This window comes from Stegodyphus dumicola, chromosome X1 (genome assembly GCF_044657685.1).
Source record: "Stegodyphus dumicola isolate Sdum_Otavi_A_Nest chromosome X1, ASM4465768v1".
Classification (NCBI taxonomy): Eukaryota; Metazoa; Arthropoda; class Arachnida; order Araneae; family Eresidae; genus Stegodyphus; species Stegodyphus dumicola.
The window spans coordinates 260,203,668-260,264,615 of record NC_140780.1 but is presented as its reverse complement, the minus strand read 5'-3'; the positions used below and the strand labels follow the sequence as shown (position 1 = coordinate 260,264,615).

The following is a 60,948-nucleotide window of genomic DNA, read 5'->3' as shown; positions in this document are numbered from 1 at the left end:
CAAGTGAATTATTCTTGGCGCAAACTGAAAAAAGTGCTCCAAGATAAATTTTTGAATTTCTTGATAACCAAATTTTACAAAATTTAATATTTAGGCATAATTTGAGACGTAAAATCGAAATATGTAAAACAAAGATAGTTATGTCTTTTCAGAAAATGTTCGATTTTGTGATAAAATTGCCTATGTTAGAATAATTGCTGTACACGAATCTAATATCCTAATTCGCGCTTTCGAGACATAAAATTGCAAGTTAAATTTCTTCAACCGGCCTAGTAGAACGGGAGATATAGAACTGTTCCTTTTTTGTGCTAGGTGTTCTTTATATATAATATAATGTCATATGTCCATGAATGTCTTACGTTTTTCTTATCTGCAACATGTATCGTTGATCAACTGCAAAAATGTGTGAAACTACTTCTTGTTTTCTGTTCACTGTGCCATTTTTAAATACAAAAGCATCTTATTTTATTTATTTTATTTGATATTTATTTATTTTATTTTTAAATTTGTATAGTACTATATAAATCTGAATTTGTTTGTTCAAATGAATTGTGGGGTTCCAACCTTTTCTCTTACAGCTAAGTGACTAAAAACCTTGTGAACTGGTAAGCGAATAATCAATTTAGTTCAGGAACAGAAACGTAAACTCAAGAGGGTTAACTACCCTTTATTTTTCAAAATAAGAATTGTACAGTCGGCTCCTTTCTTAGAGCGTACAGGAAACCTCCACTTGGGCTTGAACTCAAGAGTACTAAGAAATAAAACTTAACTGGTGCTTAGCTAAAAAGATATAGCCGAAGCTATCAAAATTCTAAGGAGCTGGTCCCTAAATGTTAACTAACTGGCGAAGCTATCAAGGGCCTGAAATACGGCCGAGCGTAGTAATAGCTTAGAGAGAGTGTAGCCAAATGGCAAACGCTGTCAGAATCTCTGTCTCTTTAACAAAGTCAGTGGAACTTCAAATTAAATACCGCTCTTCCTCATTTGCATTAACTGCGATTCTAAAAAAACACCCTGGTAGGAAATGGTAAGCTGAAATTAGGAGAGATAGGAAAGTAGCTTTAACTAAAAATAACTGTTCAAAACTTAGGATAAACCTTACAGAATAATAGGTTAAATGTTTGGGATAACACCTGACTGACATTCTTCTGTAGTTTGAGGATCAACCTGTTCAGCCGCATCTTTAGAAACACACTAATACTTCTTTTTTTAAGTGCAGCAATGTAAAAGGATGTATGCTAAAGAAATGCAAAAGAGGTTTTTCTATAATTTTTTATTGCTTGTGCAACTCAAATTACTTAAAAAAAGCACATGTGTAATAAATATATCCATTGAGTAACAGATAAAATGTCAAATTAAATAAATGATGAAATAGCTACAGAAGTCAAACTATAGTGTACCATACACACACACAAAAGGAAAACAAAACAAAAGTATATCTTGATTTTTAAACAATGAAAGTTGAATGAATGAAATAAAATTAAATACCTCATTTGTGATTAAACCAGAATGAAACTGATGTGTGTAAGCACAGTGGGATGACCTTTCTCCAAAAGTTAGAAAGCATGTTTATAACCTGAAATTGTCATCACTGTCACTATTAAATACCAATCATATATTTTCGAAAACACTGTAATAAATGTATCCATCTTAGCTTTTATGCTTCTAGCAGTGAGATAACTGTATAAAATTTGGCATGAAATTTTAATGCTAAAAATGCCTTCATGCTTTTTCGCCCCCATAGCAATTTTATTAAAAAATTTCTATATATGTTTTCCCAACTTATTTTCAGGACCATAAATTTCCTTTCCGATTACGATTCTCTGCCAGAATACAAATTTAAATGACGTATATTCAAATATCAATAAGTTCGGAAATAGTATTTAAGTAGCAGAATTGAAGAGTTCGCGGCAGAAGAGTTAGTTACAAGTTTGTGCCGCGTGTTTGCAGTCTATTGCTGAATATTTTGTGCTAGCCGCTTACTTTAAATTATATTAATATTCTAGAGTCGGCTTTGCTGTGTGCAGCCGATAAAGGGTATTTAGATTGAAGTAGGGGTCAGCCGTATAGTTAAAATTTAATTCATTCTGATTATATATACTATTTTGTGTTAAGTTACCTAGCCACAAGTGGTGGTTAAATTGTGAGTATGTTCTGTTCAGTTAACTAAAATAAAAAGGTTATTATAACATTTGTCGCCAGTCATCCGTTTTTTTTTTTTTTTTTTTTTTTTCCCCTAGACATAGCGAGAATTCGCTATTTCGTTTTCAGGAGGGTCTACATTTTATGCTTCCTAAACAAGTAAGACTCTAAGTATGTCTGATGAAAAGAAGCCAGAAGGAAACGATTCACTATTAAATATAACTAAAGTTAGTTTTTCCTTAACACAGAAGGATTTATTGTCTAAATATTCTCTCTAATTTTGTAGAATTAAATATACATAAAATATGAGTGATAGAAATATGCAATATTTTAAACACATTTTATAAACACCAAAAATACATAAATTAAAATATCTGAGAGACATATGTTGTAAAACATTTATGTTATAATATCAGAGAGATCAATGTAGAAGAATTATTGTTTTTGAAGAACCTTAATATTAGCAAGATTAAGCTCTTAAACTCTTAATTAGTAGAGCAAAATGTCTGCATTACAAACGAAACAGAAATAAGAAATGTATTTTTTTACTTATGAAAGGAATATAGACTCTTGCTCTCTCTTTATACGTGTATTATTCAGTTATTGAATAGTAAATCCGTGATTAAAATGCTGCTTTACCCACATTTCAGTTCTTTTATGTATAAATTTTGCTTTACTTCATTTTGCCAATGATTATGAATGTCACGAAAAATAGTTAGCTTAATATATTGTAGTACTAACAATATATCTTTCTTTCAGTGTAACTTAGCTGAGCTTATTTTGTCTTGTAGGTTTACAATGCTTCAAAATGTTGGAAAGAACTTTCAGGATTAAAAACATAACTTTATTCATTGCCATGGCAAAAAAGAGAATAGGTTCTTTTATGTTTTGCAGTTCATGAATAAACTGACTAAGTAACTTCGGTTCCACAGAAAGGCTTGTTAAATGCCAGAATTAAGTGGTATATTTACGTTATCACTTCAAAATGCATGCACATATGAATATTTCTGAGCAGCAAATATGTTTTCAAGATTGCTTTCTCCGTTTAAAAATGATACTTTATGAGCTAATAAAATAATTGATACGTACGTAAAACAGCAGAGGCGTAGCTAGGGGTTTCAGCGCCCGGGGACAACTGAAGAATTTTCGCCCCTTTCTGTGTGCCAAGAATGGAAAACATTTCATTTTAAAATTTCGCAACATCAGTTTTGCGCCCCCTGGATGCTGCGCTCGGGGACAGATGTCCCCTCTTGCTCCACCCTAGCTACGCTACTGTAAAACAGTCATTTTGTAATTTTAGGAAAAAGACACTTATATGTGCACATTAAGAATAACTTGCTTATCATTAAATTTATACAAAAAGGGCAACATTTTGGGTATATCGTAACACAGCTTCTTGATACTTCTTAACTAATAAAAAGCATACAGCACAGCTTTTCATATTTCTTCAAACTGACAGTCTCCTGAAGAATTTATAAGAGCTAACTGTGGTTATATCTTTAGTATTAAAATTTATAAAGGAAAAAAACTTGTTTAAATATAGTATTTGGCAAACCATACCACTATTAAGTGCCTAAAATACATCTTTAAAAAATCATTACTTATAGTGAACCATGCATTCTGGGATGAATTGAAGGTTTCTGCTAATGAATAGGTTTCTGCTCGATTAAACCTTGCTCTTAAATAAATAATTTTCAAATTACAAGCGTCGACCTGCCATCTTTCCCATCGCTAAGGCCAAGCCGCTGATGTTATCAATAACGAAAAAAAGGAAAGGCTTGTCTTGGAGACTCATGTGAATAGTTTCCTGGCCACTGGGTGGAGCGGTTTGCTGATGATTCAAGTTATTTCCGTTCTTGATGTTCACATTGATTTTATGGATAAGATTGGTAATATGAAGCCATCGGAAATCGCTCATGCCGAGAAGTTCCGCAAAGCCAGGCGTGAAGAGGTCGACGAGGCCACTCCGAAATAGAGCTTGGGTTAGATTCTTTGGGCTGTCTTCGAAAGAGATGTGTGGCATCTGGAATAAAAAGACAAAAAGTTTGTAACAAAAGATAATTAATTAGGTGTCAGCATTTTGTATTGAATTACAATTGATTTAGAACACTGTATTGTATGATTTTTTTTTATTTCATTTTTGAATCTTTGGATTATTGTCTCGAGTTTTAAAAGCAATAAACAATCCTAGGATGCTTTCAAATTTTAAGTATTGTGAAAAAGATCGAAGTATATGTTGAACAGAAGATAAATCCAAGAATTCACCTGACAAGAAACAGATCCAATTTGTTTCAAAATTTGTCTTTCGTCACTTAGCATGTGTACTCAAAATAAGACGATTTTCATTGCTTTTTACTCACAGTACCTTAGTTATGTTCTATACAACAGTCCACAAAGCAGGAATGTTATGTAATTTAACAAAAACATTTTTAATGTTCGAAAGTCAGTAAGCCTACCCAGGAAATATTTTCAGGAACTGCTCTACTGAAATCATAGCTGCTAAAGAAACTTTTGCTCTTACGTATCTGATAGTATGAGATATTTAAAATTTCGTATTAAATATGTTGAGATGAAAGTGTGTTGTAGATACCATGGACAGCTATTCAAATGTTTTGTAGTAGTTTGCTATCTCTCCACACTCGAAACAATTTTCTTATACATCGCCGCTTAATAAACTATATTTGATTATCAAGACTGGAAAACCTTATCACATATGTAGAAGAAGAAAGGGTTAACTCCTGTCATAACTATTTGGTATCAAAGATAGATTCTATTCTACTGTAATGATCTTCATAGTTTCGATTCTGTTCTAATGAAAGTGCTCGGAAAAATTTTTTATTTCACTTGCTTTTAAAATTCTTTGGATTATATGCTATTTGTTTAAGGTAAAATTTTGATTTGAATTCTTCATTGAAATATTTTATTATTTTACTTACGTTTTCATTCTCTAACTAGAAATTTCTGTATTTAAGGTACAAGATTCTAATTAGAATTTACTTTGTTTCTTCTCTTGCTTTGGGGAGGGGGGCCAGAATTTTCGGGTGAACTATTATAATTAAAATGCATTGAAATGGCTCATCGGCTAATTCTGGATACAGAAAAGCAAGGATTTTTGTGGAAGAGAGATTTCAATTGATTTCAGTGTTCCTGCTCCTGACGAAGTGGCATTGAAGTTGATTGAATTCCTCTTCTATTTGTCCGTTTTTCTTTAAATTTCTTTAATTTTTGAATTGGAGTATTGCTTGTTTGAAAAGTTTTGGTTTTAACATTTTTAAAATTCTTTATTGCATTTATAGGATTATTTGAAATTTAATAATTACGAATTTCAATTTTGGGTCTTTGGGAAAAATTAGTTCTAAATTTCTTACTTTATGTCTTTACTATATATACATTTTTTTTAAAACAAAGGTAAATATTGGAGTTTAAATGCAAGTTTACATTTTCTTTCCTATGAAGGTCCTAACCATTTTGTATCTCGAAGAAAGTCGTAACCAAAGGTAGTACAAGTAAAAATTACAATATTAAAAGCATTGCGTAATAAAATAAGGAAATAAAAAGAAATATTGATCTCCTCATTTCAACGATTCAAACAGAACTTATCAAGGGAAAAGTATTTTGAAGCCCAAAACCAAGTTGATCAATGAGTTCCGAATACAAATTTCGTTCCTCTGAGACATTTGAAAGTCAGGACCGTAAATTATGAAATAAATTTTCAATTTAAAATAGCTTTCAGTGGCTCTCAAATGCTCAGACAGTTTCCCGACTTGAATTTTAACCCTTTAGACAGCAAAATTGCAGTATTTAAGAAGATACACAAAAAAATACAGATTTTGATTCAAAACACAAAAAAGATTCAAATAAAAATCGAAAGAAAAAGTAGACAGTAACCTGAAAAACAAAAAGCGTAAAATGCCTAAAAGGCCAACGAACTAATTACAATCATATATAGTTAGGGTAATCCTTGAATAAAACAATCAACAAAATAAAGTGGTCAGTATTTAAAACCTAAAAAAGTGGCGGCTCGAATGCGTGTTAAATTAGCTTTAGTCTGAATCAGAAACTTTGAAACTAAAAGGTGCTGAGATTTCTCTAATTAATTTCAAAAGCTGATAAAGATCCAAAGGAAATTACCTAGAGTTACAAAAAAAATTTAAGAAAGCCCAAAGTAAAACCTCCCAATACTTAACGAAATCAAATTCAGAAGTTTGCTTATAATAAACGAAGAATATTGTGAAAATTACTCAGAAAATTTTCAAAAATTCTTGAAAAATGGCGAGAACAAATGCAGTTTCTTTAAGATGGAAGATTAAAAAAAGCTGAAAAAATTCTTTTAAAAGAAAAAGATCGAGTTCTATTTGCCCTGAACAAGTAAATTTGCAACTAAAGGCTAAAGAAAATTGAAAAACGTTGAAGAAAATGAAAAAAGGAAACGTGCAATTATACCCTTATCGTCTTCAAACCACTAGAAAAAGAATGTAAGAAAAAATGCCGGCCTAATAGGTAGCAAACTATCGTAAATATCCTCAAGCGGCAAAGTGGTGAAAAGATTCTCGAAATCGTGGCAATTAATATTCTCAATTTTAAGTGCATCAATAATCGGCTCGTGGTTCTTAATAATCCAGTTCTAATTATGTTCTTAAAACTTAAAATTATTGAGAATGTGTAAAACTTGTTTACGTTTTTCAGCAAAAAGTAGGTCAATTGCTTTTAAAAAATTCTTATTTCCATTGGCAATAAATCTGAACTTGATCGGTGTCTTATGAAATTTTTTAAGTGCATTTTTTATTAAAGATTTGCAAATCTATGCTTTAAACCTCTTATGGAGAGCTTAAGCGTTGGTATTAATTTTCTGATAAGTGGTGGTATACATATACATATATATATATATACTGAAACCTCCATTTGCTTTTAAAAACTGTATTGCATTTTTATAAATCTGCATAATTGCAATGATTATTTTCAAACATGTTACTTTTATACAGGTTTGTTACTTCGACAGGTGGTGACAGGTGAAAGCAGGTCTGGACCTCCGGATGGCTTACATAGACTATTCGGGTATCGTCCGGAGTCCACAATTGTCTAGGATAAGCAGATACTGATGCTACGAGAATCGGGAGTTTATTTAGAGATGTTCAAAAGCCTGTAATGGCAAAGAAAGTCTAGATCAGCGATTACAAACCTCTGGTACGCGTGCCGCTATGTGGCACACAACAGGTATATTGGTGGCACGCCACATGTGCATATTAAATTACTTTTATAAGTTAAATAAATTTTACTCCACTGTTAAAGCTTATGTCGCTTAATCATTAGTATATTACTCATTATACGAACAACTGAATTTCATGTTGGGCAGACTTTTCTGTTGAGCGGAATGACAGAAATGTATCCGGAAAAAATAAAAAAAATTAAATTAAATAAATTGTAAAATATCACAAAGCTTTGCCGTGCTTGTTGTGACATCACAGCTGGGCGGGCAGTGACCTCTATGCAGAATTACAAAGCACTCGGGAGTATATCTGTAATAACCGCACACTTTATGCCAAAATAAAATAAAAAAAAAAAACAGAGTAAACAAAGGACTCTGGGATCAGGAAAGTTCCAATTTTTCTTGCACTTTTGTGTGAGTGTTGGCCAAGTAATGTTTTGTTCAATTAACGCCTGTATTTTACTCCGTAACATATACTGAGAACATCTCGAGAAAGAGATACTTAAACACTTACAATGGAATTTCATCAAGCGGCATGTCGCATGACATTTTGAAATCAATGCGTTTTTTGCGAACTTAATATAGATTATAAATTCTTTGCTGGTATTTTGCACTATTAAAGTAAATCCAACAGTCTCATTAATAATACATAATAAACTTTAGTGTCTTTTGTTAACGGTAATGAAATGAATTCTTCAGACATCTATGAATTTGGCTCGCAGTAGTGGTTAAAAGTAGACATTTGCAAGATTTAAATATTATAAAAGACTAATAAACATGTAGAGTTATTAGGTTATTTGGAAGCAAGACACTTGAAAAATCAGCAACGCCTTCGCCGGGAATTGAACCACGGACCTCTGGAATACACTCCCAGCGTGCAGACCACTACACCACGAAGGCACCCTAAGAAGGCAGAAGAAATACCTTATAAACAAACCAAACAACTCGTATTTTGTCAGTGCGTAAATTAATTGCTGACAGAATTAATCCGTTACTATCATAAATGACGCTCTAAATTATCCTTTGTTTAAAAATAGGAATTGCGATTTGGTGTCACATTGAATATATGTTAGTTCAAGATCCAGTTAAACGGCGGATTGCTTCAAATTGAGTTTTGAGTAATGGTTCAGTCAGTCGCACGTAAAAAGTGACCACGTAGAAAAGAACGAGAGAGCTGCCTGAACTTTTCTTGAGCTCATTCCCCCCTCCTTTCTTTCTTTTTTTTTTTTTTTCCCTTGTCTTTCTTTTTTTTTCTTTTTTAAGTTTTACGAGTATAAAAGCTGCTTTAATTCTATAAAAAATTAGAATAATAACTGTAGCCTAAGTTTTAATTTAATAACCGTAGATGAAACGCATTTAAATCTCTAAGTATGCAAAGAGAAGATAAATTATGTTTTTTAGTTGTGTAGAATCATTAGGTTGTATCGGTGCGGGAACGTGAAAAATGTGCGATGGCTTCGATCTCTGGACCTCCCGATTATATGTGGAACGTGCTTCCAGCTATACCAACAAAGCGTATGGAAAGGTGGGAGAAAATACCGTATATACTTCCCCTTTTAATGAGCGAATTGAGGATGAGGGTATCCAGTCGCTAAATGTTGGTGGTGGGGAATTATCGTCCACCAACTTTTAATTTGGGCGCCACTTGTAGAATCGTTTAGAATTCTTTCGATGTTTGAAAACTGAAGAAATCCCCTTTGCCTTCGTCGGGATTCGAACTCCGGACACTCATCGAACGGGCTTACAGTTACACCTTGAAGGAATGTTGAAAGGAGGGAGAAAATGCCTTATGTAGGATTAAATGTTCTAAGTACACACGTAATGGACGTTTACGAGAGGGGCACTTCTGAAACAGTTAATTGAGAGTACCTGAAATACATCGAATAATCAATTAACAACACCTATCTTCTTAACCTTTAATCTAATTTTTACTAGTTGATCTTATTGTTTGTCTACGTTTTATTTAAAATTCTTTGATTTTACGAAACTTAGTGCTGTAATTTCAGCCTGGATTTTTGAATTACGAATTTAATATTACTCAGAAATTAAAAGAAGCGGATTTATGTATATTACAAGTCTTGTTCACTCTTTTACGTAAAAAATTGCATATACGTGCTCTTAATTCCTTCTTTTAAAAACTTTAGTACGCAGTTTTGAGGAGATTTGTATTCTTTAATCTTTACACAGATTTATCAAACTGAGTTCCAGACAATGGTGTAGCTATGGTGGGTCAAGAGGGAACATCTATCCCCAGGCGCAGCATCCAGAGGGTTCTAAATTGATAATACAAAATTTCGAAAGAAAGGTTTTCCATTCTTGGCGCACAGAAAGGGGCACAAAATCTCCATTTGTCCTTGGGCGCTGAAAATCCGAGCTACGGCTCTAGTTTCAGAAATATTGATATGAACACCTTACCTTGTATTTTATTACTCTGAATACCACATGTGGCCATAAATTACGTACTTTGTCTCTATCATTTCAGAAAGTTTATGTATTTTCTGTTTTAATGTTTATGTAAAACTTTATTTTTGCATAAATATTAAAATAGATTTATGTAAAAATTTTAGTTCAGATCCAATATATATACTCAGCGTAATATTATAGTACACCATACTGTGTTGTAACAAGAAGAAAGAAATATCATATATTATAAAAAATGGCACTTACTTCCAATATAACATTTTTCGACTGCATGGTGCCTAAAATGTCGGTAATATGCTGGGCATTGAGCCGAGTCTCAAGCATATTCATACTACTAGTATCACTGGGAATCAAGAGCACTAGGGAAAGCAGGCCACTTCGAAAGGGTACTTCTACTCCAGTACATCCAAGGTAATCATAGGTACCATGTCGAAGACCTCCTTGTCTTGTCCTAGTAGGTGGCGTGATAAAATTGTGAGAGTTGTATGGAGTAGCTGCTGCATACGTCATTGCTTGAGAAAATGATGGAGCATAATATGACCCTGGTCCTCCTATAGGGGGTAATCTGCTATGCGTTGGCTGAAAAGCGTGATTGAGACTGAAAGGATGATTATTGTATCCTTGATTGAATTGATTATACTGGGAATTTCGATGCACGTCTTCTGCCGTTGGATTCGTAGTTGATCCGCTCATGTCTAATACACCATCAAACGACAAGGCATTGAGCAAAAGAACACTTGTGGTCTTTGGTAATGGTTGATCTAGAATGTTTTTAATATTTCCTTTTGTTTGCTTTTCGACTATGGCATTAATGTGGAGTCTGCTTTCCTCTCCGTACATGCTAAAGTCGAGAGGATGCACAGATGTGTTATAGAAAGTATGCAAAAACTTCTGGTAATGGTAGAGAATGCTATATTCTCTTTGGACATAGATGCTATTGAAAAGCAATATTTCAAAATCTTGAACACCATATTCTTGCCTATAGCCACCATTACCATTGCCCAAATGATCTGGGATGTGATGGCCTGGTGTTACTTGTAAGTTGTCACGAAGGTGAATCAGTAAATCGTGAAAAGCAATATGGACATCTTCTTGTCGTACACCCCACAAGTATAAGGCTTGTTGAAGTGCATTAGCTGATCTTCCTTGAGCTCCTAAAAGGATCATGGCCAATGATGTACTGATGCAAAATGGACAAAAAGCCACAACCTCATTTTTTGGTACTTTGAGGGCTCTATACAAATCAATTCCAAACTGGTTCGTAGAGAATGCGAGTTTACGCATAGCAAAAGTAAGTGGCCTTATTTGAGCTTCAGACGCCAGGTAGCGAGACGATACTAAAACCCACGTCACGAGCCATACACTCAGCATTCGAAACATATTTCTCGTTGACATCTAAGAAAATGAAAAGTAACAGTAAGTTTATAGAATATGGGCAATTAATTTTGATTATGTAGAAAATAATCAGTAAAAAATATTTTAGTTGCTAAAAGCTACATTAATTAAAAGATTTTGATTTTCGGAATAATTTATCAGAATTTTCAATCTTATTTTTTTTCTACATAAAAATTTCTTACAAGGAATGTTTGACAACCTTGAATTCTCAATAATTTTTTTAAATATATATTTATAGAAATCTCTATGAAAAGTTTTTCGTTTTCTTGGTATTAAAAATTTAGTTTAGCATAATCGGGGACCACCCGAGTTTTCAGTATTGTTTAAATTGACAATTCGATTTAATGTATATTAGTTTTGCTCTTTATTTACAATTGCTTTTGAATTTATGATTTGCATATAATGGTTTTAGACCAATTTGCTTTTTGAACGGCCAGTTTGCATAAAGTTAAGTTTTACTTTTTTTATTGAGTAGTCAGTTTGGCACAATCTTATGTTTTATTCTTTTTTCCAAGCTTTTCGAAAGCGTGTAGGGAACATTCTGGTACATTTGAGATTCGAGTTACGGTTTTATAAGAATTTTAATGTCTTGATTGAACATTTAATTGAATCTTTTTCGGTTTTTAAGCTTAAATGAACCAGGAGAAGGAAACATGTTTTCGTAACGTATTAATCAACTTTTCTGAAGCTTTAATTCATTTTCTCCTGATGAGTTCTGAATTGGAGTTTCAGTAAAGGGAGCTTAATTTTTATAATTTTGTGTATTTTCCGTTTTGCATTTTTATTTTTATAGTTCTACCATGATTTCTTATTTTAATTTTGATTTGTTTAGATGTTGTGTTAAACATCTTATACACAGTTGCAATTATTAATATTGTTGAGAAATTGCCTTGCTTTGATTCCCATTTTAATATTAACTTTAGATGCTTTAAGTTTGCTTATATTATAAACTTAAAGCTTCTAAAGTTAAAAGTAAATTGAAGTCAAAACAAGGCAATTCTCAGCTATATTAATAATTGCAACCGTGTATAAGAGGTTTAACACAATATCGAAACAAATCGAAATTAAAATAAGAATTCATAGCTTTGATTTGTTTTTAATATTGTGTTAAACCTCTTATACACTGTTGCAATTATTAATACTGTTGAGAATTGCCTTGCTTTGACTCCAATTTACTTTTAACTTTTAGATGCTTTAAATTCCTTTTACTTCAATCCTGCAGCTTAGCGTAGAAAGGATATAAAAATTTTGTTTTTAATTTTTATCCTCTTATTATGTTTCTATATGTATATGAAATGTAGAATCTCATACACTATTTGTGTTGTGCAGCCGGGGCAACAGGAATGAGACAAATTTTGGAATATAAAGTGATACGTCTATTTTAGCATCCATCTCACAAGCGTCCCTCCTGTACCTCGAGGGAGAAGCCCTATTTATAGATATGTGTGCGTCATGGTGCTCATCCAATCAGCCGTATTGAAATCAGGAAGTGACGCTATCTTCTCATCAGGAGTGTTCTTAAGGTGTGGTGATGGTGTATTTAATTATGGCAAAGCACACTAGGGCTATCTGCCTCAGGGGAGGGATGCCTTCGTGGAGGACTTTCTAAGGGAAACTGGCTCGTATACACGTTACACATGGGGAAAACCACGAAAACGTCCATGCAGCCAGCCCGTTCGCGGGATTCGAACCTCGAACCGAACTACCAGGGAGTGTTCTTAAGGACTTTATGTAATATGACAGATTTATGAGTTTGGCGATTTGGCGGGTTCCAACAGGTTAATATAATTTATAATAAAGAAAGGATTTCTCCAAAATTTAGGAACAGGGAGGTAAGTTAGGTAGAGAATCGCCAATACGTTATTAAGCAATATGATTAGAATTTAATTTATTCAATTGATTTAAAAATATCATTACAAATTAAATATTTAAAATTTTGAAATTCTATAAAATCCACAAATAGTGCTGCTGCGAGTCTTTTTCAAGTCCTTTTTTCATTAAAAAATGCAAGAGAAAAAGAAAGATTTATATCATTAATAAATCATTAAAATTTTAAGTTTTTCCATTTTTAAAAATCTAAAATTATCACTTTTAATCAGATTCGGTAGGAATTGATGTATTACGCAATTTTTGCTTTTATAGAAGTTATATATTAGTAATACATAAGAATTTAAGAACTAAATTCATTTTTTTAACTGTAATATTTTTATGTTATATGAAATACATACCTACAAGAAAGCTTTTTTTTTTATTTGAAGGTAAATTTATTAATTTGAAATAAAATTAAATTGACTTAAACAAATATCTGACTTTGAATAAAGAAAGAACCAGCTAGCTTTCTTCTGTTTCAGGAACACATAAACTAGTTAAACTAGTTTTTTTTTATGTATAATAGAGAACATGTTTGGATAATACTTTCTGTAACACTGATTAAATATTTTAGCCTTGAGACTCACATGCATATAGTTACATTGAAAATTTTGGAAAGAGGGAGATGGAAAGATACGGAGTAAGGAAAGTGAGAGAGAGCGAAGCAGAAAAATAGATTTCCTGGGGAGGGGGGATATAATAATGAAATCATAATAAATTAGCTTATATAAATACTAATCATTGATTATAAATTAATTCGTAATTACAAATAAATAGGTATTCATACCATTAATAGATTTTATGCTTTCTGAAATCATATATATAAGTTGCCAAATATAGTATAAGCTTCGTACATTTACAAAATGTATGCAGAAGTATTAAAGCGATATCAAAAGGATAAGTAATTCTACAAAAAATCCAGTGTTGTATATTAATTACAATAGGTTATGAGAAATTAATTTCACATAATCAAACATTTCGAAAATAACTCAGTTGTCTTTAAAACAAAGGGATATTTTATTATGAGCTCTAGAATGTATCTAAAATTTTGACTTTCCTCTTTAGCGTGAAATTCCGAAGGTTACAAAATTTCTCACCCTTACATGTAGGTGTGTTAGAGTCATCAGTACAAGGAACAGCAATGTGTGACTTTACGGTCGGATGTAGTAAAGCGTGAGCATTTTTATTTATATTTTTTTCACCTGTTGTGAATTGTACTACTCTTTGCTGTTTGCGGAAGAGATGTCCCTAGGTCATTCACATCAAGCGAATGGCACGAAACAAACTTTTACGAACTATTCATTTATGAAACGACTCCAATAGAAATTACAAAGAGATAAGCGAAAAAATTAGTTCTGTAAAATTTAGTTCTGTAATTGTAAATTTTATTATTTTTCTCTCAGAAATCATCAAGGCTGATTAATAGAGTTATAATTAAACTCTACACTCACTTCTTTCAATTTCCCACGAATTTGATAGCAAGGTCTTTTAAATAAAATTTAGTAGCATAAAATACGACAATTTACTACATTGTAAACATTTGGCACTTTGTTTAAATTCTTCGCTTAAAATATTTCAAAAAAATATAATTTAGAATTTAAACAAAGTGGTAAATTTTATTCAAAGGCCTGGTTATAAAATTCGTAGGAAATTTAAACAAGCATATGCAGTATGCTAAATTCAAATATAAATAGTATTTATACTTGAGAAGTTAACGAACTTGATGTAAGAATTTCTATACTTTGTATTCGGCATATATAAATGTTTTTCGTTTTGGAATATAAACTACAGAATTTTTCTCAAAAGTACCCTACCTAAGAAACGCTAATCTGAGGCTAAGCTCAGCTTTAAAAAAACTCCTAAATACATTGCAACTGAGATTAAATTTTCACCAATTGTTATTTTTGCCAGGAAATTAACGAACACAATTCATTTGCTTAAAATATTTTTATTAAGTAAAATATTTTCTAAAGTAAAGCTTTAAATAAATTCGTATTTAAATCTCATAAACTGCTAGCATACCTTATATGTTTAGGCAATTCAAATGGAAGAGAAAAAGTGTGGGAAAAAAAGCAAATGATGCTTTCTTCAGTTTGAAGTAATAAAAGGCAGTGAGGTTTCGAGATAAATATCTTCAGAAATCTTCTAGTCCAAAGCATCGCTTATGAAGCTTTTTGAGTAAATAACGCTGGAATATAATCAAACTTAATAATTTAAGAATTTTTTTTGCATAAAAATTCAAATGAACGATTCTTGCAGTTAGCCCAGAATTTACATGACGAAGTTAAAAATTTGTAAACATGTTATTGAGATAATGCTATGTACAGAAGATGCCGAAACAGCAAAGATAGGTAAGGAAAGCGCGTTAATTTCAGCTTCAAAGTTAAGCAAAACTCAGTATTAGTTTAAAGTTGGTTGCAAATAAAAACACTTTCTTGAGGGGTAATATGACTAGGGAACTTTTGTGGCAAAAGACCTCGACAAATGTATGGTTTGTTATAACAGAGACTCCGACGGCTGTCTGCTTGAGAGGAGCGTTGCTTTTTGGGAAGACTGCGCTGCGGTTACATTATCTTAAATTCAAATAGGCACCATCTACTGAGTAACACTGAAGGAAAAATCAGAGCCAAGATGGAAAGTAAGAACTGGATTTAAAATATTTATAGAAACTTACAAATTTTGATGCGTGTGGAAGGCCTTTAAGATAGATTATGATTTTTCAACAGCTGAAGAACTTTTACTTATAGATTTAGCAGAAGAATCGAAAGAATACTGAGGGAGCAATTATCATTAATTATGGAAAATTCATTATGTTCTGCTTTACCGGTGTAAATTTCTGCTTTTTAGTGTGAAATTTTGAAGCTGCCTTAGCTAGATCCACATGCTTTAAACACCCGTTAAAAAGATCCGTTAAAAGTTATAAATACACTAAGAATTCAAATATGATAGGGGCTGTTCAAGAATCTTCAGTTATTTTCTTTATTCATAAACCACGAATTTTATGAATAAAGAAAATAACCTGGAAGATAAAATCTATGGAGTATCCGGGATGTTATATAACTATCAGATAAGGGAAAAGGGACGAGAAAAAGATTACTTTGATTGTTTGTAACTGAGTAATATCGTCTATATTAGTAAAGAAAGATTTTACAGCTTTTTTCTCTGTATCAAAAGGAGAGAATTATTTGCCGATAGCGGCCAAATTTCCTGAGTTTCTGAGTAACACGTAAGTGCCAAAACCTAACGTGCATTAAATGGACAAATTCATAGATGTCAATAGAAGCCGTTTTTCCAGCAGGAAGACAGATATTTGCTTGAAGGAATAAAATATTTTAGTTGAAAAATGCTGAAATGTAATTAATTGAGTATCACAAAAATTGTAGAGAAAGGGAAGTGAACTAAATGGCAGTCCAGTCGAACTTTTAACTAATTATATAAGTATTAAACTGTTTTAAAAGATGTAAAAGAGCTACGGTATCATCAGGGTAAAAAAATTAAAGCAGAAGGGAAAATGTTCAGCAACAATAGAAGTGAGTATAACCATTCTGTTCTAACTAACCCTTCTGTTTGGCGACTGTTTTTACGAGGCATATTTGGGTAGAATATGTCAGTGACGATTTTCCTACAGTCACAGCTAATGAATGCTAGTTATTTTAGAATTCTAATTTTTTATTAGTTTTTTTACTCCATCATTTCTTCTCATTAAATTAAAAGTATTCTATATATTTTTTAATTGTAAAGAAAATGAGGATACTATTCTCTTTAACTTAGGCACAGGAAAACCGGAGCTTTTATTTGCGTTCAAAGTTTGAAAACAGTTTGCCTTTTGTATCACGATGAGTCCTTACAGTTAAATTACAGAGTTTATCTTTTGCTGACTTTCAAACGCTTACTTTTAGTAAATTTGTCACACAATTCATTGGTGTGAAAAATGGTATCTTTCAACTAGTTGCAAACGTAAGTTATTATTTTGTTTATATTTTATTTTTACATTTTATTTTTACCTTTGAATAATGCGTGCTGAATTTCGTTTTGACGTATTTGTAACTGTGCGATTTTTAGTAGTTAGGTGCGGGCAACAGAAAAATGTTGCTAAGTTTGTTCTATTCTGTTTTATTTTAAGAGTAATTTTATGCTGTGTTTTTCAGATATAAGAAGAAAAGGCATCTTTTTGTGAGATTTAAAGATGCACATATTGAGTTTCGATGTGCTTACGTGTAATAAATGCGTTTTATCAGACAACTTGGAGTTTTAATGAATCGTTATTTGACTTTGAAGTATTTTTGAGAGGCGATTATTTGTCAACTGGCGTTCGTAAGACAGGATTGGAACTGCAACTAGCACGTAAGCAACATCGTAGAGTATTTTCTAAATCGTGTAATGAATTTAATCAAAGAGAAAATAATTTAAGTGACGAAGAAAAAATTTTAGAATTAAGAGTTATTCAAGAGAAATCAAAATTAATGATTTCAGCTGAAAACGATTTGAAATAAGAGCTATTTAAACAAGTTATAGATGAAAAAATTATCGTAAAAGAGGTTGATGAGTTAGAATCTTATTTAGATAGATGGAGAAAGTTAGAATATAAGATGAATAAATTATTACAAGTTTCTGAACAGAAAACGTCCGGTTTACATATAGGATGTGCGTCGATGTCACAAATTCCGAATACAACGTTACATTATCCTTAGATAAAATTACCAACATTTAATGGTGATTTAAAAAATTGGCTTAATTTTTGGGAACAGTTTAAGAAAATTGATAAAGACTCTAATATTGATAATCAAGGTAAATTTACATATTTATCCCAGGCCATGCAACGAGGTTCTGTTGCAGAAGAATTGATTAAATGTTCCCCGCCAAGCGGCGAAAGTTATGAGGAAGCTGTAAAACAATTGCATGTGCTTTTTGGAAAGGATGAACTGTTAATTCAAGTTTATGACCAGTTGGAATCTAAACTTCGTTCTTTGGAAGTTCTAGGGGTTACTAGAGTTAAATATGCAGCCATGCTTTTTCTTCTTGTTGAGTCCTCTTTGCCTGTTGAGATACTTAGAGCATGGGAACACTACCGAGCAGTTGATCGTAGACAAGCCGGAGAAAATTCTGAGCAGTCAAAAATAATCGAGAAAAGTGATCTAGATTATTTACTTGAATTTCTTCAAGATGAAGTAGAATCGGAAGAGCGAATATCTCTAGCTTCCCAAACATTTGATCAAAAGAAGCCAGGAAAATATGATAACAAATGCAGTATTAAAATATCTTTTGAAAATAAAATCAGGAGTACTAAATCGAAATTTTGCAATCCATTGCCTGTGCCTAGTACTTCCGAACTGTTCACATCAGCCCAAGGGCAAAAATTGTGCATATTTTGTTCAAATCCTCATAATTCTTGGCATTGTAGGAATGCAAAATATATGCCTCTAAATGAGAGAGAAGCTATTATTGGGAAATTGAGTTGTTGCTTTCTCTGTCTGAGACATGGACATCGACTAACGAAATGTAATGAGAAATCGAGTTGCGTACTATGTGGGAAAAGACATCAGGTACTTCTGTGCAGAAATATAGCTACAGTAAGTGCACAACATTCTAATAAAAAGGAAATTGAGTCCATTAAAACTGATTTAGAGAGAGATCAGGCACTTGCCAATGTATCAAGTGCACCTAATGTTATGTTACAAACATTAACTGTGATTTTAAGATGCAGTGATAAAAAGCGTAAAGCTCGAGCCATTATTGATTCTGCTTCTCATAGGTCTTACATTTAGAGTAAAACAGCTAAAGAGATGGGGTACAAAGCCTTAAGAAATGACCACCTTCAACACTCACTGTTCGGGAGAAGTAATACCAAAGTGTACAAACATGATGGGTTATTGATATATTTATCATATATGAAGTGTACATATAATTGTCATTTCGAAGCACTAAGCCAACCTGTAATATGTGATACTATGCCACCAGTAGCATCGGAATCGTGTCTAAAAGAACTTGCAGACTTTGGCACTTACCCTGGTGATCAGTAATGTGGGCCTATTGAAATTTTAATTGGAGCTGACATATCAGGCAAGTTGATGACTGACGGTTATAAACGTCTACCCAGTGGTCTTGCAGCCATTGAAACAAAAATAGGGTGGACGATTATAGGTCGCATCCTAGCAGCGTCGTCCAGTGAGAGTACAACTTTAATTTGAATGTTAAATAAAAATGCTTGTATAACAGATATGTGGACATTACATAGTTTAGGTATCAGAGACCCATCAGAAAGCAAAACAAAATCCGAACTTGAGGAAACTGTTAAGTACCATTTTTTTAAATACCGTGAAAATCGAGAACGAACGTTTTATGGTAAGTCTACCAGGGATTGAAGGTCACCGTCTACTTACAGGCAACTGATTTATCTCTCAAAAGATTGAATTCTACATTGAAGAAATTGAAAGCTGATGGCTTAAATGAAGACTAAAGAAGGAAAGGTTTAAATGAAGACTAGTGGTTTAAAGAAAGTGTTATTGAGATAGTACCATTGAGTGAAAAAGATGTTCCTTCTCATTGTCTGCCTCACAGACATGTTGAAAAAAGAAAATTCTGTGTGCATTCAACTTATACAGGCTAGAGCAAGAATTTCACCCTGTGGAAAAAGAAGAACTAGCATTGCACGATTGGAGCTTCTTGGTACTACTATCGCTGCACGACTTTTGTCATAATAAACATCTTTCAGTTAAAAAAGGTTTACTGTTGGACCGACTCAGCGGCTGTGCTCACTTGGATAGGAAGATAAATTGGTGGGGCGTTTTCGTCCATAATAGAGTAAAAGAGATATTATATTTGACATATAAAGAAGCCTGGAGATACGTTCCCGGTACAATGAATCCAGCAAAGGTTGCTCTTCACGACATTTTGCCTCTTTGAAATGGTGGGAGGGTCCTCCGTGGCTCTGTATACTTGATGAAATGTGGCTTGTGACTGAAGATATTAGTGAAGAGGAAGTAAACAGAGAACGAATGAAGAAAATCGTATCCTCTATGCTGACTGCTGGAGTGAACACTTTGCTAAATTCTTATTTTGCGGATTATAAAAAAGTAGTAAATATCATGGGTTGGATAAGGAGATTTGTCATAATTGTCGACATAAGCAAAAAAAGAATAGAGGGAATCTCAGTGTATCTGATATCGATGAAGCAAAAAAGCAATAGTGTATCTAATACAACAAGAATCCTTTAGTGGTTTAAGAGATAAACGATTACAATTTTTGGACGCGTTCCTTGATAATGGAATTATACGATTGAAGTCAGCTGTACTCAGAAGAGATGATCATGAAGAATTTAAAACGCTAGCAATATTACCAGGAGAATATCCACTTGTGAAAAGTTTAGTGTTAGAAGATCGTCGGAGAAATGGGCATGCTGGTGTTTCATACACTTTAAATTCTTTAAGAGAGAAATTCTGGTTTCTCTGCGGAAGGAGAGACGTTAAACATGTATTGAGATTTTGCTTTATTTGCAAGCGATTTTCAGCTAAAGGTAATAATCCTCCGACTGCGCCACCACCAGCAGATAGAGTTCAAAACGCTGCTGCCTTTCAGATAACAGTCATGGACTTTGCTGGCCCAATGATTCTAAGATATAACTCAAAAGCTTGGATTGCTCTTTTCACCTGTGCGGTTTATCCTGCCGTCCCCCTCGAATTAGTATCATCCATGTCAACGGAAACATTTCTACTAGATTTTCATCGTTTTGTTGCTCGCAGAAAGAAACGTTCAGTGGCATACAGTGATAATGGGACTAATTTCAAAGGAGCTGCCAGTGCTTTTACGTTAATTGAATTTGAAAAATATTCTATGAAACAAGAGAGGAATACATGACTTGGAAGTTTATACCACCTAATGCTCCTTGGTGGGAGAGACTTGTAGGAATGATGAAAAATATTTTAAAGAAATCTCTAGGAAGAACTAATTTAAGCTACAAAGAAATGATTAGAGCTTTATGCAATTGTGAGGCTATTTTAAATGAAAGGCCTTTAACTACAGTTTCTTCTGATCCAAGTCTTACTCCTCTTACACCACGAAATTTTCTTAAAGAAATCAAAAGTAGTACAATACCAGACCTTAAAATGAATCCAAATTCAAATAGTTGATGGCGCAAGTTACAATATATTCAAACAGTACGAGAAGCATTTAGAAAAAAAATTCGTCAAGAATACTTAGGAGCATTATGTACAAAACAAAGGCATACAAATTCAATTCTCTAAAAGATGGAGACAGTTCATTGGAGAAGAGGACAAAAAGGAGACAACTAGCAGTGGCCGAGTAATTTAAGCACCCATAAAACTGTCACTTTGAACTGAATATTTTTTTTCCTTACATTTTTGTGGGATTTTCAGTACTAAAGATTGATTAGCAGAATTGGCTTTGAAGCGAAAATTGTCAAATTATTTCATATAAACTATTTTCATTCGAAGGAAAGACAGGAGAAAAATTTCATTAAGTGTCAGTTAAAAACAGAAATCCTCTAGATAAAAAATATCGAATTTTAGCATTAAACAGAAATCCGCTAGATAAAAAATATCGAATTTTTAGCATTCCGACAAATTGTAATATGAAACTCAGGCTTCTGCTACGTTAAAGTTCTTGTAATATGAAAAGTCTGTTAGAAATTTGTATTGAAATATTTAACACGTGTAACTGCATTCAGAAATATTTACATATAATCTTCCTAAAAGTTAATTAATGATATAATGGGTAATTTTTAATCATATAAGGAACACTTTGTTGTTGTTGTTTAATTAATTTCGGCTATAGAAAAACATTCTCTTATTGATTTTTCCCCATTTGTATACCGTATAAAAATTTAAATGTCATGTATATCGTAGTCTGAAAGCCCATCTTTTTTTATTTTGTTCTTGAACAGGAATTATGGATCTGTGACCATTCGTTCAAGAGATCATTATTCATTCAATCTCTATGAAACATCCTTTGCATTAAATTACCGTATCAATGCTTAAACTTTATATTTTCTTCGATATACGTAATAAATAAATAATTAATTGGCTGTAATAATCGTGAATGATTTCTCATCTTAATTTTTAATGAAAGTTCGTTAGACCCACTATAATAATTTAGAAAAGCAACTAGACTGCCTATTACATTTATTTTTGATGGGGTTATTTTAAAACGGTTTTCTAGCCGGGCTTGTGGAATTATTAATGTTGCATCTGAGAATCTTTATGCTGAATTCCCTCTAATGTGTAATTTATCTTTTAAACCTTCATTCGCCGCGTTATGTAAGAAAGATTTAGTTTGTGACTAAACATAGAGTAGTAAAAACCTCACTACCTAATCGTAGCCACTGACCTTCAATGTAACTTAGCTACTTAAAACTTAGCTAAAGGAAGTTCTATCTAGAATCACCAACCAGAAGAGTTTCTCAGTCTAGGGTACCTGATCGCCATGGATCTTTATTTCTTTTTCAGAAATCTATCAAAGCGGAAAATAAGAGCTAAATTCATTTAATGCTAAGTACAGGCAACGAAGAAAGTTTTAATACATCAGACCATTTCTTGATTTAAAGCTGAGTTTAAAATAATTTTCAAATAATTCAACCTTTTGGCAACGGGATTTAATCTCATCTAACAGAACGCAAAACGTAAGGAAAAATACCCATTTCTGCCAACAAAATTTTATTTACTATCCTCAGTTTTTATGGGTATAAGGAAGATAAATGAATATGAAAACTATAAGACTTTTGAGTAGAATATAAAATGATTAAAAATTTGCAATCAGATTAAAAGAAGCTCATAAAATTAGCTACCTAAATTACCAAGCAAGAAAGCCACTGCTAATAAGACACACCTGGCTTTCAGAGTTCAAAGCATAGTGTGAGTTATTGGCTACACCCATCCTTAAAGGGTTAAATAGCAACTCAGGCGAATCTAGTAAGAAAGCACAAAGCGGTCTCTCTATTTTGTTCGGAAAAATAATATCAAGCGACTTTCCGTGACTAGGAAGAGGACCCAAAAGCATATCCGCCTGAGTTTTTTGTTGACGCACAAATGCATTCCAACATGAAATATGCCCTTCTTTGTCAAATATCACACCATGGTTCAATGTACTCATTAACTCCAAACAAAAACTCCCTATTTTGGAGATTGTTTAATATGGAATTTGATTATTTCTTATTTTTATATCGCATTTAGCATACACGCATAAGATTACTTTGCCTCTTTTAGTACCTTCGTGTTTTGACGTTAGAAATATCTCCTAACGGAGATTTTCCAAAATACTAGGTGTCGTTACTTTCACGTTTCGTTACAGCAGCAATTTTTTGGATTCTTTGCATCACCTTATATTATATTACGAAGCCATTTATGATCTATACGATTTGGCAAGAGTTGATATTGCACAAGACATAATACCTTTAATTTCTGTGCGGCTTATTTTTTGGTGCTATCGAAAGCTCTTTAATTCATCTTTCAAATTATTATTTCATGGCTTAACAAATTGAGTGATTTTAAAGGAATAAACGCACTTCTTAATAATTTAAATCTTTATCAATTCATATCAAATTGACATAATTTAAAGTCGCTTTAATTTGTAACATTTCCAGCATTATTGTAATGAATAAAAGATAAACGAACTAACTTTCTAAAGCTTTGTGTCACATACTTTGGCTCGATACAGAATTTTATTTATCTTTATTTTTTCCTCCAAATTTTTCTAAATTTTTTTATTGAAAAGGGATCTCAGATTTTATAAAGTTTACCTTGGCTAACACTTTTTTATGTTAATTCGTATTATAAATTTTATTTCTTCTATCAACCTTCTCCAAAATGCAAACTAGGCCGAGTTTAAATAGCGAGCGAAAGTGTAATTTAGAAGGTCAGCTTTGGCAACGCGACAGAATACAGTTCACTTTCTGAGTCAGTCTCCCTATATGCCGAGCTTAGTCTGGAGAATATAGTGTGCTTTCCCGTATTCACAATAAACCAACCAAACCATCGTCTGGAAACTAATTTCTGATATTTCACGGAAGACTTTCGAAGGGAAACTGCCTCATATTCACTTTACACATAGGGAAAAACCAATCATGTAGTAAAATCGATCGTCTGGGATCGAACCCAGGGCGAACTTCAAGTATTCAGCAATCGTAACCACTCGACCACTGATTGGGCGAGGGAAGAAGAGTTCTTTACTTTTTAACTTTCGGCATACTTCCGTCATTAAATCAGTAACTTATATTTTGGAAGATAATGAAGGACGGTAATGAAAAATCATATATTGCAAATAAAAAGTTTGCGATTTGAATAACTAATTTCTGAACATTTTATTTTCGATGATTGAAATGCTTTGAAGTTTTAACAGTGGCAGTTGAAAAATGTAAGGACATTATTGGAATTTGTTTGCAGTATTATAAATAAGTATAACAATAACAGTTTCTTCAGCTTTGTCAAATTAAATGAAAGAGACAGTTTTTAATTAGTTACATTTATTACTTATACTTTTATGATCGTTACTCACCTGTATCTTTGCCAGCAGCAGGATGGAGAAAGAAATAGTATAATAATTATAAAAAGAATTAAATACTTACGCATTTGTTTTTGCATCTCATTACTTTTAAAGCCCTTAATTTTAAAAAAGCCTGATACTTACACAGGATATGTCACAGCTAAAATGTTTGGTATTTTGTGACTTATATTCCCTTGACCTTATTCCTTCACACAATGTAATTTCGCCTTTGAAAAGAATCTAAAACGATCATTTTAATAAAATTTCTATATCAGTTTTCAGTTAGGTGCCTTTGTTTCCTGCATAACTTGCGATTACAGTAAAAGGAATTTTATTGGTTGCTGTAAGAATGATAATTTTAGATATGCAATAATTTGATTTTAAAATTGGTTTCGTTCATTTAGTGGTATTGAATATTGTCTGAGCTAAAATGAGCAAAATTTTCTTTATTTTTACCCAAATGGAGATGAAGAAATCTGCCAAAAGCACTGGATAGCTGTAATCCAATTGCAGTCTATTAAAAGATGCGGCAATGTAATTAATGAAACATAATTCCCATCATGTATGTTTCACTTTTAGCATAACGTCTATTAAGTGTCATTTTTAGGTCGTTCATATTTTAAAACCATATTACTCCTCTTACTTTTTAACCTCAACTAATTTTTGGTTTTAAAATTTTAAATTTCGAACATTTAATCAGCATTAATTAATTAAAGGATATTACTTGCTCTTATTAAATTAAAAGTATAAGTAATAAATGTAACTAATTAAAAAATTAAAATACCTATAAGTTTTATTTCAATCGGTAATATTTTTTCTGTAATAATTGCAACAAGAATGTATTACGCGATTATTTTTCATTTGGATTTCTATTAAGGATTTCAAAGGCTCTGATTCATTTCGAATCGAGTGGTATATATCAAATAATTCAACTAAAAGTTTATATAGTAATTTTTTTTATTTTGGGCTTCTCCAGAGGTTGTAGGTTCAAGAAAAGGTATTTTAATATCTCTTTATTTATGAATAAAAGCAATTTTGATTTTTACACCACCTTACAGTAGAAGCGAAGCCATATTACCTAACATAGTTGCGCAGAGTAAAGCTTAATACAATTCAGTCTCTGGATGCAATCTGGAATTAAGAAAGTAATAAACCCGAATGAAAATATTATATTATAAGCATAGCTAAAGGGGAAATTATTAAAATAAGAACAAATCCGTCAATTTAATTGGAAAAAAAAAATCACAAACTCGGCAAAATCTCCTGAGTTTGAATGCATTTTTAGGCGTAAAAGTTGTATGAGATTTGCACCTAAGTGCTAAAGCGGCCACAGCATAAAATTCAGCCGTAAAACGCATTTTCCTTTATGTAGAGCTTAGATTTTAGAGCTAGAACCTCGGGTGCCATGGGGAAGGCCTTGAGAAACAGGGATTAGGGAACGAACAAAAAAAAAAAAAAAAAATAAAAAAAAAAAAAAATAAAAATAAAAAAATAAATAAATAAATAAATAAGTTGATTAATATTTAAAATTAGGTAAAATGTAAAAATAAATAATAGTTTTAATAAATTAATATAAATTAATGATAATTTGATGAATAATAAGTTACATTACATTAATGCATCTTAAAAATGAAATGAAATAGAGAAAAATGCGAAAAGAGATTATATTAATGATAAAGTTTCACCGAGGATAACAAAAAAAAAAAAAAAAAAATTGTACCGTATTCTTCATAGTTAGAAAAAATTGCTTCCTTGCTTTGTCTTTAATTAATTTAAAGCCTTCTTGATCGGTTGGATATAGTCTATATATTAGGCATATTATTTCGAAATAAAAGATTTTTTTCTCATGTGCTCAAAGATTCTCACTTTTTTTGTTCTTTAGAGGTAAAGCTATACATTCAATAAGTTAGTATCAATATCAGTTTTGCTAACTTCTAAAAGAAATGTTTTCATTAATAACAGAATTTTCGCTTGAACTGCGATTCAATTATAAGATGTACCAGAATTCAAATTAATTACATGGAGGAGGGGAAGCTCTATTTCTGTCTGGATGGTATTATTATTTCTCATTAATATTTCTCTCAGAAACTGAGAAACAGGGGAATTGGATTTTATCTAGCCTGTCCACAAAAATTATCTTAAGTTTCCTGTTTTACTGAGGATAATGAGATTAATTAATTAAATGTAAGCAGACAAAAGCGAGAAGAGAATTAGGGATTTTCTATGGTACGTTTCCTTTTCGTGACGTTCGTAAATTTTACTGCAAACTTATTTTCAAACTAACTTTATGTGTTATATTTGAAACAGAAGCACCACAGTGCAATATTTTAAAATTTTCCTTTCTGATGCATGTAAAACGTCTGGTAGCATATGAGATGTATACCTATGACATAAGAAATAAGTATCGATATAGAAACATTTTCAATTCAAGTTAGTAAAATAAATACCTTAAGACGAATTATTATAGAAAGAGTATTACTTCAAGTATAAGAAACTAGATCTGCAGAAGAGGTAAGAGACAGTCAAACATCAATGGAATGAAGAACTTAATGCTTTAGAAGCAGTTTCAAAATTAGGGGAGCTTGTAAGCAATATAGGTCAGTACAAACTAAAATATATTTCTGATCAAAAAGTTCCATGTTTAATAGCGATATGAAAATCTAAGTCTGCTTCATACATTGAATAATTGTAAGAAATGCAGTTATATTAGAAGAATAAATTTCCGAAGTATTTAGATGCAAAGATGCAATGTAGGGACTTACTATTTATGAATGACTTTGATTAATTAAACTTGACAGATGGTTTCGGTACTTAACAGAAATGTAGCGGTCTTTTCGGAGCAGACCAATCTGGATTTGAATTCTAAAATATTCAGAACAAACTTGATTTCCATAAAAATCAGTTCTCAGGGAGGATTTATTTAAATACGAGGTTTAGCATTATCACTTTAATATTCAAAACTTCTTAAAGTAGCCGAATGCCTAATTCTTGTGGGAATACTACTAGATATGTATTTGACAGCATTTGAGGGCTCAGCGTTATCAAAACGAAAAACGTTTGCATTGTTTTAGATGGGGCAGCAGCTACAAATTTTGTGCTATGGATGATGTTTCTCACATGAGGTAAATTAAAGAAATAATTAGCTGTGAATGGATGCATTTATGTGTAATATTTTCAAGGAGGTCAATTGATTTTATTGTTGTTATACACTGATTCAATACTCTGGGAACATTACCAGATTCTTTCTTTCAGAATTCTCGACACCTTTAAATTTATTGCCTGAGAAAATTTTGGAGATTTAGATATTTAAAAGGTAGAATTCTATTCAAATAGAACTGGAAGCCGTTTATAACGAACACTTAAGTTAATATAACCATAGTTACGAGTTGTACAGAGAAAATTCTTATCTTGTTTTCAGATATCATTTCTTTGATAAAAAGATAAAATGGCTGTTTGAAAAGTAACTGAAGCAGAAAAAATGAATGTCTTTTGAAGCTCTAAGCTACATATTGGCGGATTAGATTGTAGAGACATTAGGTATTTCTGAAGCAGGAGAGATGAAAAATGAGGAATGCCCTCGCCGGGACTCGAACCACGGATCTCTCAAATTCGCGACGAGCGTGCTGACCACTACACCACGAAGCCATACTAAGAAAGCGGGAGAAATACCTTATAATATATTTTGCAGATCCATTTTACTAAGGAGAGCTTTGTGCTTTCTCCGAAATATTTCTGATCATTAGTTAATGCTGATTATTTATTCCCAGCCAATCAGCTATAGAAATGTCTTGAAATAAAATTAAACAATATAGTTTTCGAAAACCTTTCTGAATTTGTATAAACTGATTTTTCTTTTAATACCCGGTGATGATTTTTTTTATTCTTCTATTTCCAGTTAAAAAAAAAAGTAATTGAATAGATATTACAGCATTTATTATGTCACTGTATTTCAATGCGCTTCGGCTCCAACGGAACAACCTGAAATGCATATTTCATCGAGTCCACCCGGCACTAGGTGGCTCTCCATTTAGTTTCCGGGAAACTGCCATTCGGAACAAAAAATATCCTGTTGAATCACCTGAGGCGCTGGTTCATAATACAAAAGTAAGTGGAAAATGGCAAAAAAAATTTCTAGGTTGTTGCTCTAGTGCATATGACGTGATCTTCTGTGATGAAGTCTCTTTTTGACAGGACGGGAGTTTTTATTGATGAAAATTCATACTAACATTGGTTTATTTTTTGTAATTGTTGACGCGATTATTACGGTATCTATGATATTTTAGTTCCTGCCATTTGCTAATATCAGTCAAGGCTTTTGATCATTAAGTATTTTCAAACTCCTCCAAGAACTGTGAGAAACATTTAAATTTCCAAGTTCAATTTGCAGTTTTAGCCAAATACTTCACATACATGCGCACATTTCGGCCATGCTTTCAAAGTATGAATTGAAATAAGAAGGAATTGCAAATAATCTTTTGGAGAAATATACGTCGCGTTTGATTACAATTTGTTACATTCAGTAAAATGAACAAGGATTATTTGATCTTAGTTTGACTAAAAATTTTGGGTTAAATATGAAGTAATGCGTGTATATTTTAGAATAGAGTACACAGAGATCAAAGTACATGTTTTTGATGATTAAATCAGAGTAAGGATTTCTTTCAATATATATATAATGTAGAAATGTTGATGGCGTTATAGGAGCATGATCGAAGATCCATAAAGAAGAAACTTACCAGCCCAGAAAGATTTATATATCAATTTTTATTTTAATTGACATATTTGGTCACAAATAACTTCGCACATTAATCGTACTTATTCCAAAACATTTATATTCTTGTTAGCTTTGCGATGTGAAGAGAAGCAGCAAGAAGCGATATAACTAGGCCAAGAAGCAGAAGTGTCTCATCCAGTATGGAGGCTTAGTTCAACAGAAGAAAGTTCTTGGTTTAAAAATTTTTTACTTTGAGTTCCGAATTTGCTACGTCATCCATAATTATGTATAAAATGGAAAGGGCAATGTTCATATTAAAATCGAGAATTAAGGGGCTATAACAAAATTAAAATTAGTATTTTGATTTGCACACTTTTTTATGTTACACACATATATATATATATATATATTTCAGTTGCATTCGTCCTTGATAATAAATAATATCTTTCAAAATATTTTGATGAATTTAATTGAAGCAATTATAATTAATTTTTAAAACAAAGGTCTAATTATGAAATAAATTTGGAATTCTGAAAATCGATTTTAATTTCAGGGACAGGATCTGTTCCTGAAACTAAGGTCGAAATTCAGAATGACTGATCAGCGGTTTCGGCAAATACAATGAAAGAACAGTAGTCTATTAAATGCAGATGTTACTATGACTCAGAACTACAGCCAGCTCGATGACCATTCGAAAGACAAGCATTACTTCGGTATCCAACCAAAATAGAGCCCTTACTGTGGTAAGTTTGGCTTCTTCCCGCTTTTTTCAGTGAAGCGGGACACCAATTGAGAGCACACAGACCTATAGACTTTTTAGTAGGATAAAAGGAAACAGTCCACTAAGTTCAAATAGATGAAGAGGTTAAAAGGGCTTTCGATAGAGCAGGTTGAAAGGCACTTTCGACATATGCAGGGATCAAGATCGACTCTTTTTAAAATAGCATCCTTAGGATGAGCAGTTTGATTTATAAGATAATGTTCTTGGGCTTTTTTATCGCTTCTATTCTTATTAGACTGCTACTATTTTTATTACGATATTTGGCCTTAATGCATACACTTTTTCAAAACTGGTTTTGTTTTTAAATTTATTTGCGCTTTTATTCCAGTATACAAACAAAGTACATTTAGTCCAATTTTCGCCCCCTCTCACTTCTCGAACTTTATATATATACCCAGAAGAGAAACAGGTAGATTTTATGGATATTTTAATTTCTTAGTAGTTAGGTGAAAGAAAACTTGTCGAATTTTTTTGTGAGAGATTTCGCAGCTAGTGATTGCATTTAAAATTTTTTTGTATAAAATTCGGGGGTATTTTTAACTTTTATTAATTAAAACATCAAAGCAAAAGTTTTATGCTGGGGCTAAATGCTGAAAGTTTGGAAGGAAATAAAACATTAAAAAGTGGGAACAAATAAAATATAATATTGAATATTCTTTAATTGAAAGCAATATTTTAAAAGATGATATGTAATATTCGAAAATAGGTCTATAAAATCGGTAAGAATAATTGGATTTGAAATTTTATATCTGATTTTTCACAATATATGGCGAAAATTTGTATTGACTACGGGAAAAATAAAATTCCTTATTCATCGCTTTTAAGCTGAAAATTTAAATCAAGCAGTTTTACTTGGCCAGCCTCTAAGAAATTTAAGCGAATCATCGCGTTTAACAGTAATTAAAAGTAACTAAATTCAGAAACTTTAACCTTTTCATGACGATATGTTGCTAAACTGAAAATCCTTTGGAAACGGGTATAATGCCTGTATAATGAAATAAAAGCAGCAAGTTAAAATATTACTTAATCTCTTTAGCATAAAGATAATACGATATAAAATTCATAACCGATAGACTATAAGTTCATGAACCCGCAAAGTTATCTTTTAGTCTAACGCTGCCTCACATAGTAATTAAATCTAGAATATTTCACTGGGCTGAGTTCAAGAAAAATCTCTCAGCTTAGAAAGCAACTGGATCAGTAAAAATCACCATGTCTAACATAATTTTCAAGTTAGAGAATTAATGGAAATGAAGAATGAATAGGCAGTTAAACTGCAAAAGCTGTCGGCCAACTGATAGAAATTTTAAAAATTTGCCTTTATGATATTTAGAGATGGAAAACCTCGAGACTTTGTCTAAACATTTTGACTTCAGAATCAAACTTTAATATGGATAAGGCAAAGTAATATTATATAAGCCGCATTTTTAAAGGGGAGAAGGAGGCTTCTCCATTTTTAAAATTTGTAATATGATAGCAGAATGGAACAACTAGAATGAACCGAATTCTTTGCTTGCCGTAAAACACACAAGAGATACATGCCTATGAGGAAAGATGGCTTCATGGAGAACTTTATGAAAAAACTCATATACATTACTTTTAAAGGAGATCCTCGTTGAGCTGTTGATAATAGAATCCAAAGCCATTGTTTCATGTTCTTGAAAAAACTGAAACAAATCTCTAAAGAAGGAAGAAAATTCAAACGGACGTAAGCACTGTTAACATAAATGATTCATAGAGTAACGATATCGTTATTACCCAGAAGGAAACTTGAGAAATGTCAAAAGAAAAATGAAATGCTTCAGGTGCTTTTTTGCAAGGGAAAAAGTTGTTAAATTAGATTGACTGTTATACCTGTTGACAATAACGTAATAGCTAGTTCTCTAATAGAAAACTTATTTCTGTAGTAATATTTATCAATATTTCAGACGCATGATTATGTATACAATATGGGAAAACATGTAAAGGAAGAGAGAAATAATTGGAGTAACTAATTTCTACTACATCAAAATAGAAAAAAGAGCAAGATGCACCATAAGTGGGAAAATATTATTTGAAAGTTAATTGTCATGCAAACTTTTAATTGTTGCAACTGGTATGTATTCAACAAAACTGCCACACTTAGATTGAAAAAAATAATGAACAACAATTTACTTTAGAAACATCTCAAGTAAATTTATGGTAAGAATATCTTTGTTTCTCAAAGTGAAAACATATTACAAAAATTTACAGTACCCCAAACTCAGCGATAACTCACCAGATACCTGGACTCGATATGTATAACTGTATCGTCGAATATCCTGAATGAAGATGCTGTCAGGTAAGAACGCTCACGGCTTCAAAACAAACAGTATTCTGACCGTTTTCATTCAATAACCCATCCTTTTAATGCTCTTACAACCCGCCATGTGTGGTGACATAATAGTAACCACAATAGAATTTTTATTGCATCCGTGATAGCAGTAAATTTCAGCGCCATCTTGCGGCAAAAGCCAAAAAAACAAATACTATACGCAGTTGACTAGTTTCGGTTCCTGACTAAGATGAGTTTCAGTGTCAACTAATAAAGGTTAGCTGAGCATGTCTATGTTAAATTTAAATTGTAGGGGAGGGACGGAAGAGAAGGGGGATAGTTGTATTCGCACGACAGGGTAGCTTGCATTTGATCGCTTTTCATTTGCTTACAATGCTATCACTGGTATTTGAGAAAGAAGTTCAGTCCCACATCAATTATTTATTATGATATTTGAAATTTTTGAATAGTTTCGGTTTGAAAGTGTTTCACCCATGGCTAAAGTTTGTAGTAAAGTATAATAAAGTTCGAAGATGCGTAGTTAGAAATACGATTTAAAGTGTTTTGCTTGGCACAGTACACTGTGGAAAGATGATATATTTTTTTTAATGCTATATTTTTTGCAATAGCAATATTGAAAAGTGGTATTTTGCATGGCAGTGGATGCTATTATTTTATAATTAATTACAACGCAGTGTTAAAGAATTTAGCTATACTTAAATAATTCCATTAAGCCAAATTTCTGTAAATATAAAAGCAAAAGTGATTAATTAAAACTCACAACTTATTGGATTAAAAAAGCGTCAGGATTGCCCTAGAGTTTTAATGTTTTTGTATGTTCAGAATTAAAATTGTGCTCAATAAATATATACTGAATTTTATTTTTACATGAAACTTGTTACATTTTTCTGATCTAGCGAGGTTTGGGAGGGGGAGAGAATTTAGTTACCCTTTTACATGATTTATGTTGATTTTCCTCGATTCAAATGGTACCGGCATTTTAAAAATCGCTGTCTGAATTTCGTACTTAAGATATAATTCTAAGAAAAGGTTTTCAGAATCGACATTTGTAATGATGATGCTATCTGAGGTCAGAATTTTGAAGCAGTTTTGACTTTGTTGAAACACATATTCTGAGCACTAAATTTCACAAAATGAAAATTACACCAACGGAAAGAACCTTGAAACAATTTTACTTTATTCGGTTTTGCAGAATCGCCAAAAATTCCATTTTTCGTTTATTGATAACTTTACTTTATTTCGTTAATTTATATAAGTTGGGGAAACGCAAATTTGAACTAAAAAACCAAAATAGGATAAAAATGGTTTAATTAGTTCGAGTAGAACATATAAATCTGCGCGTTTTTTTTTTTTTTTTTAATCGAAATTAACTGGAAGGCAGAAAACGTGACCACACTTCTTAAGTCCTATATTTAATAAAACTTTCATCACATATTGTTTCTTTGCGAGAGATCATTTGCATTTTCAGGGTATCCCCTAATGGGACCGCTTAAGATCCCCCTCTTGTATTTTCTTCCTCCTTTCTGCATGCCTTCGTTGATGTTACGGTAGCACAGTCGGCGGGTTTTCGAGAGGTCCAGGTTCGAGTCCCGGCGAGGGCATTGCTAATTTTTCATGTCTCATGCTTGAAAATAACCTAATGACTGTACACACGCTTTTCTCAAAGACGTCAAAAGGGGTTTTAGAAGTTTCTGATATAAGAAACATATTCAGAGTGCACTGGTATTTGGTTTTTTCGTAGCTAGAAAATCCAATATGCCCTCTCCGGAGTTCGAGCAGTTAGATGTTTCGATACTACCAGTATCTTAGCTGGACGTGTTACTAATTATACTACGAGAGCACGCACTGAGAAGGCGTTAATTCCTTATATTCTTCCACAAAGGGCGACAGGGGAGAGAGGAATAAGATCCAATCCAGATGGTGATAAATTATCCTCCACCACATTTTAGGTTTATGCCACAATAGAATTATTTAGAATTTTTAAAGCCTAGGAAAGCGAGAAATTAACTATGCCTTCTTCGGGATTCAAATGATTATTCGAAGATTTATTTGAGTTTATTTAGTGGAATGAATGCATGAAACTTGTCACAGAAGCTAGGAAAGCGATAAGGATCAATTTAAAATATAATTCATTATATAGTTTTATTTATTTAACTTAACGAGATAAGTCCAGCACTAGATTTCTTTTTTCCCATCTCATTTACTACGCATCTGACAGTTATTAAATTGGAAATATACTCTAAAGAGTGCTGACAACAAAATGTTTATCCTTGGTCTAGCAGAAAGATCAATAAAACTAGTAAGGGTGTAAAAAAAAAATCTCATTTTTTAAAGCAATACTTTACATTTGCAGTGATAACACATATTAAAATTGATCAATATACAGGATATTAAAAAAAAAAAAAAAAAAAAAAGGTTGCACAGCTAAATGCCTTTTGAAGGACGTTTGCAAGTTTATGGTTCCAACTTTAGAAATGAATCAAATAAGCTAAGCTTTTGGAATATGCTAGTTGCTGACGCCGTAATACCTTTTAGCAAATGTATCAAAATATACATTTTTATATCTATCTATCAGTGGAGAGAGTTACAGTTAACGTTATTTCCTAACTTGCTTTAAATCTTTCAGAAAAAAATTTTATTTTCTACATGCAAATTCGATTTTGGAAAATTGAGATTATAGGAAAGAAAGACGAGTAGAAACTGATTAAGAACGGCCTAAAAATTGAACTTCATTAAATGCAATTTTGTATTTATCATCATTTGTAAAAATGGTAATTTGAAGCAAATGCTCCACAGTAGTTTTTATGTGTGTAATGTAAATGATCTCATTGTAGATGTTGAAATTCCCTTTTGGAAACGTAACATCCTTACGTTTTTAGCAGATTTATGCCCTCAGAATTTTATTATTGAATTTATAAATTAAGTAATGTGTTTGTAAGATATATTTAAATTTTATAACAGTTATTTTAATTTAGTGAACATTCCCTGTCTTTAAGACACAATAACACGCCGAATAAATACTAATTCAGAAGACAAACAACAAAAATCAGCGTTATATTTACAAAACTTCCACAGGACTAGTTTCGATGGTTTTACCGAACCACCATCCTCAGCTGCAAAACCGCAAATGAACAAGATAGGAAAAAATGATTAGATAAGATAAGAAAGCCTGGACAAGAATAAGCAAGTGGCGCCATCTGTTGGTGAAATCAGAACTAAAACATAGTTTCTTTAAATGCCGAAGGCAAATTTGGATTGGAATTAGGATCGTTAACTAGAACAGAAAGATTTTTATGAATGTGAAATGCCTCTAGAAAATCCAGTTCTCCAATGGAAGATATTTTTTGAATAATTTTGGCAGCAGAAAAATTGAAACTGTGATTTTTGGACCGACAATGTTGCGCAACAGAAGACTTCTGTGTTTCCTTTTTTCTAACATATGCCTCATGTTCCTTGACGCGAAATTTTAAGGCTCTCTTAGTTTGGCCAATGTAAATTAAACTACACTAGCAAGGAATCCTATAAATACCCCAGGAATTCATATCCGGAATGGGGTCCTTGAGTATGGAACTCGGAATTTTGTTGATGGGAGAATAAACAACCCGAAAGTTAAATTTCTGCAAAATATGTGCTACTTTATAGCTAATTGATGGAAAGAAAGGAATGACAACAGAATTTTTATAATCTCCTAAAACAAGAGTGTGCCTTTTAGTGTGTTGAGATGAGAATTTTTTAACTGCTTGATTAATAATGTTGGGTGAAAAGCCCCTGTCAATAGCTATTGCTTTTAAATAATTTAGTTCCTCATTAAGGGCTAGTTTGGAGGAGCAAACATGAAGAGCAACGAAAACATAGGAATGAAATGAAGCTAACTTTTGTTCAGTCGGATGACATGATTTAAAGTGTGGTGGAAGGCAAACCGATGAAGGTTTACGGTAAACCGTAGTACTGAAGTTGGATATGTTACGTGTGACCAGAATGTCGAGAAACGGAAGAGAATTGCAAGTCTCAAGTTCAAAAGTGAACTGAATAGCAGGATCAATAGAATTCATTGTTGAAAGAACTTTATTTAAATCATCTTTATTACCTTCAAACAGGGTAAAAGTATCGTCTACGTAGCGGAACCATGCCGGGAAGTTTAAAATTTCAAACAATTTTGATTCATAATAATGCATGTAGATATCAGCCAGGATGGGACTGAGGGGGCTTCCCATGGCTAATCCCTCAGTTTGCTTGTAATATTTATTTTGGACAACAAAATGTGTTTGTTTCAAACAGAGTTGAGTGAGAGAAATTAGCTCATCAATTTCGATGGAAGAGAAATGAAATTCGCGAAGTCTGGTTTCTAGACATCTTAATGCACCCTCCACTGGGACATTGGTGAATAATGATTTTACATCAAAAGAAACCATGAGTAAATTACTAGGAGAAATGTTTTTAACCTTTTTTTTTACAAACTCTATTGAATTTTTTATGGTGTAAATGTTATTGTCTAATAGAGTGGAAAATCTAGAAACCAAATATTTAGCTAATGGATACGAGGCAGTACCTAAATTTGATACAATAGGGCGGAAAGGAATACCACTTTTATGAATTTTGGGAAGAGCATATAATCTGGCACAATTCGCAACAGATGGTATAAGCGAATGTTTTAAGTTGCTTGAAATGATTTGCGAAGATTTGATCGCAGTTTTTATTTTTGACAAGTCCGAAGGTGAAGGATCTTTAGGGATCGGATTATATGGTCCTTCGTTTAAGAGTTTAGTGACATCATCGATGTAAGTGTTCTTATCCATGACGACTATCTGGCCACCTTTGTCGGCCTTTGAAATGATAATATCCGCGTTAGAATGAATTTCGCAGTGTGGTTTAATTTACATTGACCAAACTAAGAGAGCCTTAAAATTTCGCGTCAAAGAACATGAGGCATATGTTAGAAAAAAGGAAACACAGAAGTCTTCTGTTGCGCAACATTGTTGGTCCGAAAATCACACTTTCAATTTTTCTGCTGCCAAAATTATTCAAAAAACATCTTCCATTGGAGAACTGGATTTTATAGAGGCATTTCACATTCATAAAAATCTTTCTGTTCTAGTTAACGATCCTAATTCCAATCCAAATTTGCCTTCGGCCTTTAGAGAAATTATGTTTTAGTTCTGGTTTCACCAACAGATGGCGCCACTTGCTTATTCTTGTCCAGGCTTTCTTATCTTAGCTAATCACTTTTTCCTATCTTGTTCATTTGCGGTTTTGCAGCTGAGGATGGTGGTTCGGTAAAACCATCGAAACTAGTCCTGTGGAAGTTTTGTAAATATAACGCTGATTTTTGTTGTTTGTCTTCTGAATTAGTATTCCCTGTCTTATTTCACTTTAGCTTAGAACTCGCTACCAGAATGAATCAATCTTATTTAATTTCAATCTTATGTGATACATCTGAAATATTGATTTCGGCAAATGGGTTTGAGATGAATAATAATATTAGTTGAACTTTATGGAAATCAGAAAAGCGGAGTTCAAAATTATTTTTCAGTGCATTTAGGCTTTTCCAGTATTTCTCCGTTTCAATTGCCTTTTGTCTATTAATATGGCATAATAAATTCTGAAAACGGGTGAAATTTGTTTCTTTCATCTGATTTATCCACAAATTTAACTTTATCTAAAAAGCAGTTACAGTCCCAGTCAATTGAAAAAGGGCTTTTTTCTTTTCCCTGGAGATCTTCGTTCAGTTTAGCTATTATATCCGTGAGAAAATACAGGTCAGATAACCAATTATTATCGTCCAGTTCTTTATAATTTTTGTTTCAAAAACTGCTTTATTGGCGAAAGAAATTCTGCAAATTGTTGAAATACTTTTCCCCTGCTGAGCCATCTAACATCGGAATGAAGCAATAAGATTACATGTTCGCTATCAAGTTCATCAGTCAGCAATCAGTTATTTTATAACATCTTGCAAGGTATCTCTTATGACTATAAATGCTTACCATAATTAACAATTAAGAAATATAAATGAATGGTTATTTTAAAAATATTTTTTGTTCATAGTACCTAATCGGGCTGGCGAGCACAATGTTGGGCACTGCTACTCTAAGCTGTGTTTCGCTCGGCCGTAGTGTTACGTGCCTTTTGATAGTTCGCCGGCTAGTTTATGACTACGGGTGGAACTATTTTAGAATTGTGTTAGCTTCGGCTAAATCTCTTAGTCATTAGTTAGTTCTTATTTCTCACTTTTGAGTTTAAGCCCAAGTGGAGGCTTTACTATGCGCCCGAAGAAAGGGGCCGACTGTTAATCTTATTTTGAGTGAATAAAGGGTAATTGACCATTCTTGAGTTTACGCTTTCTGTGCTTGGAACTAAGCGATTATTCACGTAGCAGTTCACTAGATTCCTCGACACTTAATTTAACAGATTAAAAGTGAGGAACTCTATAAGTTTATAAGCAATTTAATTCATGAATTCAATTTTAATTAAATTAAGTAAAAAGTAATTAATTGGTTTAAGTTACAATAAGTGTTAGACATTGCAAACATATTTTACAGCGCAATAAATTCTAAATTGCACAAATTGAAAAAAAAAATTGCTAGTGATCTGAAAGCCGTGTAAACAGAGCTACTAACATCCCTTGATACATCTTTACATATACTTGCAGAGCTGGCAATCCATGATAAGTAGGAGTTATGCATGGAATTTTGATTTTTTTATAAAATAGTTTAGCTTATTGCATGTATTATTCCCATCGTCACACACGGAAGACAATGCAATAAAAACAAATTTTCATTGTGTACATAATTACTACTTTAAATTACACGTACATTCCGAAATTTCAAGCTGAAATTTCGAAGTCTGCCTGTGTTTCGAACCTGGAATTGAGTAAACTAATATTAAACCGATATTCGATATCCATTGCTTAACAATAACGATATTTCAAGGCTGAAAGAAGTTCAATTGTTTTAATAATTGTTACCGGAGTCAAAACAACTTAATAGTCATATTTTATCATAATACATACTTTCAGCAAACACAGAAGAAAATCAGCTGTTTATATTAGTGTTAAGTTCGGTTATGAGCTTTTTGATAGTAACTTGTCTCACAGATTCATCAAGGCATGTAAAAACTAAGTGTGTAATTGAAGCCTGTTATTCGGAAAATAAGTTAGAAAAACAAGCACTCGAAATGCTTGAACTGACATAAAAAACTTGTTTTGATCTATTTTTTACTACCTTAAATCATGTAACATTTTCATGACAGGCAAAATTCTCTCCATACCTTGCATCATGATGTATATTTTTTGCTTCATTGTTGGAGATTTTTGTTGATTATTTTTTAACATATATTTAGAAAAATGTCTGGTTCCATCGCGTTTCGGTTGTGCTTGAGTACTTGTAAGGATGAAAGAAAACCAATTATCTGAATCAAAGATTGTTTTCTGGTTAAGTGATTGGCGTATTATGCAATGAAATTGGCTTTTATCTGATTCTTAACATCTTTTATATATTTCAACTCCTCCCTTTTAAGAAAATTTCTTTTAAGAAAATTTGTTTCAGTTTTTTTATTTGGCTTTCATTTCCGAAATAAATGTTTTTTTTGTGCTTTCATTTAATATAATTTGAGGCTAGAAAATTTCTTAGTAGTATGTTACTGATATCTTATTTTTATTATCTTCATTCCTTTGTCTTTCGGAAATTTTAAGTACTTGAAAAATGTTTTGACCATTAATATAATTACATTTACTGAAGGATGATCTGAGAGGGTTGACGTTCTTAGGACTGACTATGTCAACATTTTTTTGTTAAAATTACGAATGTGTTCTACTGCTCATATTGATAGCAAAATGTCCTCTAATAAAAGATTAGAAATTTCGGAAGAATTTACAAATGAAAATCACAAGCTCTTAAAAAGTAACAATTTTACCTTTGACTATCATATTCATGACATTCTAAGTGGCTAAATAGTGCATTCATCTTCCCGAGGAATACCCCCCGGGGGGTCGACGTAAAGAACTTTGCAAAGCTACTGTACTGTCGATTCCCGACGAAGGCGTTTGCTATTTTCTATCTTTCTTGCTTCCAAAAATATACCTAATGTCTTTACAGACTGTTTAGAGAAAATTTTGGAGTATTTGTAGAATAGATTTAAGCAACATTTGCACATAGCGATATAAAGTGAAAACCGAGTAATCTTTTGAATATAAATGAACTGTAAATGTCTCATGACGTATGTTTGCTGAATTCGTGTTGTAAACATAAAAGTTTCTGCTAATGGTGTTAAACCGATGGGCAGTTTCTTGGATATTCGTAGAAATTGAATTGATGTATGTGTATGAGATACTTAAGTGCAAGGTAGCAAGCTATAAAAAAATAAGTTACTACTTGCATGTAGTTAACGTTTAGGCTTTCCAGCCAACACTAAAGTTTAACGAAAATTTTAAATCTTAGCACATTAGGAATAGTTTGAATTTAAGGTGTTCGTTGAGTTCTAGTGTGTCTAAGTTATTAACATACATGATTTTGTTCAGTCGGTAGTGTTGAAATACTTCGCACAAGTATACACACTCTTACGCTACAGTACATAGCTGGAGAACAGGAAGGAGAAATGCAAATATACAGAAAATGCTAAGTACACTCATGTCCATAAATTAAGGATAATGCAAAATCAGGCAAAGGAAGAGTTAGAAGCAAAACAAATTTAACTTATTTGTAAAGCTTATTTATTAAACAAAAGGTAAAGAGCCAAAAAAAGATGCTATATGTTTGATATTATTAAAAAAATTAGCGATTTTTTCTCCCTGGTGCAAATTACAAAAAAAAAAAAAAAAAAAAAAAAAAACTATTTACAAGAAAACAATATTACATGGTTGGTATGATTGTTAATATATTGTATGTCTCCCAGACGATGCAATACAGTCCGTACAACGCCTAGGCATGCTGAGTATCAAATTATCGATCTGATCTTGGGGGATATTACACCACTCAAAAAGCAATGCTCTCTGAAGTTCCGGTAGACATGTAGGAGGAGGTGGACGGGCTGCAACTCGTCGGCCAAGAATGTCCCACACGTGCTCTACTGGATTCAAGTCCGGTGAGAATGCTGGCCAGTCCATACAGGTGATATCCCCCTATTGAAGGCATTCGCTTACGATGTTTGCACTGTGAGGACGGCCGTTGTCATCCATAAACACAAACTCTGTGCCCATGGCGCCCCGAAACAAACGTACAGGTTGTTCCAGAATGACGTCCCGATAGATTAAGCTTGTCGTGGTTCCAATTTGAACATGCAGGTCAGTTATGGAACCCAGAATAATTCCACCCCAAACGAGCACTCCTGCACCACCGTAACGGTGTCGTTCAATGATGTTTTCTTGGCGGTAACGGGTACCTGGAGCTTTCCATATGAAAGTCTGACGAGAATTAGACTACAAGCTAAACCTGAACTTGTCGGAAAACATCACACAAGCCCACTGTTGCGGTGTCCACAATGCATGCTCTCTACTCCCGGCTAACCGCAGGCGACAGTGAGTTGCAGTAAGTGGAACGCATCTGACAGGTCTACGAGCATATAGACCAATCTGCCCTAAGCGTCTGTACGCGGTCTGCCTTGAAATTGTCGTGCCAGTGGCTGCAAATAGCTGACGAGACAGGTCTGAGGCTGTGCTCCGCCTATTTCTTTTGGCAGTAACTGCCAAATACCGGTCCTCATTCGGCGTTGTAACTCTGGGGCGACCTGTGCTGTAACGTCTACTCACATTACCATCATCTTGGAATCGTTGTTAAAGCCTGGAGATGACACTCTGGGCAATTCCAAGTTCGTCTGATACTACCAGTTGGGTACGCCCACATTCCTGGCGGCCGATAATTCTACCACTTAAAAAATCATCCAAATGCGTCTTTTGTGTCATAACTATTCGGTTATTGCACTGAAATGCTTATAAAGCGCCTGCGAACAATTTTACTTCTTTACCTGTATTCCTTATATATCACTCTCTTACACTCTCGTGATTGTGACGTACCATCGGTGTCATCTGGTTACTTCCTGAAATTTGCATATGATTCTTGAAGATGTGTGTAGTGATTTTATAGGTGATATATTTATTTTAGAGTTCGATTTCCGCGTGACTCCGAATTATCCTTAATCTATGGACATGAGTGTATATAAAAGATTCTGTTAAAGTTGAAAGCGAAAGTAGATTTATGAACTGTTTAAAATTTTGCACCTAAAACGCTTGGAAGAAGATGAGATACACCTAGAAAAGAATAAAAATTTATTTAAGTATTTGTCCAGTGGTAAATCGTTTATAAACTTGAACTATTTAAAAATTTATTATGTAAATTTCTTGCTTTTAAAAAGTTACCTCTTGTTTAGGTTTAGTGTGTGTGATTATGCAAAGCCTCGAGGGCTATCTGCCTAAGGGAAGAGACGCTTTCGTGGAGGACTTTCTAAGGGAAACCAGCTCGTATACACGTTACACGTGGGGGAAAACCACGAAAACGCCCATGCAGCCAGCCCGTTCGCGGGATTCGAACCTCGGACCGAACTACCAATGTTCAGCGACTTTATCGCTCGGCCGCTGGTGGGCCTGTTTAGGTTTAGAATTTAAAACATTATCAAGGTCGTTAAAGACCTTTGTTGCGATTAGTTAAATTCTAGTGTGGAACATTATAAAGTTCCAATTATGTTAAACTAACCAGTTATTATGATTTTGATCTTTACTATCACTTCTCCTTTCCGTGACAGAAAGAGAGCTAGCTCTGAAGTGCATCGGACGTATTTTTTTGTGCTTCTGTAAGAGACTGACTAATTCCGTACAAAGTGGCCCTACTGTAATAAATTTAATATCAATCTTAAGCTCTTAACGAGGTGAAGCATTTCACATAAGTTTGAGGTCTGTAAGTCAACGTGTTCAAAAATGATTAACGTTTGAAGTATATTATAAGTTTTTTTTAGCAATGTCTCGCCATTTAACGGCGCATTAACAAGAATATAAATTCTTTTAATATGAATTCAATGCCCTAAATATATATATAATTTCATTTATTAATTTTGTAAGATTGTGTATCTTATATTTTTCTCTATCGTCTGATATAGGTTTTATATAGAAAATATTGCTGTTGTGAAGGGTATTCAATATAATCCGGTTTTTACTTGATGTTATTATTTTTAAATTTGTGGAAAGCCATTCCCTCATTTTGATACTTTATTACATATAAACATCTATTTGAACTTTTAAATTTAAACTTTATTGATTAAAATTATAATGTCAAGTAATAATTTTTATATATTTGAATAGCTAAAACTTTTCTCTTTCATGCGATATAAATTTTATACGGAAATATTTTAACTTGTGTTAGATATTATCTAAAATATAAAATTTTTATTTCCATTTATGTTTTTAATTTGGTTGCCAGACATTGTTGAATATTTACATTCGTAAAATATGCACATGCAAAAATTTATTTTTTAGGAAATAAATACTTAGTTTCTTCATATTAATAATTTATTTAATAATAATATACCTTTTAAATAAGATCTCAACAACTCCACTTCTTATTAAAATATTATTGCTAATATTAAAAAAGTTTATACTTACCTAGCTTTCAGTTTGACTACAAAATTCCTTTTCTAACATCGTTATTACTTTGAATGGTATCATTTCGTCCCTTTTTAAGTAATTTTTTGCCTTTATATTTTGTAATGGTTTAGTTCTGTTGATAGGAGTGGTTATTTGTTTAACTATAGCAGCTATGAAAAACACAGAATATAAGAAGCCACCAGGTGCGGATGGCGATAGGCTTTCATTTCTAACTCCACATTCATAAAGATATGTTTCAGCACATTCAAAATCCTATTCTGGTAATACACTTGGAGGTATTTCAGATTCAGTTATAACAGACAGTAGTGCTAAAGTTTAAAATGGACAAGATTGTAATGCTTTTAATTTTACTTCTAAAGATTCTTGTCAATGAATTTACTGATTCTGCATTCGAATGCTTAGAAAATTTAGAAGGTCTCCTTTTTCGAGAGAATATTTCAAAGAAACTATCCAAGACACTAAGATCTTATTTCTGATATATTTTCAAAATTATAACAAAACAAAATGCAGTGGTAGCACAACTCGAAGGCCAACTAGATCAATTACAAAACATAGAAAACTATTTGCAAGGTTTAGTGGAGGTAAAAAAATAATGAAATCGTTCGAGAGACTTATGCGGAGAAAGCTGCAAAGTTAGTGCGCGAAAGAAGTCGATCAAAGTCTAGACATAAAGACCAAAGCAAATATGTCCTGCTGTTTTTTAAGAGGATGGATTAACATCAGAGACTACAAAAGAAAAAGTTGAAAAATATACAAGTCCTGCAAAATTCAAATTAGGAGTTAAAAGTGTCAGGAAAGTTCGCAAAGAAGGCATTTTAATTTAAACAAATAAAGAGGAAGAACTTAAAATTCTGGAGGATGCAATCAAGGAAAATGCAAAATTAAAGAACCTGGTTGAACCAAAACAACCGACAAAATCACAATCTAAAACTTAGACGAAAGTATTGAGGAAGAGACAACTATTAAACTTCTAAAGACACAAAATCATAAACTACGTGATGCGACCATGGAAACTAAATTCAAAATGAAATATCAACATGGATATAATTGGGTTCTCTCACTTAACCCCATAGCTTTTAAGTTGATAATGCAATCTCAAAAAGTTAATATTTATTGGACAAACAAAAACATTTGTGAATATATTCGAGTAATTCAATGCAAAAATTGTTTAAAATTTGCTCACACAAAACGATCTTGTACAATGGAACAAAGATGTATCAAATGTGGCAAAAGAGGACACCTTAACAAAGAATGCAGTTCTCCGCAAGAAAAATGTGCCACCTGTAAGCATGCTAACACGCATTATCATTTGAATTTGAATATCAATCATAGAAGTGTAAGTAAAAATTGTGCAAGTAAACAAAGAGAAATGGATCTGTCCATTAAAATGATTAATTATGGACATAATTAAAACAACACAGTTAAATTTACAGCACTCACGGAGTGCTAGTGCACAATTAAAAGTTGATTTTGAAAATATTCCAAATTTAAAAATAGCTTGCATACAAGAACCTTACCTCATTAAAAATGTGGTAAGTGGCTTTCCACATCTATTCTTGCCAAACACAAGCAAAAGCTGCAATAATTGTAAAAGAAGACTCATTTTCAATCATTCAAATTCTTACAAGGTAGGAAATAACAGTAATTAAAGTAGAACGATCGACCTCTTTTATATAAATCTGGCTCTTTTATATCTTTGTTCTCCAAGCACAGATATTCATCCAATATTAATTACATTAGAGGGAATAATAAATGATGCAGGTGATCTTCCAATAGTCATCTGTGGCGATTTTAATTTAAAACATATTATATGGTGTGCAGGACCAACAAATCCTCTTGGATCAAGAACACGTGGGAGCATTGGCAAAATCCAATTCTACTCTTAACGCCATTGAAGTCAGTTATACAACTTATGCATGTAAACTACTCAGACTTTATTTGTTTATCGTTAATCTTACAATGTTTATGTCATTCTGATTGTTATTTTCCTTCCATTTACGTCAATTTAATGTTCAATTATTTAGTCACTATAGTGTTTACTTACATCTGTAAAAAATTTTATATCTGTTTATATGTTTATTTGAATTTTACACTGCTTTAATTAATTGTTCATTTATTTATAATTTCGTTGTATGTATTTCGTATGCATATAATTGTTCATTTATGTATATATTTTCATTTGTATATGTATGTTCATTTATATCTATTTATATGTGTGTATGTTCATTTATATGTATATATATCTGTTATTTTATATGTATTTATATGTGTGTATGTTTATTTATATGTATGTATATATGTTTATTTATATCTATGTATAGATGTTCATTTATATGTATGTATAGATGTTCATTTATATGTATATCACTATAGTGTTTACTTACACTTGTAACAAACTGTATAATATGTTTATGTGTTTATTTGAATTTTACAATGCTTTAATTAATTGTTCATTTATATATGTATTTCGTTGCATATATTTCATATGTATATAATTTTTCATTTATGTATATATTTTCATTATGTCTTTTCATTTATGTAAAAAAAAGCCGTTCCTTCACTTCCTGTTTTAGTCGTCATGACCCCCCCCCCTCCCTTTTTGCTTATAAGTTTACAAAGCTTTCTATTTCCGTTTCGCCGTTTGCCCTTCCTTCTCAGCCCCCTTTTGTCGATAGGCTTTGCTTCATTTCGCCTATAGATCTTTGGATTTTTTTTGTTCCCCCTCCTTTGTAGCCGTGAAGGCTCTTCCCTTCTTAGACCAGGTTCAGGGGCGTAGCTAGAGGGGGGCAAGGGGGCATCTGTCCCCGGGCGCAGAATACAAGGGGAGCCAAACTGATGTTACGACATTTTAGAATTAAATGTTTTCCATCCTTGGCAAGCAGTAGAGGGCGCGAAATCTTCAGTTGTCCCTGGGCGCTGAAAACCCTAGCTACGACTCTGACCAGGTTCTTAGCTTTTTGCTTCTTACCTTTTTAGCCGAAAAGCACCCCCTCCTCTTTCAGCTGTTTGGATTTTCTTTGAGGCACCCTTTCTCAGCTGACGTGCTCTGCCTCGTTTTAGCCTATTGACTTTTGCCCATCTTAGTAGTTAGCACCTGTCTCCTCTTGCCTAATAGAGTGAGATAACGGGGTGTCTAGAAGCGTGGATTCAAACCCACTTACTGGCAGCAATCATTACAAAATGCCGCAGTTGCTTTCAATAGCAGGAGCGATTATAAAAGAGTTTGTTGTTGTTCTCCTTTCCGTTTCTCTAATAGAATGCATATCATGTTTGAAAGTATTTAAGGGAAGGTTTTTCGGATTGTAAGACAGCGTGTTTTTGCGTCTCGAAATTTCTGCCTTTCTAAAATTTCAGATTTACTACCAAGTCTAGTAGCCAAAGGTCACACAATTACTAGAGTGAGATAACGTTTAATTGTAATTACTAGAGTGAGATAACATTTAATTGTAAATCTGAAACTGACTATTATTTTAAGTTACCTCACCACAAATGGTTGTTGATGTATAAGCACGAGACATGCTTTTTAATGTTCAGGTTCTGATTTAATAAAAAGATTTTTTTAAAAGCTTTTTAAGACTTCGAAACTTGTTTCAAGCACAGCGATAATTCGCTTTACGTTTGCACAGAGTTTGGAGTTAGTTTATGATACCAAAAAATACCAAACTCCAAACGTCCATATGAAATCTTCTAGGCACGAAGGTAAAAATATGAAAAAGCTTTATGATGTAAGGAACTATATGTAACGGTATAGTATGACTAATCCACATCTTCTGACAATGACATTATTCCTTCCCGAAGAATTGCTGATGATTATCTTTCGGCCTTGGTGACCGTTGGCGAGAAAGGTGGACTGATGATTTGCTATCAATGATGACATTAAACTGCTTCGTTTGCTGATATCAAGAAGAGTTGTTCTGCTGGGTTTCCATTCTGTCGTTTACATTAGAAAAACTGAGCATAGTACACTTTTCTCGGAAATGCTCCTCTTTCGTAGAAAGCTGCAGGAAGAATGAGGTTCATTCTACTACTTCGATTTGTCAGATATTTTTTTATGCTGGGTGTGTTCATTCCAAGGGTATTCCATTAATGTATTCGCTTTCGCATGCGGACTTTTTAAAGAGGTGATGACACTTTAATATTTGTTGGCATTTTCTTTTAAATCTTCAATTAAAAGTGCAGAAAAACTGAACTTACTTCTGAAAGTCCTCCGCAAAGGCATCCTTCCCCTTACTCCTCGTGTGCTTTGCCATAATCGAATAAAACCAAATTAACTTTATTCAACCGTCTAAGAAGACCCACACAAGATAGAAAACACTTCATTGTTTATCAAATGGAATATAATTATATTTAAGGGGAAAATATTTTATGAATAAATGCAAAATGAAAAAAAAAAAAAAAATCTAAATTTCTATTGGAAAAAATTCGTTTTCATTATTAAACCTGTTTGCGAGAGCACACTAACAGACCAGCAGTTGATAATAACATTTGCTTTTAATTATTACTACTAATTCAGTTAGCACACAGGAATTTATCCCTTTAAAATATTCGCTTTTAGTCATTCTTGATCAGGACTAGAAATAAAAGCTACCGAATAAATCACCGAGGAAAATTAATTGTATCAGCTGTCACACATACAAGTTTGAAACCAGGGAAATAAATTTTGCAATTTGCTGCTGTATTTATTTCTTTTCCTTTGGGGGGGGGGAGCAATGATGTTGCATTTTTAGTAAGAGTCGGAGAAGAAAGTATGCATTAATCATTTTTCGGTGACCATTTTCATTAGGATGCTTTCATATCTCGGCATGTAACACATAATTATAACTTACAGTATTTATCAATGGTATATAATTTTTTTCGGTTTTCAAAATTTACTTGCAGTTAAGTACCAGAAATTTAGTCAAGTGCAATTGTTCACTCAATTAAATAATATTCATGCTTTTCTTGGTAACCTATTAGAATTAAGAAAATGATCAAATTCAGTATTTAAATTTAAAAAAATTCATTAGCTCTTTCAAAATTTAAAAAGAAAAGTAAATACGCTTTAAGTTGTTGAACTCTGGTGGTACTAATCCTTGAGATAAGAGGAACGAAGTGACACAATTAATCTCCATAAATTTTACAAGCGAGTATGGACTCAAAAAACAGAGAACACGCACAAAATGTCCAATGCTGCGTGATTTTGATGCATTCGTGCTTCTGCCACATTGTCCCCGAATCCTAGTCACTGCTCTTATTCAGAGGATATATTTTTTTTTTTTTTTTTTTTTTTTTTTTTTTTTTTTTTTTTGTTTTTAATCCAGCATACCGATCCTAGTAAAATTTGATTCACGAGACAGCGTGAAAAGAATTGGGCTGAATTCTTACCGGGTTTGAACTTTAGTCTATTTTAGCTATTGTGACCTTCCAAACGGAAATAGGAGTTTGCTAAATGCTGTAATCACAGATATAGGGCGAGGATTAGAGCCCATTTTCACAGTATTGGTGTAAAGGGCACAAGTGAAGCTCGCTTTCCAATCGATTCTTTACAATGGAGAGCAATAAAGATTTTGCATGGCAGGTCGGGATGGGCTGATATTAAAACCTTTGTATTCTGGTTTTAACTAAAATTCAGTTTCGCGCTTCTAAATAGCTTTGTCTGGGCAAATAGTTCTTATTTAAAATGAATTCTGAGCGTTAGTGATATGACGCCTGTTAAATCTATGCTATATATTTTGCAAAATAGTTTCTTATTTTCAATCTTGTTATGAATATCGCTGAATCTGTTAAGCTCTATTTAAAATAAAGGAATGAAACCAGAAGGTGGGCTTTGCGCATGAGTTGAATAAGCAGTCATACAAATTTCTTTTGCTTAGCTGTTATTCGCTATGCATATTTTAGTGTAGTTGATGAATGATAAAATCTGCATAAGAAGAACTGGCAAGTAACAGGTTGATTATTTAGTCTGGCTCAACTTGACCATACTTGCCTTGTTTATGACTTATATTTAGAAATTGTTTTGTTTTCATAGCTAATAAGAAGGGCAGTAATTTTATCCGAAAAAAAAATTCATTGGGATAAATTACGAAGTTTCACGAAGCTTTCGGAGCCTGGATTCATCCTAATGATTCTACAAAAAATTTTTCAATCGCCGAGAATTTACAATACCATTCTCCCCCTCCCTATGAAAACAACTGCAGGAAAAAAAAAAAATATCATTTAACAATGTACCAACAACATCAGTAACTTGTATGCAAATAAATAAGACTTGCAGTATACTTTCTTTAACCAGTCAAAATGCTGTAATGTAATCATAACTTTACTTGAGATCAATATCTCTAATAAAACGGATGAAACGATTGAAGATTTTCTTCGGTAAGTGCTGTGTTTAAAATTTAGGAGAATAAAAAATTCTTTATATCAGAGTTGCTAATCGATATTGAAAGATAATAATGGGCTAATGTAACTATGGAAAGCAACATTTTCTGTTATTCCAGGAGTCCAGTCAAACTGGTGGATGAAAACTTAAGGGTAAAATTTTTAGCTTTAATTTTGGAAGAGGGTAATCTTTTCTTCATTTTGTACCTTTGCTGAATAATATTTTGCATAAACTCTAGCGGAAGATGGTATTAAATCGTTAAATACGAAAACTAACAAAACAATTAAATGAAAATTTAAAAAATAAATAAAAATAAGAAGGAATCTGAAATTATTGAAATACTCAAAATTCATAGAAGATTTTTGATATTTGCGACATCAAACAAAAAAAAAAAAAAATCAAGGAAATCACACGAGGGCTTTCAGCTGAAGTTGACAGATGAATTTACGGAGAATTTGTAGAGAATATCATAGCTTCTATTTCTGTTACGCATTGAAAATCTACGTCACATTTTGTGCATAACTACCGCTTTACTTTCATTGAGAAATTAAGCAATTCTTTATTTAGTTTCAGTAAATTAAAGTTAACTGTATTTTGGAAATATACCTTGCTTTGTTGTTAAATCGATGCAAATAGGCTTGTTCTAATTACTACCTTATTGATAACCTTTTAAATAATTCGTAAGAAATTGTCATGAGGATTAGATTCATTATTTATAATTTATCCGAAATATTACCAGAAGAATCTGTTTTTACACATACTAATGTCGTTGTCTTGCATCTGGAAATCTAGTATATTCTATTAACACATTAGCCGCAATGGAGATTACCGTTGACAGACATCTTATTATTTCAGTAGCGCTGGTGGAGTCATATGGATATGGCGAAGTGTGGTGGGCATCCGTTGTTTAACAATAGGCTGTAACAATGACTGTAATGGGCCCCAGCCGGTCCAACCGCAAACAAAGGTAACTAAATATAATTAAGTGTTAATAAAAAAAAACTAAAATATAAGGAAGAGGACAATACAACACAAAAAGCATATGCAAACAAACACACAAACACGAACATATACACCCATCACAACCAACCCTAAGCAAGAACGCCAACTGCCGGGCGATTACTGTTAATAGATTTCTTAATTAATCGACAAAGATTTTTAAATTCGATAAATATTATAAAAGGATCGTTAAAATTAATTTTAAACTCATTTCTCAAATTCTCAAATAATAGATATCTCTCAAGAAAGTGCTGAGCGTCCCTCACCTTTCGGCAGTTCAAACAAAGATTATTGTCTTTCAAAGAATTCAAAAATTTATTTTCACATTTTGTAAGATAAAATTTATAAATTAATTTAACACCAATTTTTCTACAGCCCTGGACACAGAGGGTTCTCCAGAAATCATTCCAGAGCAACCTCTTTAGCAAGGATTTCAGCTCTCTCATTTCCTCTGAACTCTACATGAGATTTAATCCAGCCAAAAGTTGTACTGTGAAATTCGTTGAGTTTCAAAAACAAAGTTTAATATCATTTACCATAATGTTACAATTATTAACAGCTTTCAAATCATCCAAACACGAAAGAGAATCTATACTTAAAAGGAATTCATGTTTTTCAGAAAAATATTGTGTTTTAATCCATTTTAGGGGAAAGAGAAGGACAGTAACCTTAGCCTGGTATACAGAATTAAATAAATTCAAATCCAATTTCTTACAATCTATTTGCGTACTAAAATAATATGCAACAAAATCCGAGCCCACGCTCTCCTAACCAGAACCATCAGTAAAGATTTCGAACTCTCGAAGTTCAGGAGTATAGTTTATATAGGGAAGTATGTAACGCTTAGTGGGCTGGAGAAGATGAAAATTAAATGTCAAAAAGATGTCAGAGAGTACAATATTATCATTATAATTTATAAAGTCTTTGACTCCAATTCTTAAGAGAGCTTTATCAAAATAAAATTTATAAAAATAGAGAGAGGCGGCATCCCAGCAAGGGCACACAACACTTCACGCGAGACTGTTTTGAAACAAGGAGTGAAAGTGAATAGCCAGCTCAGTTGAATCGAATCCAGTCTCATTCTCACACATAGTAGCTCCCCCGCCCTGGAGCCCCAAGCAGTTATTCCATACATCATAACAGAAATAAACACATCTTTATAAATGGCTTTGAGAATATTGCAATTAATGATCAAGATAGTAGATGAAAATTTTGGTCAGTAAAAATTTAAAATTACATCACATCGTTTTCTTACGTAATCAAAAATAAGAAATAAAATTCAATATATCATCTAAAAAGACTCCCAGATTTTTGAATGAATTGACCGGTTTTAATATGGAATTATTAAATTTAATTTTGGAGGGGGAGGGCGACGCGGTGTCTGGATTTAGGAAAAAGTTAGTTTTAAGGCCATTAATTACCATTTTTTCAAATTCACACCGTTCTTTTAATTTGCAGTTGAAGTTTTGAAATTTATTTTCGACTTTCTCCAAAGAATCAGCATACAACAAAAGAACTAGATCTTTCGCATATGCCACCACGTGCAGCCCGTCATCAAAATCAACACTAAACAATTTATGCATTACTAAACTCCAGAACAGAGGAGCACTACATGATCTCTGAGGACAACCATGAAAAACATCTTAAGTAATTTTTGTACCTGATGAGACAGCTTCAAATATAACCTTTCTGTTTGAAAAATTGTCTATAATGGTTTTAAAACTATAAGGTATTTCTCCCGCCTTCTTAGCATGCCTTCGTGGTGTAGTGGTCAGCACGCTCAACGCGAATTCGAGAGGTCCGTGGTTCGAGTCCCGGCTAGGGCGTTGCTCATTGTACAGTGGATCCCGAATTAAAAGGGGGTGAATGATGATTCCACCACCAGGATTTGGCGATTGGGTCTCCTAAAACCCCAGTAGCTCTTTAAAAGGGGGTGTATCTAAGGTATTTCTCCCGCCTTCTTAGCCTGCCTTCATGGTGTAGTGGTCAGCAGGCTCGACGCGAATTATAGAGGTACGTGGTTCGAATCCCGGCTAAGGCATTTCTCATTTTTCATGTCTCCTGCTTCCAAAAAATATCTAATGTCTCTACAAAACAAATTTGCCGGCATTTTCATGTCAAAAAGTGTTTTAAGTAGAGAAGGCCAACGAACTGCGTCAAAGGCCCCAGAGATATCAAAAGAGACCAGGAGACCACTGGATGAGCAGCTGTGCCGCCAAGAATGCTTTCAACTTTATTGCTCACTCAGTGGGACCATGTTTATTTAAAATTTATAACAATGAAATTTGGATATATACATTAAATCATTATACATAAAAATATACATTAAATAAAGTTATAAGAAATATTTTGAAAAATATACCTAAAAATTAATTAATACTAATATGAAAGTTCTGTAACAGCTAATGAAATGAAATATCTTTAAATATGAAATATCCTTTTAAATGTTCACAGTTTTCTATTAGATATTTGATTAAGTTATGCAGTTTATTACAAAATGAAATTACTTTTAAGAAGTTGTTTCAACCAGATTTGTGCTTTTGACAGCTGTGAAGGGGCAAAAGTGGGGATCTTCGGTTAATTGGGCATTCGAATAATGATCTATTGTTTCTATTGAGCCACAGATGCAATTGTCAGTATGATGGAAGCCAAAGCTATGAAGCTATGAAATAAAAGTTCCATGTAAGGTAAGGAAGTAAGTTATTTCATTATTTGAAGTTATTAAATTTCTTGATGGTTTTGGTAAGAATAAGTATGTTCGTCTGCCTGTATTGTCTTTTGACCAATTTGCATTCCATTGTGTTATTAAATCATTTTCCAGTCTTGATTTTAATAATGAAATAGGATTTGGAAGTGGAAAAGATATTGGAATAGTAGTATTGTTTGCTGCCTTTCTTGCTAATATATCTGTTAATTCGTTTCCAAATGCTCCTTTGTGAGCTATTGACAAGTGGAGTTTTAGTATGTACTCTTTATGAAAATTAGCAAGTAGGAGTTGCATGTCTTGGTCTAGAGGTGATTTATTTTTACCTGTTATTGCTTGTATGCTTGAGGCACTGTCAGATATTATGATGTTGGCTATTGAAAGTTGCTTTGCATATACTACAATGGCTTCCCTTATTACTAGTAATTCAGCTTGGAATATTGAGTTAGTATGAATCATTTTTGATTTCCAGGTATGCATGAGTTTATTGTAATAAAATACACAGTAAGCGCTACCAACTTCTATTTCCGTTTTTGATCCGTCTGTGTAAATTTTGATTTGGAAACTATTTATGTTTGAATTTGATATTATATTTTCTGAATGAAATTGATCTGGATGAAGTTATATTTTTTTTTAAGTTCCTCATAATCTTCTGGAAGGTAGGTATTAGAATTGTAGGTACTTTTCTCTCTTAGACGTCAGACTTGTATTTTAGTTACTTCTTTTTGTAGGGTTAAAATTATTGGAGGAATGCCTGAGATAATCTGTAGAGCACTGATACGTGTAGTTCTATATGCTTTGATAACTGTAAGTAGAAAAAGACACTGAACTGAGGTTAACTGTCTTATAGCGTGTACATTGAGTTTCGAGCCCCAAGCAGACGCGCCATGAAGAAGAATCTTTTCTAAGACAGTTGTATACTATATGTTTTGAAATTGTAAAGTTACTCCCCAAGTTTCTGCAGTTGTTATTTTGATTGCGTTTGAAAGTGTACGAAGTTTGTTTTTGATATATTTAATATGAGGATGCCATGACAGTCTATTATCGAGCATGATACCGAGATATAGTAATGAGTTCCTTGTTGCTATTTTTTCTTGTGCTATTTTAATAATTGGGTTTCGGAGGTTTCTAAGTTTGGTAACCGGTTTTGGTATGTAAAGAGCTTTGCTTTTGAGGATTGAGATTTTTAACTGAAAGTTGTCCGTCAATTCTTGAAAATTTGTAGAGAGTGCTTCGAATTTTCTTCTATTTCTTTGCGACTATTGCCTCAGACTATTTGTAAGAAATCGCCAGCGTAGGCTTGTGCGTGGGTGTGAGGGATATTGTCAAAAGTTATTAAGATTTCATTTGCAATTAAGTTCCAGATTGTTGAGCACAAGCAAGATCCTTGTGGGCATCCTCTTGTGATGTTAAATGTATTGATTGCAGAATTTGAAGTATATTGAAGAGTTCTATTATGGAAGTAGTCCTTTAGTAGTAGAAATAATTGTTTTGGTCAATGAATAGATTTGGGTATATTTAATGCATCTGCCCAGCGTATTGTGTCAAATGCTGCTTGGATATCAAGTGAGATTAGTAAAGAATGATTGCTTTGATTTCTATTTGTTTTAATTATCTGAAGCAACTTTTTAAAAGCGTGATCCACAGATTTATTGATGACAAATCCAAACTTGTGTGGAAGGATGATATTGTTGGTATAAAGATGATACCGCAGTCTTGAAAGTATAAATTTTTCCAGAAGTGTGGGTAGCAAGCAAATTGGTCTACAAAATTTTGGTCTGTCTGGAGGCTTATTTTTCTTTAAAAAGAGAGATATTTCTGCTTGCTTTAATATTGTAGGAAAAGAGGCTGTTTTCCAGCAAGCAGTAATAAAAGAATATAAGATATAATTGTTAACTTTGAAAATTTGTTTAAAAATGATATTATCTATCCCATCTAGTCCAGGAGCCTTTTTTAGGGTTTAAATCTTTTATTATATTTTCTATTTCCATAATGGTTGGAGAATTGTCACTTGCAATTTGATCAGAAGGTTCTTTGCTATTGAGGGCTTCTGAGTTTAGAGTTGGTAGTGCTATTTCTTCTTCTAGAAGGGAAAATTCTGTTAATATTTTAGTAATGATATCATTTGATGTAGTTGGTCCTGGAAACCCTGACATAGAGAGATGAGGCGGAGTATAGACTTTATTGTGTGCTAATTTAAAAACTGTTCAATAGAGTTCTGTGGTGCTTGAACAGAAATTTCTCCAACTTGTAATTTCTGCACCTACCCAAAGTTCATCTGGTCTACCCGCGGGTGCGGCATACCGGGCTAGGCGTTTTGAAATCATTGACCAGACATGTTAAATGGGCGATATATCTGGAGAACGGGCAGGTAAGCGTAACAATACAATATGGTGGGTTAAAAAGAAAGCTTAAACGGGGTGTGCAGCTAGTAGTCGCACATTATCCTGCTGAAATGTGGCCGTATGTAAGCCCTGAAGGTACCTTAGAGATATAGCGTTGGCTGATAATTGTATCGATAATGCGTATTAGGGGTTGCAGGAATGAAATCCAATACCACACCTCAGCATAACAGCACCAGTATGCAGGTTTAGTATGACGGTGCAGAACACAACAATCGATTAGCCTCTCTCCACAGTGTCCTCAAACTCTAATCCGACCACCGTGGCACTGAAGGCAGAGTCATGATTCGTCCGAAAAAAAAACAATGTCGTGACATTCGTATATCTTTGCCGTTTAGTGCACCGTCGCAAATACAAACGCCTATGGTTTAAAGTCAAAGGATAAGCGAGAAAATGAACGCCTAGCGGACAGTGCATTGTACTGTAATGATGTCGAACTGTTCGCGCAGAAACCGATGGTTGTGTTATAGGGAATCGATTTTGCAGTCAGGGGTTCAGTTGAATTGATGTTACAATTACACGCTCTCCTTCAATTGCTTTATTTGTAAAGGATTTGAACGGTTTTGGACTGCGAAACATGTAGCGATCATTGTTGTATTATTTTTGAAATAAACCCAAAAATGTGCCTCTTAAGTTCAGAAGGGGGTCCATTTTAAATAAAATGTATTGGCTCAGCTTAAAAGAAAAGTTTACGAAGTTATTTTCAGAAATAAATCCTAGAACGTTGTCAGATATGATTGATTTAAATAAACTAACAGAGACGTATGCAAAGAAAATACAGGAGATCTGTGACGAAGTCTCTTGTTTTAAAAATAATATAGTTACCATACAACATAAAAAGGTACCCTGGCGGATTGCAGCATTGTCAGTTATGAGAAATAAAGTAAAAGCAGAAAGAGGATGTTTTAAAAAATGTAGGGGGGATGAAGACCTACTAGAAAATAATATTGCAAAGGGAAACACTCAGACTCGATTTCAACTAAATCACTTAAGTGGACATATGACATACAAATTTTTAGTTTTGGGCTAAAAGAATAAAATAGACTCAGACGAATCCAAAAATATATGATTCATGCGTGTTTCGAAACTTTAAAAGACCGAATTATTTCATTAAAAGTAGTAAGCAAGCACTAATAAGCCCACCAGTTTAAAAGGGACAGATGTCTGGTGCGGCCACAATAAAGCCGTACTAGTTGGTAAAAAGTATGTTCATAAATATTCTTTGCCAGAACCTGTTCTATTAGCTGTTAAACGTGTGTTTAGAAGTCTCTCTGACAAAAAACTACTGTCAAACTGCATTCATGAAAGAACTCAAAACCCGAATGAAAGTTTAAATAATTGCATTCGAACACGCATACCCAAAACTGCTTTTGTGAGTGTCATCACATTGAAATGCGGTGTGTTAGATACGATAATATGTTTTAATGATGGTGTACAAAGCCACAATAAAGTAATGGAACTATTAGGAATACAACCAGGATTTTATGTGGTAAAGTCTTTGCAAAAAATAGATTGTGATAGAATTAATGCGGCTCATCTCGCTTATGAAAAGCTATCTTAAATGGCCAGACTGAAACATAAATTAATAAAAAAGAAACAACTTGACGTAGAAATATCAGTTCAAGATGATTATGGTGCACGAAAATATTAATATGAATTTTTTTTTATAAATTATTAGTGTTTAAGTGGTTTTTATAAGTTTTCTTTTTCAAAATGTGTTTTTTTTTTAACTTGTACGGTACACTTTTCTTGAAAACTATTCAGCCTGGAAGATTTAAATTTTCCGCAGTTGTTTATATTAACAGTTTCAATGCAAGATATAAAATTTAGGATCATTAATTTTAGTTATATTGAAAATTTAATAATATTTTTTCCTATGATTTTCCAAACAGTTTGCTAATTTATTTTTAATCTTTTTTCTTTTAGAGTAAAAGAGTAAAATGTAAAATACTGCTTATTATTCTTAAATGATATGTTTTTAACCATCATGCAACATTTAAAGAAGTTTGGTGCAGTATATTTTAAGAAAAGTGTACCAAACTAGCACTCCGTCACAAAAGATTCGTCAAAGAGAAATTATACAACTATTTTTTTTTAAATTAGGCTTTTAATTTATATTTTATATGTTTTATGTAATCTACAGTCTGTCTGCTTTAAATGAAAAAAAAGAATCTAAAGTATAAGTTTATTTTGAGAAAAGTTATACCCTAATAACTTTTGTTTCGAAATAGTTGCATTTCGCCAGTCGAGATGTCGCATAGCCAGATGGCTTGAAAACTTAAAATTTCGAACAAACTATAAGTTTATTATTAGAAAATCATTTTATAAGAGAGTCCTCTCAAGAAGACTCGGAACTTAATAAACAGATTAGAAGGAAGGAAAATATGCGGAACCTCAGAAGATATCTCTTTTACAACGCAAGTAGTAGAATAAGCTATTAAATCATTAAATCCTGGGAAGGCACCTGGTATTGCGAAGATAAATTATTCTTGGAGTGTTTTATGCCTATTCTGAACTTACTATGACACTATTCAATAAACTTTGTAAGAGAGGAATATTCCCCAATTTTGGAAAATCGCGAGACTTGTCTTATTCTCTAAAGAGGGAAAGGCAGGAGATACACCATATTCTTATAGACCATATGTCTTTAAAGTGCATGGAAAAAGTTTATGATGAGCTTGTTACAAAGTGAAAATTTTTCTTATACTCAAATAATAAACTTAACCATTTACAATATGGGTTTATTTTAGAAGTCTGCACGTCAGACGCAATTTGAGATATAATACACATCATTGGAGACAATAGAAGGAATAAGAGATATACAAATATCATACTTTCGATATCAAAAGCACATTCAGTAATATCTGGTGGCCTTTCCTTCTCACGCAAATGAAAAGCCTACGTTGCCCTGGAAGTATATGCAGGATGTTAAAAGATAAAAGAAATCCAGTATGAAATGAATTATAAAATCTTTGAGAGATCTAAAAATAAAGTTGTGAACAAGGTTCTAATTCTGATCCTTTGTTTTTGGAACATAATCATGAACTCAGCTCTAAAACTGAATTATGGTAAGAGTGTATATATGCAAGCTTATGCAGATGATGTTCTATTCATAATAACTGGTAGTACACATGTACAAGCTCAAAATAGAGCTAGGAAAGTTCGAATAAAATTGCAAGATTGGCCCAAGAATGCAAATTAGAATTCTCTCCTGAGAAATCATATTCAGTGTTTATAACAAATAAAAAGCATGGAACGGTATTAACAAGTCCGATAATAAAAGACGAATAGCAAAAGAGTAAAACGAAAGAGAATAATCAAGTATCTTGGAATAATAATCGATAAAAATTTAACATAAATACCAGATACGGATTACTTAAAAGCGAAGTCAAGTAAGATTGTTAATAAATTGATTCAAATGACTAGACTATTATGGACTGAAAAGAATTACTATATGAGAGCAATTTCAAGAATAGTAGTCTATGCAAGTCCAGCATAGTGAAAGTCACTAGCAGTTAAAATGAGATAAAAAGCAAATGCTGTTCAATGAATAGCTTTATTAGTGGTGATACGGTGCTATAAAACAATACCTACTTCATCTCTTCAAATCTTAGCAGGCGTGATACTATTATATATATAGCTGGATATTGAAAACTCTACTCAGAGATTGAGTAAAACATGATGTGATTTTGAACTTTACAGTATATCAGTAAAGACAAAATTAAAAGTCCAATCTCGAAATAATCAAAATCCGGCTAAGATTAAAACTTATAGCTGGGATTCATGTCCTCCTCGTAATAAAGGCTCTGAAATATTTTCGGATGGATCTAAAAATGATGACTGTGCCGGTGCAGGTTTTCTGCATTTTTCAGAATGGTACATATTTATTAGGATGATCCTTCTCTTTGGATATAGACAATGGACTAAAAGAAATAAAATAAGTGCAAACATTTACTCCGATAGTCAAACAATTTTAAAGCCAATAGAGAAATTTAATATTCGAAATAAAAATATTATAGAAATAAAAGGGGTTCTATCAAAAACGAGTGCGAGACTTCATTGGATCCATGGGCATCAAGGTACCGCTGGAAGTGAAAAAAACGGATGAACTTGCAAAATTAGGAACTTTTTCAAATATCTTAATTGACTGTCAAATCCCACGAAGTTACTTGAGCTTAATAGCCAAGAAGAAAGGACTAGAAATTTGGCAAAAGATGTGGACGGAAGACGAGACTGGAAGAACAACATTCAAATTGTTCTTAAAAGTCTCTGAAAAGCAACATACGTCGGATTTCTTCTTAAACCAAGTTTTAACAAATCATACTGCATTTCCAAAATATTTAAATAGATTTTGTTTGAAAGAAAAAAGTTGTTCATGTAGTTATGGATATTCAATGGCGGATGCGTTAAATCTGATTTTAAAATGCCCAAGTATGAATGCTCGAAGTATGTATGCAAAATTGATGCCATAAAGATTGCCAAAAGGTATGTTGTTTAAATTACCGCAAACTGATCGAGGAAGATCCGTAATTTCAAGATTTATAGAATGTATATATTTTCAAAAGAAGA

At 32.8% G+C, this 60,948-nt stretch overlaps 1 protein-coding gene across 2 annotated transcripts; it reads right to left on the bottom strand.

Moving 5' to 3' along the window:
• Positions 1–647: 647 nt before the first annotated feature.
• On the bottom strand, positions 648–32,436 carry LOC118193000 (leukocyte elastase inhibitor-like). 2 transcript variants are annotated; one of them, XM_035364029.2, is made up of 3 exons: positions 32,279–32,436; positions 10,016–11,164; positions 648–4,165 (listed from the first exon to the last, which is right to left on the bottom strand). In XM_035364029.2, exons 2-3 carry the CDS (start codon positions 11,162–11,164, stop codon positions 3,842–3,844), a joined length of 1,473 nt encoding a protein of 490 aa, XP_035219920.1. In that variant the 5' UTR covers positions 32,279–32,436; the 3' UTR covers positions 648–3,841. The 2 variants fall into 2 exon arrangements, with proteins under 2 accessions (XP_035219920.1, XP_085663728.1); XM_085807602.1 differs by having other exon boundaries at positions 32,286–32,405.
• Positions 32,437–60,948: the final 28,512 nt, after the last annotated feature.

What these genes read in the sequence shown, in the direction of transcription:
- LOC118193000 (XM_035364029.2), bottom strand. Translation starts at nt 11,164, where the DNA reads ATGTCAACGAGAAATATGTTTCGAATGCTGAGTGTATGGCTCGTGACG. An exon ending in CGAAAAATGTTATATTGGAA is followed by an intron (nt 4,166 to 10,015) that starts GTAAGTGCCATT and finishes TTTTTATTCCAG; the next exon opens with ATGCCACACATCTCTTTCGA.